Source organism: Panthera uncia, chromosome B4 (assembly GCF_023721935.1).
Source record: "Panthera uncia isolate 11264 chromosome B4, Puncia_PCG_1.0, whole genome shotgun sequence".
Lineage (NCBI taxonomy): Eukaryota > Metazoa > Chordata > Mammalia > Carnivora > Felidae > Panthera > Panthera uncia.
The window spans coordinates 84,002,532-84,074,620 of NC_064809.1; the positions used below are offsets into that span (position 1 = coordinate 84,002,532).

Here is a 72,089-nt window from a genome sequence, read left to right on the forward strand (position 1 = left end):
ATTGTGATATCAAGGGAAATTAAAATTTTATAATTATTTCTCTAAATCTGTGATTCAAGAAATGTGTTGTAAATTATTTCCATATTTTATCCTATGTGATCACCATTAACAAAGTAAATAGCAAAATATAGTAAATATTGGAACCCTCTATTAACTTTTCATCTCTGGGTACCTATTTTCCCCACAGCTAGGGATATTTTCTTTCCCCAGAGAGTGTGTTCTACAACATACCCCCCAAAATCCTCATCACTGAGGGAAGAATTTAGGAACTCTAGTACAGCATTCTAAGATTGAGCCTGAATACCCCTAAGAGTTGATTTTGTGCCCCATGTTTAGTTTTTGGGCATCATCCTTTTTTCCAAGGCAGAGACCTTACTTGTGCAGTAAGAAAGATTTTCATATTTCTGAATTGGATATTTTTTAAATCAATCAATCTCTTTTTCTTTCTTTCTTTCTTTCTTTCTTTCTTTCTTTCCCCTCATTCTTTCCCTCTTTTTTTTTAAATGATATTCAATTGTTAGTTCACATGTTTTCTAGGCTGCAAAATTTAATTTCCTCTTCTAAATTGCATGTTTTTCAGTGTTAATGTATTGAAAGACTGAGAGCACAGGGAGTGGTGATAGGATGTGTGATCATTGAATCGTCTATCAACACAGGCCTTATTTAGATATGCTTGAACTCTCTTTCTGTCACCATGACCCCTTTAAGACTGATTCTCTTTGGTTCATTCATGCCTGGAGTATTCATAAAAGTGGAGAGTTCGAGGTACATGCTTCAGGAAGACTTATGCTTGGGACATAAGGATCTTTGTAAAGCTAAACGCATTTCGTTGGATACACCATGCATCACCCCCAACCTTGCAATGGAAAAAACCTGGTAAAAAGCAAATTCACAACTTATCTTGAACCCATCAGAGTTCTGGCTGACATACCAAAACAAGATGCAGTCAGGTACCAACAAGGTGAGTGGAGCTAGGATTACTGACATGTTGGTGAAGGATGGTCAAATGCAAGGGTAGAGGGGCATCCAGGAGGCTCAGCCAGTTAAGTGTCCAACTTCAGCTCAGGTCATGATCTTGCAGTTTGTGAGTTCAAGCCCCGCATTGAGCTCTGTGCTGACAGCTGAGTCTGGAGCCTACTTCAGATTCTGTGTCTCCCTCCCTCTCTGCCCTCCCACACTCATGCTCCCCCCCTCTCTCTCTATCAAAAATAAATAAACATTAAAAAATACAAAAACCAAAAAACAAATGCAAGGCTAGAGCCTCTGGGGCTACAAATACACTGGGGAGTCTGCCATGTTACAGCTTCTTACAGGCTCTTTCACCATAATCCTCCCTAGAAAAAAAAAAGCGAGAAAATAGAGCAAGTCTCTCCTGCAGTATAGAATTAGGGGAAGGAACGAAATGCAGATGCATAGGAACAAACACTTAAAAAATTCGTGGCGCCCTTCTCTCTTATTTCCTCTCTGGAACAAAACTTAATTTGGGAGGGAAGGTCAACAAACTCATGGCAGTTAGAAGGGAAGAGCAGGGGAAACAACTTCAAATGCTGGGGTAGCGTTAGTATGTTCAGAGGTCAGAAATATGCAAGTTAACAAACAGAGGCATGCTATCTCTAAAGCACCGAAAGAAATCAACTTAGAATTTTATGACCAGAAACAATATTCTGCAACAACGAGGATAAAATAAACATTTAGTTTTTTCAGGCAAACACAAACTGCATGAATAAATGTTACAAAAAGTTCTTTAGGAAGAAGACATATGGTATCAGCTGAATCTTGGATCTACACAAAGAAGTAAGGAACACTGAAAATGAAACAAGTAAACATAAAATAAAATTCTTTTTCTTTTTTACAAGGTTTTGATTGATCGGAAAGATCATTATCAGTCTGTGATAACAACAACAACAAAAAAAAAACATTAGTAATGTGTGTTTGTCACATATGTGAAAGTGACAGGTACGACAACAATTATACAAATGATGAGAGGGAGGCAGTTGGGAATATGCTGTTGTAAAGCTTACACTACATATAAAGACAAAACTATTTGAAAGTACACTGAGTAATTACATATAATCTAAATCCTAGAGCAGCTAACCGCCCTCCCCCTCAAATCGAGGAAACAAAATAACATCATAAAGAAAACTCAGTTAAAATCAGATAAGGCCAATGAGGCCCATGAAATGTATTTTTTTTTCCAGGTTGGCTGGTGTGAATGCTTAGAAGTGTTCTATAATCTTTTCAAACACATTTCTTCCCCATTCATAGATAGTTTCCTCACATGCACGTGCTTCTAGCACTCTGGTGAATTCTCCCGCAACTCCCTCTTCAGATTTCTGACCCCTCCCCTCCCGTTGTGCATCTTTCTCCTTTCCAGTACCCTGTCTTGTAAACTCTAGCCTTATATTCCCCAAACTCTTAGCTCCGTTGCCTCAGCTCAAGGAGTCCCCTCTACCTCTATTTGCAACAGGGAATAAGCTAGAGCAATCATAGTGCCTGTGATTAGTTTCTTTCTCAACTTTCAGAGATCATGATCCTTTGTTGCCTAACATCCAGTGTCTTGAAATCTGTTGTTTCATATATATATATTTTTTTTGTAAAATTTTGATTGTTTCAGAAAAGAATGCATAGTGATATATACCACCAATGAACAACCAGAAATTAGGGTGAACAGACATTTCACCAAAGAAGATACAAGTATAGCAAATAAGCACATGAAAAGATGATCAACATCATTAGGTATTAGAGAAATGCAAATTAAAAACATAGTGGCTTACCTCTAAACACAAATAGAATCATTAAAATTAAGAAGTGCACCAAGTTTTGGCAAAGATGTGGAAGAAATGGAATACTTATACATTATTGTTGGGAATGTAAATTACACAAACACTTTGGAAAACATTCTTTTCAATTTTTAAATAGTGAAACATACACCTACCATAATATCCACTCATTACATTTAGCTATTTAAGGAGATACGACATGAATATCTAAATGTAATGTGAGATCCTGGATTAAATCCTGGTGTTGAAAAAATTATTATTGGAAACTGGTGAAAACTGAAGAGCATCTGTAGTTTAGTTAGTAGCATTATAGCAATGTTAATTTCTTCATTTTTATCATTGTACCATAGTTGTATAAGATGCTAACCTTAGGGTAAGTTAGATGAAGGGTAGGTGAGAATTTTCTGTACTTTCTTTGCAACTTTTCTATAAATCTACAAAAAATTTTAAATTAAAGTAAGTTTTAAAAAACTATTGAATAAGCATCCTACAACAACACTTCTTTTGGGAAACTCAGTGAAACAAAAGTGTTGACATCATACTAGGAATGGCAGAAGAACATGAAATTCTAAGTGAACTGATCAGATTAGGGCATAAAAAGTTAAGACCACATTTCTCCTGGGGACTCTAACTTATATGCAGCCAAAATTTCTGAAAAAAATACCCAAATGTAATTAAAACCTGGCTTTCATTGTGTTCATGATTATAATTACCCTACATATTGCAAAGAATATATTAAGAGACATTGGGTCGATATCAGTGTTACTTGGAATTTTCTGTTTTTGTTTCCTCTGTTGTTATTGTTGATTTTGTTTATTCCTTTTTTCTCTTTCTGAGATAATATATCCCACAATTGCAATTTAATAATGAAACATGTTTACGTTTTAAACACTGTGTAATTAGTTAATAATGCATGCCATTACTAAGGAGAACATAATGTTTGTTACTTGGTTTGCACGTGTATGTGTTTATACATGTTTTGTTATGTTTGTACTGTTATTAATTATAAATGCCTTATAATGTGTTTTTAATGGTCAGAAAATTTTAATGGAATCTAATTCTAGGTCAGATATGTGAATCTTCCAAATCTTTATAGGAATGTATGGGCCCTTTGTAGTCCAGGATTTCCATGACTTGCTACTTGGATTTATCTCTTATAAACTTACACTGACAGTATAAGAAAAATACTCTAGTATAGAATAAATTTATTTCATTGATTCTCATTTTAAATTCTGAACACTAATATAGTTCAGTATTAGGGAAGAACCAACCTCATTTAAGACTAGAAACATTCTTGTAAAGCTGTTAATCACTTTTTTTGTTTTCTTTCAAGGGTAAAACTTTGGAAGTCTATTAAATGTAGAAAATGTTCCACTGTTGACTAAGATTAAATGCCAAATCGTGAATGTTCTTGTGATAAACATATTAAGAGAGTCTTATATTTAATATTCTTGAAATCCACAGTTACCCATCGATTGTAGTCAGCCTAGTATAAATGAATCAGATTTTAATTTATAGCTATGAGAAACACTCACCAGGTTAGGAGCCACTGAACAAGATGATTTAAAAGAAAGAGCCTTTTGTTAAGTGCTATTGACCCTGCATTTGAAGGAAGAGAATTACCAACTTGTCATTTGACTCTGCACTTGAGAAGAAGCTCTAAATTTCCATTGTAGGACCAGTGAAACATAAGCCTGGATGTTAGAATTCAACATTACTCACTGTAGTAAGAGAGGCTTCATTAATTAAACATCCACAGTGTGCTAAGTGCTGCAGAGGGCAATAAAGACAGGTCCCTTGTCAGTGTGGAGAATGAAAGTCATTTCCTCTTGAGACCTCTGTTGCTGAGGTAAGTGCTACCCACCAAAGAAATAAACATGCCTCATCATGCATAAAAGAGTATAGTTTCCTCTGTTCTAATTCAAGGACCTTTCCTAGCTGCTTACCTATTCTTGAAGGACAGGGAATAGGCATGGACATCTTTGGAAGTCACACTCTGACTAATGATTTAATGTGTTTTATGACTTAATGATAGCAAAACCCCATGAACAAAGAATAGCCATCTAGCATGCCAAATGGGTTTATTCAGTTCTAGCATTGAGCTCCACCAACAGCACACTGCCACCTTACTGCCCACTTTGCTCTTCAACTCTGGCAAAATTCTACTCAACAGTCAAGTCCCAACTCACAAATCACTTCCTTTGTGAAGACTTCTCAATTCCCTTAGGAGCTGACTTGCTTTTGTCTGTAGTCTAAAAGAAAGTTTTCGTACTCTACTAAGAACTCTTTGTTGCTCTGGATTTTTATTTATCTGTTTTCTCTTTTGCTCGCACGAAACTGTGAATTCCTTGAACAAAGTGACATTTCTTGTTTTCCAGTAGCCATCAACAGTACAATAGAGAAAGAAAATGAAGGAAAGAGCCAAATGGTGTCTAGGTAATAGAACATTTTAAAAGAGAAAGCAAGGAGAAAGGTTCTGTTTCATAGTGTCAGTGTTTAAATTTTGGATCAAGACAATACCTGTACTCCCTGGTGCTATCCCTTAAAGGAGGTTTGGAACTTAAAGTGAGGGTACAGCCTTATTGTATTTAATAATGGTTGTCACTATAGTGCCTGGAAGAGAACATTTTTTTGTCAGTTGCTGAATCACTGATTCTATCCACTTCTCTCATTTTTTAGTTTTTTTTTTTTTAATTTCTAAATTTTCGATAGTGTGTGAGTGGGGAGAGGGGTAGAGGGAGAGAGAGAGTCTTAAGCAGGCTCCATGCTCAGTGCAGAGCCCAACATGGGGCTCTTATCCCATGACCCTGATATCATGACCTGAGCTGAAGTGAAGAGTTCAACCCCCAACCAACTGATCCACCCTGGCTCCCCTCTCATTTTTTAGTTTTGATCACAGTGTAGATTTGGAGACAGAGAACTAGTTCTTTCAAGCTCTGAAAGGAAACATTTATGTTTCCTATAGAAACAAATTTGGGGAAAATGGTTTTTTTTAATGTTTATTTTATTTATTTTGAGGGGGTGGGGCAGAGAGAGAGGGAGAGAGAGAATCTTAGGCAGGCTCCACACTCAGTGCAGAGCCCCACATGGGGCTTGAGCTCAAGATCATAAGATCATGACCTGAGCTGAAATCAAGAGCCAGAGGCTGAGCCAACTGAATCACTCAGGCGCCTCTGGAAAAAAACTGCTTTTCTCTCTGTTTTATTTCAGTTTCCATAAAACAAAGGGTTTAAATGTTTTTACCCTTGTTAAATCTCAGCTACTAGAAATCATTGCTCCAAGCTTCTCTTTTTTTCTTCAAAATTCCATTTTTCTGCTTAAGCCAAGAGAACAGTAGAAGTCACCTAGAAGCATGGTTGATGAAGATAGCATTGAATACCAATGTGTGGTCTTTATACACACGGGAAGGTGATCTCAAGAAATCACTTTCTCCTATCCATTTTATGGATTTAATTAAAGAGAGAGAACTTCAAACTTTATGAGAGACACCTTTACAAAAATGTTTATCTATGTGTGAATGTTTGTATATGTTTCCTTTCTAGGCATTTAAATGAAAACTGGTAGATTCTATAGTGTTTAAAAATATCTGAGAGCTTTTTATTTATGTTCTGTAATTCCTCACACATCAACTGAATATATTCTTCCTCTCGGTAACATTTTATTACACATACAGTGATATAACATTAGTAGTGGTTGTTTAATGTGTTCAAGTCCAAAGTGAATTTATCATAAAAGTTAAAAATGGATAGGCTCTTGCTTACCTGGGATGTTAACATCACTCCTGGATAAATAATGCAATCTTATTAGCCTTGTTCAGAAACAAATCAATAAAAATTTCAGAAACCTTCTGGCTGAAGTAAGACCCTAGGCTTGCTTTTCTTGCAATGAATCTGCTTTATCATGAAGTGGTTGCAACTGGCATTCTTTCAAGTACTTGAAATTGTGTAGTGGATAGAATTCATACTAGACCCTAAGTACGAAAGCTGTGTTATGAGATAGGTTTGAGCTCATAAACAGCACTTGAAGTGTGGGAAGTTAAAAAAAAAAAGTTGGAGGGAGAAAGGAAAAGGAAGAAAAAAGAAATAGCCTAATATACTATAATTTTAGTTAGTGAAACAGAACTGAAATAAGATGATTTCAACTCTTGCTTTAAGTGCCAATTAGTTGTCTTCATATAAAAACAGATTTAAAAGAACCCTAAAACAAGCTCTTACCTATAGAGAACAAAGTGAGGGTTGCTGGAGGGGAGGTGGGCAGAGGGATGGGCTAAGTGGATGACCTGCTGGGATGAGCATTGTCTGTTCTATGTAGGTGATGAATCACTAAATCCTAATCCTGAAACTAATATCACACTATGTGTTATGTAACTAGTATTAAACTAAAAACTTGAAACAAATGAACAAGAAGAGATAATGTAAGAATGTCTGCCCATACTATATTCTGAACATTACCCACAGGGTAAATATTTTCACTTTGCTTTTGTTGTATGATTAAAATTTTACTAACTATAAAATACACATGTTATTTTCCTCTTGTAAATGCAAATATACCAGAGTATTGAGGACATAGTAAGACTGGGTCATTCAGGTATTGAAATGAATTTGTTGAATGAAAATCTTGTTAATTTTATACCTGGATGAACTCAGTTGTCATGAAAGAATGGGGATTTGATAGGGTAAAGAATTGGTCTCAAAAAGACATTGAAAAAATTAGCACTTTCCACCATGCTTACCACTCCCTTGTGATATGTGAGAAAGGAACTATGATGGTATAGATTTTATTGTAGAATTTTCCCAAATCATGCATTTTGTAAATAAACTAGGGATCAAATACTTGGCTCCAAGTGCCTGTCTTAATTACTACACTTCAGTATAATAATCGGTCAGTTTTTCACATTGATTATCTTATAAGGTCATGATTTATGTCATACATTTAATTTCAGGAAGGCTTCACCACAAAACAATTTCTTTTTTTGTATTTCCTTGCCATCAGTTAGTGTGTGCTTCAAGAATATAAACTGGTATATATATATATATATATATATATATATATATATATATATTTTTTTTTTTTTTTTAATGTTTATATTATTTTTGAGAGAGAGAGACAGAGCACAAGAGGGGGAGGTGTAGAGAGAGGGAAACACAGAATCTGAAGCAGGCTACAGGCTCTGAACTGTCAGCACAGAGCCCAACATTGGGATCAAACCCACGAACTGTGGGATCATAACCTGAGTTGAAGTTGGACATTTAACTGACTGAGCCACCCAGGCTCCCCAAGAATATAAACTGGTTTTTAACACCCCCTTAAATGTAGAGTTAATAGCAAGCTATAAATGTTGTAAACATAACTCATAACATTGAAAAGTCAGTGTACGTGGTTTTCATATTTCTTTTGTTTAGGGGCTATCTGTGCTACTTCTGGCTTCCATTCAGGCAGATAATTTTGATTTGACTAAATCCCTGCTAGGAAAATAATGCTTTCACCTACCTGTGAAAGAGAATATGGAAGAATTTATGAATATGTCTTTTTTATTTATATAAAAATATATTTACATATACTATGAAAAATGAAAAAAAGATTGTTCATGCATGATAAGGATCAAAGAATATATTTATGATGTGTTCATTTGTGATGCATTACAACTTTTTGGAAAACTAAGTGTCTATTCTATCAAAGAAACATAAAACACCAAATCTATTTATGCTTACATCCTCTTTAAAATGCTTTTTCTTTTATTATATTTTGCATTGCTTCCTGAATGAATGTCACCATTATCACCATTATCATTATCATATTATCATTGCTAGGCCATATTTGACAATAAGTCATTGGTTATTTTAAATAAAAATGAAATAACTATGTTGAGATTTAGGAAAATATTATTTTACCTTACTTAATTTATAATTTAATGGAAAGATCTATCAGGTGAAATATTTTATTGATAACAGCATTAAAATTGTGATAAAATTAAGAGGAAACCGATGTTCATAAATGATATAATGAGATTATACATACATAGCTTCAATGTGTCTCTCTTCTAGTGCTTCCCACATAGAAACTGATTTTTTCTGATATGAAACTCAGGAAATCTGAGTTTGGCTGCATCATCCTCAAAATCAGTGGATCCTAGGTTTGTCTTACACTGAGATTTTTTACTGGGATATCTGGAGACATAGAAATGTATGTCTTCAGAAACAACTCAACTCCTGATAAACAATTTTAGCTTACACAAATAGGCTTTGAACAGATTACCCTCTTATCAGTCCACCTGGCTTTAATTATTATTTTACCCTGATATAAGATCTAGATCTAGGTAGATATATGATAGTATGTGTGTGTGTGTGTATGTGTGTGCATGTGAGCACGTGTGTGTGTGTGTGTGCGTGTGTGAGGGAGAGAGAGGAGGGAGGGAGGGAGTGAGAGAGAGAGAGCGAGCACAGAATTTTGGATTTGCATTCAGGTAAATATGAACTCCTGGTCAGTGCTGATTCATTCTGGACCCAAAACCTGTGTTTTAAACTCTACTCATGAATGTGCCTTCGTGATTTGTTTCTTGTCCATGGACAAGACAAGAGGTATGGACTTTTAATCTCATTTATATCATTTTGAGTATTTTTCTTTTTTAATATTTTATATGCCACAGTTACATGTTTAAAGGAGAAATTCAAATTGTTACCTTGATCAGAAGCCTAAAAGTTCTTATTTGGTTACATTTGTGATTGAGCCTGGCCACTAAGGCATTGTCATGATAGTTATTAAAACTGTTCCACAAGAGATGAATTATATAAATATAGAAAAGGATAATTTTTAACATGGCTGTAGAGATATTATATTTTATCTAGTGTTTATCATTTTGAGTGTTTATCATTTTTTCATGGCTTCTTCATTCTATTGTTTGGTTTTTAGAATGCCAGAGTCCTGGGGTACCTGCGTGGCTCAGTCGGTTAAGCGTCTGAATTCAGCTTAAGTCATGATCTCATGGTTAGTGAGTTTGAACCCCACGTTGGACTCTGTGCTGACAGCTCAGAGCCTGGAGCCTGCTTCAGATTCTGTGTCTCCCTCTCTCTCTGCCCCTCCCCAATTCACATTCTGTCTCTCTCTCTCTCTCAAAAATAAAAAAAAAAAATAAACATTGAAAAAAATTAGAATGCCAGAGTCCTAAACTATAGCTATGTGACCTTGGAAATGTCATATAATCCCTCTGATCCTTTGTTACCAAATCTGGACAAGGATCATTTAGAACACTTTATATACAATGCTGTCATGAAAAATAAATGAGAAACTTAAGTAAAAACCACCTGTAACCTTTCAAATATTAACTACAAGGTAACTAAAGTTGTTGTTGTCATTACCAGCAAGCTCCCAGATTATAAGGGAAGAAAGTGACTTTTCTCATAGCACAGGCATGATCTTGTTTCTTTTCAATCAGTTGGTATGATTTACAGGGGTTTCAAACTCATATTCTTACAGAAAGTAGACACTGACATAAAATGTGTGAAACGGAAGGATGTTAAGATTATGGACAGCAGAGGAGTTCACTCATGAAGATTGCGTGTTCCAGGAGGTATTTACTTTTTATTTTTAGTGGAACATGGCTAGGAAAGCCTGTCTTACAGACAACTAGTTTGAGATCTGGTTTACAGTGTGTTTATATAATATTTTGCCTTAAAACTATAGTGGTTGGGGTGCCTGGGTGGCTCCCTCAGCTGAGCATCTGACTTCATCTCTGGTCATGATCTCATGGTTCGTGGGTTTGAATCCCGCATGGGGCTCTGTGCTGATAGCTCAGAGCCTGGAGACTGCTTTGGATTCTGTGTCTCCCTCTCTCTCTGCCCTCCCCTTCTCTCTCTCTCTCTCTCTCTCTCTCTCTCCTCTCTCAAAAATAAACATTAAAATTTTTTTAAAAAACTATGGTGGTCTTAAGCTCACAAATAGGACTAGGAGAGATATCAGCTTCCTCATAACATTGATACTTATGGTTTCAAACCCTTTTGTACCTCTTTTGTACCTCGCTTTTATTCTAAACACTTGCTTTTCTACTCTAAAGATCCACGTAGTGTTCACTATGTATTTTTCCTGTTTAATACTTCTTGACCTACTCAAGCAACATAGTTTGAGGGCATATTTAGAAGGGTGAAGGGTCAATGCCAATAAACAACATAACAGAACAACAAATTAAAGGACTTGAAAATTTGGCATGGGCATATACAAAAGAATTCCTTCTGTGAATTTGAAAGCTAGAGAATTTAGTGAATGAGCCAATGGATTCAGTAGTCTGTAAAGGGTTTTAAATATTTGAAGTTAGAATATAATGACATGTACAAGAAATTTTCAACAGCCATTATTCTCATTCCCTGACAGAATAATGAGCCAACAGCTTCAGAAGCATTACATCTTTATTGTGAATTATTACTTAGCTATTATATATATGAAATAATCATGCTGAGTTTGTTTTATTTATTCTCATTTGAATAAATGTGTTTTTATGCCAGTATTGTTCTAATTAGTGAAGACCTAGCTTTGTGCTCTTAGGTAAATTGCAAATGCTTCAGAAAAGTGTTAATTTTTCAATGGTGAATTGTAGGTGTTTTACAATTATTGTAACAGTCAAAAACCTTTTAATAAGTATGAACTATTTAGGCATATGCTTATGACTTTTAGAGGAATTACAACTGTACACATAAAATTTTGAAATGGTCTGTTTAATTTAATTAAAATCATTAATTACTACCAATTGATACAAGTGATCAAAGCAGATGAAATGCAACCAGTTGTAGCTTGTGACCAAATGAGATAATTGTGAGTCTACATGTTAATATTTTAAAATAATCATTTATGTAAATATTTAAATAATTTTTTTCTTAATCGACTATGGTATATTCACATATGCCTATGTTTTGTGATGGTTTCCTTTAACCCTAAATGTGATTGAAGAAAGATTGGCTTAAAGATTAGAAACATGTTAAATTGAGGGGCGCATTCCATTAAGCGTCCAATTCTTAATCTCTGCTCAGGTCATGGTCTCACAGTTTGTAAGTTAGAACCCCACATTGAGCTCTGCCCTCAGGGTGCAAAGCCTGCTTGGGATTTTGTCTCCCCTTCTCTCTGCCCCTCCCCAGCTTATTCTCTCTAAATAAGTAAATAAACAAATAAACTTAAAAAAAAGAAATATGTTAAATTGATATCAAATAACATCTTAATAAATCTTAGTACTCATATCTTTCAAATTAATGCTTTTATAAATCCTGAGTATCCTTTGTCATGCTGCCATTTAGTATAATTGCAGAATTATTCTGTAATTATTTAGTATAATTACAGAAGTTTTTAAAAACTTCTGTAATCTGGTTTGATTCTTCAGTATATTTAAGAGATCGTTACATAAGCTGAGAGAAATAATTAATATCTCAAGAAGTAAGTAGAAAAGTAGATAAACATACAAGAAAATTGCAGTCACTAGCTTACTTAGAACAAATACACATATGCATACACATAAAATTTGTGGACTGGAATATATATATATATATATATATATATATATATATATATACATACAGATATCTATGTCTATATTTATATCATGTGTCTCAATTTTGAATTGATATGAATGCATATATACACATTGAGTGACTTTTGAGATATTTGTAGAGACAGGTAATCACAACCATGACTGGAATACAGAAGAGTTCTTTCACCACAAAAAAAAATCTCTTTTCCTCAATTTCTCCCCCTATCTCTTTCCACCACTAATTATTTTCCTTCCTGATAGCTTTGACTTTCCCAGAATGTCGAATAAATAAAATCACACAGTGTGATACAGTATGTAACCTTTTGATTTTGGCTTCTTTCGGGAAGCATGATACATTTGAGACTTATCTACATTGCTGCTTGTAAGAGCATTTCCTTTTTATTACTGAGTGGCGCACTATTGTACGAGAGCACACCCATAGGACATCTGTTTGTAGGTTTTGACAATTATAAATTACACGGCTACAGACATTCACATGCAGGTTAGTTTGTCAACAGAAGTTTTTATTTCTCTGAGAAAAACACCTGGGAATGGAATTGCTGGAGTATATTTTAAGAGTATATTTAGGTATGTAAAAAATATGATTTTGCATTCCCTCCCACAATGAATGAGACTTACATTTGCTCAGATCCTCAATGCTTACTATTGTTATTAAAAAAATTAGCCGCTCAAATAGTTATGCAGTGGTTATATTTTTGTCAAGTTTTTGTTTAAATTCTAGTTAGTTAACATATATGGTAAAATTGGTTTCAGATGTAGAATTTAATGATTCATCACTTACATACAAATACCCAGTGTTCATCACAAGTGCCCCCTTGATCGCCATCCCCCATTAAGGTTATTGCCTTGAGTTTTTAATTTCTACTTTTCCATGTCTAATGATGTTAAGCATCTTTTATTGTGCATATTTGCCATCAGTATATCTTCAGTGGTAAATTATTATTCAAATATTCAAATTAATTCAAATATTTTACACATTGCTCTTCAACAGATACGGAGAAAATGTTTTCTTCAGTCTTTAGCTTCTCTATGTATTCTATTAACAATATCTTTCTCACAGCAAAAATTTTTAATTTTGAAGAAGCCCAATTACCAATTTTTTTAAAATCATGCTTTTGATGTTTTAACAAAGAGCAGTTGGGTTAATCTGAGGTCATGAGGATTTTCTCATAAGTTTTCTTGTAAAAATATCATTTTTTACATCATTTTACATTTTTTACATCATTTTACATTTCCATTTAGATTTATTATTCATTTAGAATTAACTTTTGTATGAAATATAAGGTGAGAGATACCAGAATATGGCATCCCCAAATATGCCTCTTTGGCATATAAATTATTGTGAGCTAAAGGCCACTGAGAACCACCAGACATGAGAAAAGCCCTGGAAACAGTGTGCAAATTTTCCTTTTTAGAGAAATTTACATTTATGAAATAAATGTTCACTTATAGAGATTCCTATCAGGAAAACTAAACAACCCCTGTTTATCATTATTGTCCTGGTGACTGTCCCATAACTTGCCTTTTTTGTCCAGAAGCCCCAAATCTCAGTGTGTGTCTGTCTCTCTCTCTCCCTCTCTCTCTTTTGTTTTTGTTTCAGCCTGAGATGATCTAAGCACCCAAGATCTAACCAAATTTTGTTACTCATCTCTAGGTACTCCCACTTGTTGGTGCTATGCACATATTATTAACCTTCTGTTTATTTCTCTGCCATTAATCTGTCTTTAGCTAGTCTCATGTAAAGGGCTCCAGCTGGGTAACCTAAGATGGGTAGAGGAAAAGATTTTTCTCCCCTACAAAGGCAGAGATCATGTTCAATTGTTTTTTGTATATTGATATTCAGTTGTTATGCCACAATTTGTTGCAGAGACTATCCTTTTTCCACTGAATTATCTTTGCACCTTTGTGAAAATCAATTGACTATGTTTCTATGTGTCTATTTCTGTACTCTATTCTATTTTGCACATCAGTATGTCTATCCTCTCACAAAGATTACACTAGTTTTGTTAGGTAGAAGCTAGACAAGAGCAGTGGAACAAGGCCCGAGGCAGTGTCCCAAGTCCATGAAGGGGAATTAGAGAGACAGGAGCTGGAGGCAATGCTGCTGCTGATAAATTAGCAACACATTGTAAGTCCCTGAGCCCAACAACCTGACCTTCTGGCGTCCGAGACCTTGGGCCTGACAGACCAAGAGCTTCAGATGCAGAACTTGCTCTCTCCTCTTCCACCTCTGCCCCATGGGAACCCCTAGAGTCACTATAATACCTTTGCATTGTGGGAGCAGCGCAACCAGATGGAGAAAGGCTGCTTGACCCCCCCTGCTACAAAGCTTGTAGCATCAAAAACTCCCCCTCCCCACCTGTATGACAACTTTCCAAAAGGATTAGAGACCACCCCACTGATGTCTTAGCCCAGAGAGACCCAATAATATCCAATTCCAAAACGACCTAGGGGCCTGTTCTATATCGCAGAACCTGACGGCTCTCCGGCCTTTAAAGTGTACTTTCTCTTTAATAAGCTGCTTTGTGCTTGTTACTTCCTCTGGCTCTCTTTATTCTGAGAGTGGATCTCACCTAAATCTTCTCCGTGGGGAATCCAAGGACCTCTATTCATAAAATACAGACTCTCTCTCACCCTTAACAGTTTGATTACTGTAGATAAATATAGTTTAGTTAAAATCAGATATAGAGATTTCCAGCTTTATTCTTTTTCAAAATCATTTTAGCTATAATAGTAACTTTGTGTTCCATAAACAACTTAGATCCAGATAGTAGATATCTACACAAAGTCCTGCTGGGATTTCATTGGGATTTCTTTAATCTATGGAACAATTTGAGAAAATTAATATCATAATTACATCCAAGTTTCAAGTCCAAGAGCATGATATGTCTCTCCATTTACTTATGTATTTTATTTCTTTTATCAGCTTCGTATAATTTTCAATGTACTAATCCTACACATGTTAGAATTTTGACCAAAGTATCTAACTTTTGGAGCAATTTAAAGGTAACCCTTTATTTAAGCTTTCAATTCGTCTTTGCTAATAAATACAACAAATATAATCAACATATAGACCTTGTATTCTGTTAATACAGAATTTATTAAGAGAATGTTATAAATGTCTGTTGGACGATGTTTTTTATTCCTAGGAACTTTGGTGTACATTTCTTAGTATTTTCTGTGTAAACAAGCATGTCTTTTGTGAATATAACAGTCTTAATTTTTCCTTTTAAATCTAAATGCATTTTAATTACTTAATTTATTTTGCTTATAGCATTGGCTAGGACTTCTAGTGAAATCTTAAATAAGAAGAGTGACACTAGGTGTCCATGACCTGTTTCAAATTACAAGGAAGAAGCTATTTAGTCTTTTTTTAAGTGTGAAGTTAGGTGTAAGTTTTGTTGATGTTATTTGTCAGGTTAAGGATGTTTTCTTCCATTCTGAAATTTCTGAGAGATTTTATCATTAATGCATATTGAATTATCTTAAATGCCTTTCAAGCATATGTTTATATCATTTGGTTTTGCTTCTTTATTCTATAAATATGAAAGATTCTATTGACTCATTTTGAAAAATAGCTTTATTTAGGTATAATTTAACTACCATAATACTCATCTATTTAAGTATACATTTTAGTTATTTCAGAAAATGTATATAGGTGTGCAACCATCATGAACATTTGGTTTCAGAATATTATCACCACCCCAAAGTGTTGCCTTTATGTTCATTCACAATTATTTCCTTCTTCCATTTTTAGCAAGTGGGGCAGGGGCAGGGAGAGAGAGAGAGAGGGAGGGAGAGAGAGACTATCTCAAGCAGGCTCTGCACTGTCAGCACAGAGCCTGATGGGAGCTGGAGCTTGAGCCCACAAATCTTGAGATCATGACCTGAGCCAAAAACAAGAGTCACCCACTCAATCAACTGAGCCACCCAGGTGTCCCAGATTAAAATTTTTAAGTTGAAAAGCTTCAGAAGTTTTAAAGGCATCCATATAAAGAATATATTTGTGATTTCAGGGAAGGGGGATTTTTAAAACAGGAAGATAAAAAGCATAAGCCATCATGGAAAAGCTGATAAAGTTGATTTACTTATTATTAAAACCTTCTTTGTATCAAAATATGATAAAGAAAATACTTTAATGCATACAAGCAATTAATATTCAAAATTTATGAAGATATTCAGTAAATCATTTAAAACAAAATAAAAAATAATACACAAATAATTATATAAAGTTACTTTCAATTATACTAGTAATCACCAAAGTTCAAAATTATGATTTATCATTCTATTATTGTGACCAAAATTAAACACGCACAAACAACAAACAAACAAAACAAACAAAAGACTTAACACTATCAAGGCTGGCAAGAATACACAATATCAGAAACCCTTATCCACTAATCCTAGAAGTGCAAATTAAATTGTTACAACTACTTTGAATAACTATTTGGCAGAATAGTTATTTAATAAAACTGAATAGACTTAAACCCTCACAGTTCCTCTACCAAGGGTTTACAATATTACAGTTTTTACCTGAGTGTAGGAAAACATTACAATACTATCAGAATGGGATTAAAACAAAATGGAAGTAGAGTAAATGGTGATATTGAGTAAGAACAAATCTTTTATTTGTAAAAAGAGAGATGTATTCAACATTTTTTTTTTTTTTTGAGAGAGTGTGTGAGGGAGAGGGGTAGGCGGAGAGAGAGAGAGAATCTTAAGCAGGCTCCATGCATGGAGCAGAACACGGGGCTCAATCTTACGACTGTGAGATCATGACCTAAGTTGAAATTAAGAGTGGGACACTTAACTGACTGAGCCACCCAGGCACCCCTCAGAATATTTTTCAGACTAGAGAAATACCTTCAGATTTATATGCTGAGTGCAATGATCCAGTTGACATGTATGAGATTCAATGCTGGTAAGTAAGTAGATGTGGTGGTGAATGTCAATAGAAATTCTATGGAAATCCAGTGTTTTAGGAGATCATAGAATATCCTTATGGGAATAAAATAACCTCTCCTCCTGACTTCCTATCTCTATCTCCACAACACTTTACACTTTGCAAAAGATGTGCCTCCTCAAGCAATGGTTCTATAATAAGTTAATAATGACAATAACATTGACCAACAGTATTCAAGCCTTTATTATTTGGCAAAGCCTGTGCCCTGTAAGACATGTTGAGTGGCTAAATGATTTGCCCTAGATCATTCAGCTTAGGAACACAAGTGTAGAATTTAAAGCCGCATCTACTAACTACAACGTTCAACTTAAACCACTGTCATACTGCCCATCTGACAATCTATACACCCAATCTTCAACATGCAACTACTGCTCAAGTATTCTCCATATCATCATATAAGCTTTGTAATGTGGAATTTCCAGTCATATCAACTCTTTGAGATGGCAACCCTCAAGATTCACGTTTTCTATTAGATTGCAATAGGCTGTTTGACAATAAAGCAGAGAAGGAATCTGAGCTGAGATAGTTTTGTTTCTTTTATGTTTCTAGATCCATCCTTGTCCAGACTATACTTACTCTGATTTTTTTTATCTTTGCAGTTATATGAGCCAAGAGTATTTTTTTTCCTTAAAATAATTTGAGTTGGACTTCTTACACTTTCACCAAAAGGGACCAGTGTAATCCAATTCCCTTTCTTATATTCTCATTACAGTTTCTTCAGATATGACATTTAGGAAACTAGTATTGAACATTTTTGCATGCTTTTTCTATTTTTTAAACTGGAAGGTAAGGATTATGCCTTGTTCAGTTCTGGAGCATTGCTTTCCTTGATAATATGCTTTCTAAATTATTTTAGAAAAATTATTAATATACTAAAATTATTTTACTTATTTTAGAAAAATTATTAATATACTAAAAATGAATAAAAATTGTGGCAGGAATTCTGGTGCTTCAATAATTGAGTTATTCTAAGACTGATATACTATGTTTTAATTTTTCCACTGGCATAATAGAGATTAAATAGCCCTAAAGTGTTAATTAGAGTCTAATATTTTTAGCATATGCAGATTAATTATATTGAGGGTTGTACATATACGGCTTCTCCATTTCTGCATGAAAATTTATTTCTGTCTAAATATGGGGTAAAGGTTTTCATTTTTTACATTAGCAATCAGAGTGACATATTAATTGCTAAAATCAATTACCATTCACAGAAATAATTTCCCAGATTTTTAGCCTACCAGAATATATTGCATTTCCATGTTCTACACAATTTTAAGCAACAAGAATACCCATTCCATTTACTAATAAAATTCACATTTATTGAGGAAATATTTATGGTTATGCCAAAAATCAAATATGATTTTCTTCACAAATCGAGTTAAATTTTTTTTAACTGGAAACAAATTTTTATTACCCAAGTATTGTCACATAATTGAATATTTCTCTACCTTGCACACAACTGTTATTCTCCGCAGAAAGGCTGTTTCTTAACTTCTCATGTGGTGATGGCAAGTGTTAAAATCCTGATTTTAACAGAAGAGTTAAGTGTAGTAAAAATGCCTCCGTGATTTCAGTTGAAAGGGGTACATTGGAACATGGCTTTTGCACTCAGTTATTAGGAATGTATAAATGTCTTTTTACTAAAAATGCAAAATAAATTATTTTTCAGCATGGAAGATGACAGCAGCAAACCATTATTGACTGTCAACTGAAACTAGTAACTCATGGCTATAGAGATTTTCTTCAACATCAGCCAGCCTTTTCTTCAGTCATTTTCTTCAGTTGACTTCCCTGAAGTTATTGGTGAGGGGCACTGCCTTGAGCTTTCTCTTTTAGTTCACTAATAGCGGCAACTCTAGGAATTAGAACATGCCACCTGCTGTTCCACCCATTCCACCTACTCCAGGATCCTTCCCTTTGAAAATTTCTGTGACGACAATTTCTGCTATAGTTAACAGAGTGGCACTCCAGCAGCATCCACTAAAACAGATTTTTCAACCACAGTTGGATCCATGATTCATTTTTCCATCATATTCACATCATCTCCAAACATGGTGTCCTAACTAACTTCTCATTTCATTTTTCCTTTTCATATATACTAGTTGTGATATCTAACTGCTTAATGATTTATTGAATACAGCTTTCAATTTGAGCCTTCCCACCTTTTTCCTTTCACGAGCATAGCATCATCTTTGATCACAATGACTTCTTCAACTTTTCCTCAGTCCTGAGGCTTAATATCTTTAAGATTTAGTCAATCCTGAGGTTCCGGAAGATGGCGGCGTAGGAGGACGCGGGGCTCACAACGCGTCCTGCCGATCACTTAGATTCCACCTACACCTGCCTAAAGAACCCAGAAAACCGCCAGAGGATTAGCAGAAGGGAGTCTCCGGAGTCAAGCGCAGACGAGAGGCCCACGGAAGAGGGTAGGAAGGGCGGCGAGGCGGTGCGCGCTCCACGGACTGGCGGGAGGGAGCCGGGGCGGAGGGGCGGCTCGCCGGCCAAGCAGAGCCCCCGAGTCTGGCTGGCAAAAGCGGAGGGGCCGGACGGACTGTGTTCCGACAGCAAGCGCGACTTAGCGTCTGGGAGGTCATAAGTTAACAGCCCTGCTCGGAAAGCGGGAAGGCTGGAGGACAAAGGGAGGGAGAGCTGCTGAGCCCCCGGACGGCAGAGCTCAGCTTGGCGGGGAACAAAGGCGCCAGCGCCATCTCTCCCGCCCATCCCCCAGCCAAAATCCCAAAGGGAACCAGTTCCTGCCAGGGAACTTGCTCGCTCCGCGCAAACACCCAACTCTGTGCTTCTGCGGAGCCAAACCTCCGGCAGCGGATCTGACTCCCTCCCGCTGCCACAGGGCTCCTCCTGGAGTGGATCACCTAAGGAGAAGCGAGCTAAGCCTGCCTCTCCACCCCCCGTGCACCTTGCCTACCCACCCCAGCTAATACGCCAGATCCCCAGCAACACAAGCCTGGCGGTGTGCAAGTAGCCCAGACGGGACACGCCACCCCACAGTGAATCCTGCCCCTAGGAGAGGGGAAGAGAAGGCACACACCAGTCTGACTGTGGCCCCAGCGGTGGGCTGGGGGCAGACATCGGGTCGGACTGCGGCCCCGCCCACTAACTCCAGTTATACACCACAGCACAGGGGAAGTGCACTGCAGGTCCTCACCACGCAAGGGACTCTCCAAAATGACCAAACGGAAGAATTCCCCTCAGAAGAATCTCCAGGAAATAACAACAGCTAATGAACTGATCAAAAAGGATTTAAATAATATAACAGAAAGTGAATTTAGAATAATAGTCATAAAATTAATTGCTGGGCTTGAAAACAGTATACAGGACAGCAGAGAATCTCTTGCCACAAAGATCGAGGGACTAAGGAACAGTCACGAGGAGTTGAAAAACGCTTTAAACGAAATGCAAAACAAAATGGAATCCACAATGGCTCGGCTTGAAGAGGCAGAGGAGAGAATAGGTGAACTAGAAGATAAAGTTATGGAGAAAGAGGAAGCTGAAAGAAAGAGAGATAAAAAAATCCAGGAGTATGAGGGGAAAATTAGAGAACTAAGTGATACACTAAAAAAAAATAATATACGCATAATTGGTATCCCAGAGGAGGAAGAGAGAGGGAAAGGTGCTGAAGGGGTACTTGAACAAATTATAGCTGAGAACTTCCCTGAACTGGGGAAGGAAAAAGGCATTGAAATCCAAGAGGCACAGAGAACTCCCTTCAGACGTAACTTGAATCGATCTTCTGCACGACATATCATAGTGAAACTGGCAAAATACAAGGATAAAGAGAAAATTCTGAAAGCAGCAAGGGATAAACGTGCCCTCACTTATAAAGGGAGACCTATAAGACTCGTGACTGATCTCTCCTTTGAAACTTGGCAGGCCAGAAAGGCTTGGCACGATATCTACAGTGTGCTAAACAGAAAAAATATGCAGCCGAGAATCCTTTATCCAGCAAGTCTGTCATTTAGAATAGAAGGAGAGATAAAGGTCTTCCCAAACAAACAAAAACTGAAGGAATTTGTCACCACTAAACCAGCCCTACAAGAGATCCTAAGGGGGATCCTGTGAGACAAAGTACCAGAGACATCACTACAAGCATAAAACATACAGACATCACAATGACTCTAAACCCATATCTTTCTATAATAACACTGAATGTAAATGGATTAAATGCGCCAACTAAAAGACATAGGGTATCAGAATGGATAAAAAAACAAGACCCATCTATTTGCTGTCTACAAGAGACTCATTTTAGATCTGAGGACACCTTTAGATTGAGAGTGAGGGGATGGAGAACTATTTATCATGCTCCTGGAAGCCAAAAGAAAGCTGGAGTAGCCATACTTATATCAGACAAACTAGACTTTAAATTAAAGGCTGTAACAAGAGATGAAGAAGGGCATTATATAATAATCACAGGGTCTATCCACCAGGAAGAGCTAACTATTATAAATGTCTATGCGCCAAATACCCGAGCCCCCAGATATATAAAGCAATTACTCATAAACATAAGCAACCTTATTGATAAGAATGTGGTCATTGCAGGGGACTTTAACACCCCACTTACAGAAATGGATAGATCATCTAGACACACAGTCAATAAAGAAACAAGGGCCCTGAATGATACATTGGATCAGATGGACTTGACAGATATATTTAGAACTCTGCATCCCAAAGCAACAGAATATACTTTCTTCTCGAATGCACATGGAACATTCTCCAAGATAGATCATATACTGGGTCACAAAACAGCCCTTCATAAGTTTACAAGAATTGAAATTATACCATGCATACTTTCAGACCACAATGCTATGAAGCTTGAAATCAACCACAGGAAAAAAGTCTGGAAAACCTCCAAAAGCATGGAGGTTAAAGAACACCCTACTAACGAATGAGTGGGTCAACCAGGCAATTAGAGAAGAAATTAAAATATACATGGAAACAAACGAAAATGAAAATACAACGATCCAAACGCTTTGGGATGCAGCGAAGGCAGTCCTGAGAGGAAAATACATTGCAATCCAGGCCTATCTCAAGAAACAAGAAAAATCCCAAATACAAAATCTAACAGCACACCTAAAGGAAATAGAAGCAGAACAGCAAAGGCAGCCTAAACCCAGCAGAAGAAGAGAAATAATAAAGATCAGAGCAGAAATAAACAATATAGAATCTAAAAAAACTGTAGAGCAGATCAACGAAACCAAGAGTTGGTTTTTTGAAAAAATAAACAAAATTGACAAACCTCTAGCCAGGCTTCTCAAAAAGAAAAGGGAGATGACCCAAATAGATAAAATCATGAATGAAAATGGAATGATTACAACCAATCCCTCAGAGATACAAACAATTATCAGGGAATACTATGAAAAATTATATGCCAGCAAATTGGACAACCTGGAAGAAATGGACAAATTTCTAAACACCCACACTCTTCCAAAACTCAATCAGGAGGAAATAGAAAGCTTGAACAGACCCATAACCAGCGAAGAAATTGAATCGGTTATCAAAAATCTCCCAACAAATAAGAGTCCAGGACCAGATGGCTTCCCAGGGGAGTTCTACCAGACATTTAAAGCAGAGATAATACCTATCCTTCTCAAGCTATTCCAAGAAATAGAAAGGGAAGGAAAACTTCCAGACTCATTCTATGAAGCCAGTATTACTTTGATTCCTAAACCAGACAGAGACCCAGTAAAAAAAGAGAACTACAGGCCAATATCCCTGATGAATATGGATGCAAAAATTCTTAATAAGATACTAGCAAATCGAATTCAACAGCATATAAAAAGAATTATTCACCACGATCAAGTGGGATTCATTCCTGGGATGCAGGGCTGGTTCAACATTCGCAAATCGATCAACGTGATACATCACATTAACAAAAAAAAAGAGAAGAACCATATGATCCTGTCAATCGATGCAGAAAAGGCCTTTGACAAAATCCAGCACCCTTTCTTAATAAAAACCCTTGAGAAAGTCGGGATAGAAGGAACATACTTAAAGATCATAAAGGCCATTTATGAAAAGCCCACAGCTAACATCATCCTCAACGGGGAAAAACTGAGAGCTTTTTCCCTGAGATCAGGAACACGACAGGGATGCCCACTGTCACCGCTGTTGTTTAATATAGTGCTGGAAGTTCTAGCATCAGCAATCAGACAACAAAAGGAAATCAAAGGCATCAAAATTGGCAAAGACGAAGTCAAGCTTTCGCTTTTTGCAGATGACATGATATTATACATGGAAAATCCGATAGACTCCACCAAAAGTCTGCTAGAACTGATACATGAATTCAGCAAAGTTGCAGGATACAAAATCAATGTGCAGAAATCAGTTGCATTCTTATACACTAACAATGAAGCAACAGAAAGACAAATGAAGAAACTGATCCCATTCACAATTGCACCAAGAAGCATAAAATACCTAGGAATAAATCTAACCAAAGATGTAAAAGATCTGTATGCTGAAAACTATAGAAAGCTTATGCAGGTAATTGAAGAAGATATAAAGAAATGGAAAGACATTCCCTGCTCATGGATTGGAAGAATAAATATTGTCAAAATGTCAATACTACCCAAAGCTATCTACACATTCAATGCAATCCCAATCAAAATTGCACCAGCATTCTTCTCGAAACTAGAACAAGCAATCCTAAAATTCATATGGAACCACAAAAGGCCCCGAATAGCCAAAGTAATTTTGAAGAAGAAGACCAAAGCAGGAGGCATCACAATCCCAGACTTTAGCCTCTACTACAAAGCTGTCATCATCAAGTCAGCATGGTATTGGCATAAAAACAGACACATAGACCAATGGAATAGAATAGAAACCCCAGAACTAGACCCACAAACGTATGGCCAACTCATCTTTGACAAAGCAGGAAAGAACATCCAATGGAAAAAAGACAGTCTCTTTAACAAATGGTGCTGGGAGAACTGGACAGCAACATGCAGAAGGTTGAAACTAGACCACTTTCTCACACCATTCACAAAAATAAACTCAAAATGGATAAAGGACCTGAATGTGAGACAGGAAACCATCAAAACCTTAGAGGAGAAAGCAGGAAAAGACCTCTCTGACCTCAGCCGTAGCAATCTCTTACTCGGCACATCCCCAAAGGCAAGGGAATTAAAAGCAAAAGTGAATTACTGGGACCTTATGAAGATAAAAAGCTTCTGCACAGCAAAGGAAACAACCAACAAAACTAAAAGGCAACCAACGGAATGGGAAAAGATATTTGCAAATGACACATCGGACAAAGGGCTGGTATCCAAAATCTATAAAGAGCTCATCAAACTCCACACCCGAAAAACAAATAACCCAGTGAAGAAATGGGCAGAAAACATGAACAGACACTTCTCTAAAGAAGACATCTGGATGGCCAACAGGCACATGAAAAGATGTTCAACGTCGCTCCTTATCAGGGAAATACAAATCAAAACCACACTCAGATATCACCTCACGCCAGTCAGAGTGGCCAAAATGAAGAAATCAGGAGACTATAGATGCTGGAGAGGATGTGGAGAAACAGGAACCCTCTTGCAATGTTGGTGGGAATGCAAATTGGTGCAGCCGCTCTGGAAAGCAGTGCGGAGGTTCCTCAGAAAATTAAAAATAGACCTACCCTATGACCCAGCAATAGCACTGCTAGGAATTTATCCAAGGGATACAGGAGTACTGATGCATAGGGGCACCTGTACCCCAATGTTTATAGCGGCACTCTCAACAATAGCCAAATTATGGAAAGAGCCTAAATGTCCATCAACGGATGAATGGATAAAGAAATTGTGGTTTATATACACAATGGAATACTACGTGGCAATGAGAAAAAATGAAATATGGCCTTTTGTAGCAACATGGATGGAACTGGAGAGTGTGATGCTAAGTGAAATAAGCCATACAGAGAAAGACAGATACCATATGGTTTCACTCTTATGTGGATCCTGAGAAACATAACAGAAACCCATGGGGGAGGGGAAGGAAAAAAAAAAAAAAGAGGTTAGAGTGGGAGAGAGCCAAAGCATAAGAGACTGTTAAAAACTGAGAACAAATTGAGGGTTGATGGGGGGTGGGAGGGAGGGCAGGGTGGGTGATGGGTATTGAGGGCACCTTTTGGGATGAGCACTGGGTGTTGTATGGAAACCAATTTGACAGTAAATTTCATATATTAAAAAATAAAAAAAAAAAAAAAAAAAAAAGATTTAGTCAATCCTTCTCCAAACATAGTACTACCAGTAGCAGTAGCCGTGTCTTTAATCTGGTTCTACTGTCACCCAAACCAAGAGCTTTGACCATTATACTCTGGAGACCAACTTTTAGCCTATTCAGAACTGATGTACTCAGACCTTCTCTATCAATATCTTTAGTGATTATGACCAAGGGCTTCTGGTGAGCATTGGCCATTTCAGAAGCAGATACAATTTACTGGATTCTAGAAATGTTCTATTCACTCAACAGAACATAGGCATCTTGGAATTCACATTTCTGATCTTTTGATGTATTCATAAAGTATGGAGAAATATAACCTCATGCCTTCAATAATCTCTACTCCACCACTTAGTACTTTCTCATCCTTTAATCTGGTAACACCCTTTCTTCTAGCCTTCTTCATGCATCAGAAATGATGTTATCAATTTCTTTGTCTCCATTTTCAGGAATCATTGGAACTTGAGCAATTTCTTCCGGGGTCATCACAAGTTTAGACTGCTTCTTAAATTCAGCAATTACTACATCAAGAGATAACATCACACCTCTCCTTATTTACCCTAGATTGGCATCTTTGCTAACCTTCCAGAAGCTTTCCTTGGCAACCGAGCGTGTCAGTACACCAGCAGTAGTCGTGCCAGCCCCAGCCTCTTCATTTGCATTACTGGCAACATCTCAAACAAGTTTAGCACCAATATTTTTTATATTTAGCATTTAAGTCAATGGATTTTGTGATGGTCACACCATCTTTGCTGTTTGGGGACTTCCCCAGCTCTCTTCAATAATAGCTCATTATTTTACCTTTGGCTCACAGAAACAGCTGTAGCATGGGATAAAAGGTATACACTTTGAAGCATTATGAGTCGGGAATCTGCACCAAATTTTACATCCTTAGAATAAGCTGGAGTGAGATAAGGAGCTAGTGCCCTGGACTCTTGCCTTATCTGGCAAAGGTCTACAGGTAATCAAAGTACTTCTGTGGTGTGCAGGCTGGGCTCAGGCCCTTTGTGGAGAGGGAAAAACTGCATTTTTTGCTTTGTTATTCATTTAATCCTGAGCTATCCTGATTTAAATTTGAACACACTTAAAGAGAAGGCCGAGATGAGTAAAATTCATCTCCTATTTATATTATAAACATTATTTCATGCCCTTAGAGTAGATCCATTTGAACACAATTTTCTATTGAGTAAAATAGGGTCAACGTTTACAGTTGCAAATTAAGAACTGATGAAGCCTATAGATAAAATGTGCAAGTTATACTTTAGGCATTATTCCTGACTTATCAAGATGTCAGTAATTTATCTATCCTCAGTTTTCTGAGAACTGAATTGAAACTGACTTAATTTAAAAAATAGAGCAAAAAGCCTTCTGTGCACTCAACACTTGAGATATAAACTCACCCAAATAATATTCATTAAATTCACTAATCAGTAGATACTCTGACCTTAACTCAGACTACTGTTTTTTAATGTATGAACAGTGTCCTTGTTCAAAAACCTTAAGAAACCCTCTGTATTTTATTTCAAACAATATATTGTTATTAATAATTAATTTTGCTTTAATAAGTTTTTCCCATGGCAGAAAAGCATGCAATGCTTAACAATTTTAAGATGGCTTTATCTACCTTGTGTTATAGTAAAAGCTAGTTTCCTAATTAACTATTGTGTAAATGTTTCATATTTTTCTAATACCTATCTAACCAATGACGTTAAAACTTGTTTCCTAAAATCCAAAGTGTCAATGTTTAATAAATGTGTTAATAAAGGTATGTATATGTATGTGTAGGTGTAAATTATATATATATATATATATATATATGTACATATATATATATATACATATATATATATATACATACACACACACATATTTTAAACATTAAAGAAATTTTTCCATAATTTAAATTTTCTTTTTCCCAAATCAAATGTAAGCATAAGAGAGAGATAGGAGTTGTGTTTTTTTGTTTGTTTTGTTTTTTTGTTTTTTTCACTGCTGCCTCCCCAGTGCTTACAGCCATAACTTCTACACAAAAGTTTGGTCAGAATCTATGTTACAGTGTATGAATAAAATGTTACCCACTAAAGATCATGCAATCTCTGCCAATGTAAGTGAGCAAACAAAAAAATACTTGGCTGAGAAATGCTCATTGCTCATTTATAGCCTTTTACTCTATGAAGTTGGTTTTTGCTGTGGAATGTCAGCAGGGGGTTAAAAGTCCATGCTTATCTCTTCATTCAGCTCTGGGCTAGAGGAACCCTCAGCTTTCACAGCAATTAGCCAACAACAGGGGCAATTCGTCCAGATGCTACATGAGACCGCTGGGGAGCTGGCACATGTGGAGAGTGAGGTAGGTCCATAGACAAGGAGGCCCTGCAGATGAACTACCTCTAGGTGAAGCCACAGAAGGAAGCTATAAGGAGGTTGAAGGCCCTGGGCTTCTCAGGGAATCTGGTAATCCTGGTCTCTTTCTCTTGGGGGGTGGGGGGGAGGGGAGGACTTGGCTGCCAATTTCCTCCTGAGTCAGAACTTTGATGAGGAGTGATGCTGGGAAGCCAGACTGCCCACAGATCAAGTGGATCTCCAACTCCACAAAAAAGTCGTGTGTGTGTGTGTGTGTGTGTGTGTGTGTGTGTTTATTTAAGAAGTGAAAGGAAATAAACTTTAAAACAAAGTTAAAAGTTAAAGTGGCCCCCATTCCCACCTTGGCCTGAGAAGTTCGGGGCCAGACAGCTGTCTCCCATCTCTTGCCCCAGCCCAGCCACCTCAAGGAGCTGGCAGAACCAAAGGCGACAGATGGGCTCCTCTTGTCCTGTGTCCCTCCTCCCTACAGCCAGATGGAGAAATGGATGTTTGCTCCCTCTGCCCCCAAAGAGCAGCTGACACTTCCCTGCCTCTCTTTCAGGGTGAAGGAAAGCTGGAGAGGCCTAGACTTTGATCTTCATTACAGCAAACCAAATCTTTTCTTCTGGGGTGAGCATTTGGAGGCCCAAGGTCCCCACCACAGTCAGGCCTTGACCTCCAGCTTGCAGCTGGAGAAGGAGGTCTGGTTTGTCCTACCTGAGGAAGGGATAAGATCAGAGCCACTCTGGATGTTGAGGGTTGAGGCCACCTTCTACCCCAGACTAGAACTGTCTCTAAGGTTTTGAAGTGACTAAAACTTGACAAGCCAGAAAAAAAGAAAGAAAGAAAGAAAGAAAAGAAAAGAAAGAAAATGGAAGGAAGGAAGGGAGGAGAGGAAAGAAAGAAAGAAAGAAAGAAGAGGTGAAGGAGTCACCGCCCCCAGGTAAGATGCTGATGAGCTGATCCAGAAAGAGAGAATAATGCCCTGCAGCTGCTCTTCAAGGAAAAGGCTCCCATAACAGGCAATGGTGGTCTCGTGGGTCAAATTTTGGACACTTTACAGCTGCCGGGGAGAACAAATGGCCCCGAAAACGTTCAGTTGGGAGGATGCTAGTATTGCTACAGCTTTCGACCATGGCAGGTGTCAAGTTGTCGCCCCAGGGTTGCACCCTGAAGCCCCTGCCCTCTTCCAGTCCCCCTCTGAGCTCTGAGAGGGCCGCAGCTTTGCACTCGGGGCATGCGCAGTTCACCTCCTGGTTTGGCGTCAGGTGCTGCCTTTCTTGAAAGGGGCGCGGGCCTTGCTAGGCCTCTGGGGCGAGGAGCTGCTGCACTGTGAGTGTGATTGTGGGATTCTGTGTGGAGAAGTTGGGGGGGGACGGCGGGGGGGGGGGGGTTAGGTGTCGGGAGGATTGGTGTTTGCGGGATAGGTCGCGTGAGCCAGACTCCTTACAAATGAGCCTGGAAGGCAGGGACTCTGGAGCTAGGGGGCAAGCTGGCATTTCTGGGCCCAGGATTCTCCTCCGGATCCTGTAGAAATCCCGGCGTCCCCGGAGCTTCCTCTGGGAAGAGTGTTCAGGCTGTAGAGACTGGGGCCGGATTCTGCCGTTTTACGAGCTGCCTGCGAGGCTCAGTGGGTCCCATCCTAAGCTTTCTGTGTGGGTCCATAGTACTTGCCTCACCCTGCCGCTCACACCGCTCACCCTGCGGGCTCCGGCTGCGCCCTGTTTGCCTGCCTGGAAACTCCATCCACGGGCACCAGGCCTGGCCTTTGGCCCAGAGGATTAATTCAAACTACAGAAAATGGCATTCGAAACTTAAAAAATAAATTAAATAAATTAATTAATTCTCATCTCTGGAAACAAATGAGTTAGAATTAAAAAGCCTTTTAGATGTTCATAGTTCAAAGGTTCATTCTGACTCTTAATTAAAAGGCGGATGGAGCTTGAAGAAAGAAAACAGGAAGGTTAGTGAAGGAAAGCAAAGGAGCGGGACTGCTAGGGGGAGAAAAAAGGTTTCTTCTGCTTTGATCAATAACCTGTGGTCTGGATCCAGGTTTATGGTATGGCACGAGGTAGGGAAGAAATTATTGCAGTTTTCATCATCAAATCATAGATGGGCTATGGCACACAGGAGGTTTGGTTATGCAGCCATCACTGGGTTTTCCAAACAAATCTACAAATTTGGAAACACCGGCCGTTTCTCCCACTGCATTGACTAATTAAACAGCCACTCCCAGAGACATACTTTCAAACTTTTGAAAAGAAATTGCTCTTGTAGATTTTGGATACCATTGTATCCTAGGAACCCCAGGAAACAAGAATAGAATCCAAATGACACTACGTAGGATATAATAACTCAGGAGCGTACATGCAGCAAATCATTTTCACCAAGTTAAGGAGATTGATTTTTATTGCTTTGCAAGGTGGGGGTGGGGTGGTCAGAGGGAGTAGGTAACTCATTAGAACCTGTAGCACATAGCTGTTACCTGGAATGGGTCTTGAGTCATTTCATTTTTTTTTTTTTTTTCTTAAATGAAATAGTGACCACAGGGTGCTGGGATACTCTGGGCTGTCTAGGCCACAGGTATTTACATTACACATGTCTCCTGATATAATAAAAATACCTTATTTTATCTCCCACCATCCCTTTAACATCTGTGTGGTGTGAGTCACTTGATGTTGCCCATGTGACAATTCAAGCAAGTGTGTGACTTTGATGGTTATAAAAATGTGTCATTCGTATCTCTTACTGTGGCAAACAGCTTTGTTTTCTGATGGTCGCCAGCTGTAGTCCTTTTGAATCCACCACTGATTTCCATAGGCTGCTCATAGCCAATGGCTGCATCCAACAGATATCCTATCTTTACGCAAGGTATAGGACTCCCCTAATAGGCAACTTTGACTCTAAGATGGTTCATCTGGCTGGAAAAAACTTTCTTAGAGATGTTCTGCAGGCTGAGACACTTTCCACCCTGGCTCCTTCAGGGAGACACGCATAACACCTTGCTTTCAAGTCTGAAGGCTCTCCCAGCCCTCTCTGGCCCCAACTCTTTTTCTTCATAGAAATTTGTCCAAATATGTATGTACAAGCTTAGTGTCTACTTCCTTGAGTCCCCAAACAATGTCTTTCCTAAAAATTACAAACATAATCTCAATTAAGAAATTGGAATTTTGAGGGGCACCTGGGTGGCTTAGGTCATGATCTCGTGGTTTGTGAGTTCGAGCTCCGTGTTGGGCTTGCTATCAGTGCCGAGCCCACTTCAGATCCACAGTCTCTCTCTCTCTCTCTCTCTGTCCCTACCCCACTAGCACTCTCTCTCTCCAAGATAAATAAAACATTAGAAAAAGATTTTTTTTTTAGAAATTGGAATTTTGAGTACAAATTATTAGTCCAAACTCTGGACTCGTTTTATTAAAAATATTTTTTTGCAATGTTTATTTATTTTTGAGAGACAGAACGTGAGTGGGGGAGGGGAGAGAGAGAGAGGGAGACACAGAATCTGAAGCAGGCTCCAGGCTCTGAGTTGTCAGCACAGAGCCCTACCCAGGGCTTGAACTCACAAACCATTAAATCATGATCTGAGCTGAAGTCAGCCATTTAACCAACTGAGCCACAGAAGTGTCCCTGAACTTGTTTTAATGGCAAACCTCTCAACTAGCTCAAGCCTGCTGTCAATGGAGCCTTACTTGGAATGTTGTCTCTTTCTCTCCATTGTGCTTCTCCTCTTCCTCCTTCTCCTGTTCTCTAATCTTATTAGCCAGTTTCTGTTTAGGGGATGTGGAAAAGAAGTTTAAGAGAATAGGAAAGGAGCAGGAAAAGATTTTCCCCTGGAAGCTAGTTCTCACTCTCTGGGACTGACAGATATTTAAGCTGACTGAGTTAAGGAGTTTTTCCTCCAGACATTCCTTATAGGCTCCTTTGTCTACAATTTCTTTGACCTAGGCAGATGTTTATCCCCTGTCTTTAGAAATCTGCCATCATCCCAGCTCCTTTCTGCTGGAATTTGTCCAAACTTTGGTAGACACACACTGTGATAATGTGATTTATACTAAGAAATGCATATTTGTTCTTTGTCCCCATTTCTGGCATAGTGCTCCTAAAACCATTCTAATTCCCTAAGTGATAAGAGCAATGAAGATGTCTCAATATTCGTAACAAACTTCTTTCAACTACATCTTAGTTTATGTTAATGAGAATTTGGAAGGCCCCTAAGAATATCAAGGGTGACCCTAAGGATGGGGCTGGATGCCAGGGGAACCAACCATGTGATTAGAGAGTTGGAACTTTCAGTCCAAGGAGGGTAGAGGGGCTAGAGTTTGATTCAGTTGCCAGGGGTCAGTGATTAATTAATCATGTCCATGTAGCCAAGCCTCCACAAAAAAACCCAAATGATGAGGTTCAGATAGAGGGGTTGGTGAACACAAGGAGATGCAGGGGGGATGGTGCTCCCAGGAAGCAGGGAAGCTCTCTGCCCCTTATCACATACTTTTTCCTATGCATCTCTCCCATCTGGCTGTTCCCAAGTTATACTCTTTTATAATAAATTGGTAATCTAGTAAGTAAAATGTTTACCTCAGTTCTGTGAGTCACTCTGCAAATGAATCAAACCTGAGGAAGAGGTGGTGGGAACCTCCGATCTATACACTATTTCTCGTGTGGCAGAATCTGGTGTAGAGGAAATGCCGACCTGAGCTTTGTCCTGATGAATGCCAGAGATGCACTCCTCTCCTAATGCAGCCGTCTCTCTCAGGCTGGCACAGCCCACTTTAGCTTTTGCCGGCCTGAGTCAGGGACAGGTTTGCTTTGTCTTCCTGTGCAGAGTTACAGGGGAATCCTTTGAACCATTCCTCTGGGTTGGAGGTAAAGAGGCAGCCGACTGGACTCTGGAAGAGTTCTTGTCAATAAATCTTTCTTCCTAATCGTGGCCTATTTCTGTGTGCATTAAACTGAGGGGTCTAATAATCGTGGAAATAGTTCCTTTGAAAATTTCCAAGAAGTGATTTCCCCCCCACATCTTCAAATTTAACGTGTATCGTGTTTATATTTCTTTATATGCACTTACAATAAATACACAATCATATTATTTGCAAATGATTAAAATTCACCTGGGGATAAAGGATAGGCAGGAGATTAGAGGCATGAGGTGGAGTTTCTTCTCTTATGTTCACAGAAAATTGCTAAAATTACTTAGCAATGTTTTGATGGGTAACTAGCCTTTCGAGATAAATGCATGGTGACAGATAAATACCTGAGTCAAATAGTTTTTTGGTAATGAGATTATTATATTCCCATTGCGATGAATATTTTACCCATGCTAGCTAATCATAATTAAAATTACACTTAATAATTTGGGAGTTTCACAAGCAGAGTATTTGGGGTTATTTGTATCCCAGTAGGTATTTGTATATTAATTAAGAAAAAAGACAAAATGAGAGGAAAATAAAGTTGATTTAAAAGAAAGGATAATTAAGTAAGATGGGGAGAATGGTTGCAGATTATTAACAATAACATGGGAATTCCTCTATCTCAAGGAGTAATACTTTTGCTTTTGAATAAAACTGCTAAGTAAGTTTTTGAGAGTTTTAATTATCTCTTGTGATGCTATCATTTAAGCCTTATAAATCATATGATATATGGATATTTATTAGCCTAAGAATTCTGGAGTATACAACCCTCATCACTTCTCTAATGAATTGTTTTATATCAAAGAAAAAATTGAAATGTTGTTATGCGATATTTCCCAAGCTACATTTATATGTAAAAGTTGTGTTCTGAACATGGTGGGAACCTTCCAATTATTGTTTGAAAATCCTCTGTACTTTCAGGTTGCATATTCTAGAAGCACTGTGCAGCATGCATATATGTATGATAGAGTGAACTCAGCACAAGACTTTTCTTGGAAAAGATTTCATTTTTTTCTTACTGTAGTTGAGAGACTGGACAAATATTTTTCCAGTGTGTAGCTCCATCATGCCACTGAACCTGGTCTTGGCCTTCACTGAAGTTAAACTCAGTTTTTCGTAGTCCTCATAATCCAACTGGTATAGGTTATTGACTTGACTTAGTAACGTTTACTCTCAGTCTCTAAGGCTCCTCTCCAAAACATGCATCTTTTACACTAATTGTACAAATTCTTACTCAACATTTTTTATGTTCTTGCTATGGGTAAACAAGGGTCAATGTAACAACTCTTTTCCTAGAGGAGCATTTGTCTCATCACTAAGAGGAATGTCCAATACATCATTCATTATAATAAAGTATGATAAACATTCTACCGGGGAGGGCCCCAACCCTTAGAGGAGTACATGAGAGGAGTGAGGATTCTCTCCTGTTTTTATATCTGAACAACATATATGCCAAGTATATATGGTAATAGTACTTACCATAATTTGTTATATACAGGTAATATATCTGAGGGGAAATTGCCATCTGAGGACAATTTCCCCTCAGAAATACTACCTGTATATAACAAATTTTGTTTCATAGGTACATAAGTTGATTTGTGAGCTTGTTTGTCCTTAAGAAAACTCAAAAATTATTTGATCTATAGTATACCTTCAGTAGAATGAAAATAATGTATGGTCTCAATAGTACCCATTAGTAGAAAGAAAGTAAAGTTGACTAATTGATTAAGATAAATATAACACGTTTATCTTAAATGATAGCAAGTAAAATATAAAAAGGCCTAAAGGCAGAAGGATGGTTGGGGAATGTAATTTAAAAAATAAACACATTGGGCACCTAGCTGACTCAGTCAGTGGAACGTGTGATTCTTGATCTTGGGGTTGTTAATCTGAGCCCCATGTTGAGTGTAGAGATTACTTAAAAAATAAAATCTTAAAGAAATAAAAAATAAAAATAATAAGCAAACACATAAAGGGGTAGTATGAGATAGTGTGTAAATATTCAGGCTCTGGAGATATTCTATAGCTTCAAATCCTATCACTATAACTTACCGGCTTTTTGACTTTAGGGAAGTATCCTTTTTTAATTTTATTTTTTTAAGTTTATTTATTTTGAGAGAGAGAGAGAGAGAGAAGAGAAGAGAAGAGAAGAGAATGAGAGAGAATATCCCAAGCAGGCTCTGCACTGTTGGCACAGAGCCCTATGAAGGGTTTGAACCCACGAAATGCGAGATCATTACCTGAGCTGAAATCAAGAGTTGATAGCTTAACCAACTGAGCCACTCAGGTGCCCCAAGAGAAGTACTTTATATCCCATTCCTTTTGGTTCTTGTTCTGTGAAATGGAGATGATAATAGGTTGAACCACATGAAATTGTTAGGTTTGGCTATTTTCTATAGCTTTATTGAAGTATAATTGATTTACAATAAACTGCATACATTTAAAATGTATAACCTGATGAGTTTCCTAAGTAAATACATGTAAGAAATGATTGCCATAATCAAGATATAAACTGAATACTCACTTCAAAGAGTTTTCTTGTGCCCCTTAAAAATCCATGTCTTCTTACCTCCCATCTCTAGGAAAGCACTGATTTGCTCTCTGTCTTTACAGTTTAGTTTGTCTTTTCGAGATTTTTTTTTAATGAATGGAATCTATGCAGTATGTACCCTTTTAGTCCAACCTTCATTTCAGCATAATTATTTTTAGAGTCATTCATGTTTTTCAGTGTATCAAAAATAATTGCTGACTAGTATTTTATTGTATAGATATTCCATAATTTGTTTATTCATTCAACTCTTGGCAGACATTTGGATTGTCTTCTGTTTTAGGTGATTATATATAGTTGTTTTAAACCTTTGCATACAGAAAACAATAGAGAATAATAAATAGTTGTTTCTTTGAAATGACCAATAAAATTAGGAAAGAGAGAAGACACAAATCTCCAGTATCAGGAATGACAGAGGTGACATTACTCCAGACCCTACATACATAATAAGAATAATAAGAGAATTATTAACACCCATCTACTAAGAAACCTGGTTAATTAAATACAGTGGCAAAATTCCTTGAAAGACAAAAATTACCAAAGCTCACTCAACCAAAAAAATAGATATATGAGTAGCCATATATCTGTTAAAGAAATTGCTTTCACAACAACCACAAAAACAGAACCTTCCATAAAAAAGAAATTTATCCCTAGATGGTTGATAAATAATAACCATACTACATAAACACTTCTAGAAAACTGAGGAGGAAAGAATACCGTGCAGTGTATTTTATGAGACTAGTATTATCCTGAAACCCTAACTAAATGAAGACATTACAAGAAAGAAGTCTGTGTAAGAACAAAATCTCCTATGGACCTAGACACAAAAGTTTTTAACAAAAAACCATCAAATCCAGTGATACATTAAAAGATTAATGACAGTTGGGGATTATCCTGGTAATACAATAATTAGCTCAATATTAAAAATCAGTGTAATTCACTGTGGCCACAGACTAAATAAAAAACATTATAATTGCCTTGGTAGAATGATTAAAAGCATTTGGCAAAACTTACCCTCCTTTCAGGATAAAAAACTCTCAACCTGATAAAAGATGTTTATGTAAAACTCACAACTAACTCATACTGGTAAAAGACCGCATGTGTTGACTTTGAGAGTGAGGCATGGATATCTATTCTAACCACATCTATTCAACATTTTACTGAAGGTCTTAGACCATGTGATACATTAAAAAAAAATGACAGAAATACATATTGGAAAGGAAGGATTAAAACATTTTTTTTGCAGGCAACCTGATTTTCTAAATACTAAATCTATAAAAAGGGCGCCATTTGACAGCTTTAGACTCCCAAAGAGCAATTCTCTTGTTTTATCTTAATAATAATAGAATATAATTAAAAGGTTATGGTGATTAATTGACATGTTTGAATATGTTAATATACATATGGCATTTATCATTGTGTCTGTTTCAGAGGAAGTTATCTACAGCTGTTACCTAATGCTTTTTAAAATGCATAACATTGTCTTATTATCAGCAAAACTTGGAAACAGCAATACAATGCAATTTAAAATAAAAAAAATAGATATAATGAATAAGGACATCAATATCAGAAATGAAGTATTCTAGCAGGTAAAGTGCTAACTTAAAAAAAATGACCTCTGAGAGGAGTAAAAACTTTGGCTGTGAGTTGCCTAGCACTTAATACTAAAAAGTAAACACTCACTGTTATCACATGTTTATCAATATCCATACCATTTAAAACCATTTTTTAAAACAGATAAAGATGTTAATTAGAAGTGCATTTTGTTACTGTGACCAAATAGAACATTTTAGGTTCTCGTATTAAGGACACAGTGCAACTTAGTAACCACAACCCAAGCATTTTTTAATACTAAATAAAATGACAAAATTTTAAGTATATTACATGAAGCTTATAGGGTTTTTCCACTTTACAAAGTGAATCTCAGTAAGCTATTTCTACATTGAGTAATAATGTGTATGAACCAATAATGAGTGGTAATAATGTCAATAGTTATAATTCAGATAGTGCTACGTACCAGGCCCTGCTATATACCCTACATATATTAATTCATTTACTATTTATGATCATATAATGAGGTAGTTACTGTTATATTTTAAAGATAAACTGATGCACGGAGAGGTTGAGTGGTTTGGCTAAGGTCACACAATTTACAAATAGCAGAGAGAGAATTCAAACATGGGTTGTTTAGTTCCAAAGGCTGGAATCTATCTTTACTGCCTGACATTTTCTTCTTTTTCATGATTTAGTAACTGCCATAATAGTGCAATAGTGTTTTCATTGTTGATGAAATTGCATATGTCTAATATTCTCAGGTAGACTTTTTTGCTTATTCTGATAATGCTTGTTCTGATATTTCAGAATGGAAAAACCTGCTTCTCTGAGTTTTCTACCCTAAGTCGATGTAGGTAAAATTGATGAATCTGATGATTTGAGGGAAAGATAGTGTAATGTTTAAAAAAAATTTTAATGTTTTTTATTTATTTTTGAGAGAGAGAGAGAGCGAGAGAGCATGACCATTGGTGGTGGCGGGCAGGGGCAGGGCAGAGAGAGTGAGGGAGATACAGAATCTGAAGCTGGCTTCAGGCTCTGAGCAGTCCACACAGAATCCTACACGGGCCCGGAACTCAAGAATGGCGAGATCATGACCTGAGCCAAAGTTGGCCGCTTAACCAACTGAGTCACTGACATGCCCCAAGATAGTGTAATGTTAAGCACACAGGATCTTGAGCTAGACTTTCTAAATATATGTTCTTATTCAACTACTTACTCACTCAGTAACATTATATGAAACACACAACCTCTGAAAACTTTATTTTCTTCATTTGTAATTTTTGAAATAATAGTAGCTATTCCATAAGATTTACATGAATCAAAACACAATTAAGATAATTAGGTACGTGTTAGTTGAAGTGGGTAGAGGGAAAGGGTGGCTGCTTAACTTTACTGGAGGTAAATAAATAGAAAAAGAACTATAAAAATAATTTCTCCTCTCTTCTTATATTATTTCCCTCGGAATTAAGTAGCTTTTTTTTTACATTCTTGTTTAGGGTAAGAATTATTTTAAAATACTAATATTTTGTTTTTCAGTTTTCCATTGCCAAATGATTCCTAAAATATATGCAATAGGGCATTTTTATGTAGGATAATCCATTTTATCAATGTGTTGTAATTCCTAAACATTGGAAACCATTGAAAAACAGCAATTACTCCTGAATAGCAATTAACACGCTTTATTGTATTTTACCTGTTGTAGGGAAGTCACCTTAACTAGAACAATTGTTACAAACAAATTCCATGAGATATAACCTACAGAATTATACATGTGAAGAATTGGGAACCATGTCTGGAACATAACTAAGTGTTGTGCGGGGAATAGTTTGTGGTAGTAGTAGCAGAATAGCAGTAGGGACAGTTTTTCCATTAGACTGCAGGGGGCATTCGAGACTAGAACAATGTGATTTACCCTGGAGTCTACAGGATCTAGTAGTTCCTTAAAAAGGTTGGTTAAATGAGTGGATACGATATCTAATGAATGGACAAGAAATATTTAAATACGTAAAAAATGGTAGACCACCATTTTTCCATATCTCCTTCTGTGGAACATGCCAATTTTAAGAAAAACACAAATACGGTCAGGTTCAGTTTTCAACCTAATCTTCAAGAACATGATCATTTTTATGTCAAAAAACCGGAAGCAGTACAGATAATAGCATCCATGTCCATATATTCTGAGAGGTTATGGAAAATACAAAATAATATTGTCTTGTTAAAGGCTCAGAACTGGGAAAAGCTGTGAAAGTTTCCAAAATTACAATAGATATCAATTCTGATTCGTCCTGTTTGTGATGTAGGGACCCAAAACAAGGAAATGAACATTGTTTTTTTTTTTTTAAAGATTCATATCTATTCTGGTTATTACCTTATTTTAGAAGTGGTCCTTAATATTTTTTCTATGAAACTGATATCACATGACTATCATTTAACTAAAATTATCATTGATATGTGACTACTTCAGAATATATGTGGTGGCTGCCTTTGGATTTTCTCAGAATCTACGTGGTAAAAAATGTGCTACATCTTTTCCCCTTTGTGGTTGCATAAATTAGTCAAGGAATAAAAAATATTTTAGTAATATGGTTTTCAAGTGATGTGTATAGTAAAACATTCTAATAAGTTATAAAAAGCAGATTGAACTAGTTCTTGTGAGGTACCATTGAGGATTACTCTGATTAAAAAGTACTTTATCTACTGTTGTGTTTATATTACCAATGACAGAGCAACCAAACATTTGATGAAATGTAACCTGAAACCTCTTCAATGGTTTCTTTTGTAACACTCATGTCCAAATACTCTTGTAAAATTCTTGTAAGGGCAGTAAAATCTGGAAGGCCATTGTCAATGACTAAAAGTTCACAGAGGTAGTAATTTGTTACATTGCTGAGTTAATCATAATGGGCACCTAGTGTTCATCTTTGGAGAAAACCTCTTTAAGGGTCAAAACATGGTCAGGTAATGGACTTTGTATAAGGACAAATCAATGAATAACTGTCTCTTAATATTTACAGATGGTTACAAAATGGTGGTTAAGTAGGAATCACAAATTCTATAATAAAAATCTCTCTACTAGTTTTTAATAGGGACAAAGAGGCCAAAATAGACACAGTGAAGAGCCTAACCATTTTAAGTATTTAGTCTATAAATTAAAGGAAGTATTTTCTTTGCTAATGTAGTACATACAGTTTTAGAAAGTTAATCAATATTGTGCAGAGTCACTCAAGATAAGGCACTTAGGAAGGCAGATTCAAGGATACAGAGATGTAAATTCTTAAAATAGTATGTGCTAACATGACCTAAATATGCTTTTTAAAAATATAATTAAAAATAGGTAAACAACAATGATAAAACAATTGATTATTCATTGCATGCTTGGAATTGTATCATATTTAGATAGGCATGATTTTATCTAATCCTGATGAATTTCATTCATTAATTACAGTTTTTTAATTAGTAACCATTTAAATGTTTGATGAACTAAAAGAAGCTGGGACTTTTGAAAAAGAAGAGAAATAGCATGTGAAAAGATTGGGGAGGTATATTATCGAAAGAATTTTCACATTGACCCTAAGTGCCAGAGGAAGTCCTTAGAGTGTTTTAGAAGTTATGTGATCTGATTTATGTTTTGAGGTGATTACTCTGGCTATTGTACTGAGTACTGAGACCTTCATTAATCCAGATCAGGAATAATGGTGGCGTGCACCAGGCAAATAGCAGTGGATATGGTGAGAAGGGACTGGATATTTTATTTTTCTAAAACAAAGGTAAAAGGATGTATAGAAACAGCACATGTAAGCTGTAAGAGAGACTGGAGTTGAGCATGTTGCTAAGGTTTTTGCTTGACAGGGTTTTTGTTAACTGAGAAGGGAAAAGTTGTGCAAAAAGCAGGTTAAAAGATGAAGAAGAATAGTTGTGTTCAAGGCATGTTGAGTTTCTGTCAGGTAGGAAATTGAATAAGTTTGGAAATATCTAGTGGGTAATTGGACAGATTAATCTGCTCAGAACTCAGAGGGGAGTCTGACTAGAGGTATAAATTTGAAATGTGCAAAAATAGACATAAAGATAGCACATAGATAAGGACATGTGACTGATGGAGCTCATCAAATAAGAGGTTATAAAGGTAAAAGAGAAGAAGTTAAGAGGCAGAGCCCTGGGGAATTGCAATGTTAAGGAAATGTTAAGGAAATAAAGAGAATCTATCAAAGGAGGCAAAGGAAAAGGCATTGCAGTAGGCAGATAATCAGGGGAGAAATCAAATTGATAGCCATGTGAAGAACAGGTTTCAAAAAGAAGAGAGTGATCAACTATTCAGTTAAATGGAATGCGAAATTTTGTGCCTACCTTTATCCAGAAATGATTTTAATCCTGTTCTCAAGTAATTAAAGATCTCTTTGGGGAGTCAAAGGTGATACACAGGTTGGATTATGGTAGACCAATAATGAGAGTCAACCATTCACTAGAAAAAGTATATGACACATATGCTTGAAGGCACCAGATACTTAACAAGAGAATGGAGGGTTATAGGCCAAATCTGGACAGGATAGAAGTCCAGTGAGATGAGATTAGCAATACATGCCCCTTTGCCCTGTTTTTTTTTTTTTTTTTTTGTCAAAATTTTTAAGGAGAATGAGTAGGCTAAGAAGCCGAGCTGAAGTTTTAACTTAGTTGTTGGGCCATGGCAGCAGAAATTGGTGTTAGGAACACAAGAGGGCACCCCAGTGAAGCCATTTGCCCAGATAATATCAATTCCTGAAATTGGACTAAGTGATTGCAGACTAAATGTGCCCCTTAGTACAGGGCAAAAGCAAAGATAAGTTCCTCGGAGATTAATATGATGTATTGCACGTCAAGGTACTTCTACAATTTTGATGAATATTCTGTGCTCCATAAAAAAACTAACCAGCCAGTAGGAGAGAAAGAACATGATCAAAACCAAAGAAAACTACAGACAATAGAAATAGATTCATAGAAGCTCTAAATAATGGAGTCATCAGACTCATATATAAAATACCCATATTTAGTATTTTAGAAATATTAGAAAAGTTAAACGTGGCAGAAAACTAGGAACTTCACAGCTGAAACGTAGAATAACCAAATTTAAAAACTTAATGGATGGGTTGAATAGTCCGTTACTTACAACCAAAGAGATAATAATGAACAGGAAGATGGAGAAAGAGGAAGGAGGGAAAAGGACTCAAAAGAGACAGGCTGTATCTAGAGAATAGAGAGGAAAAGCAAATTCAACCCAAAAAAGCAGACAGAGGTAAGAGAAGAAATAGAAATTCATGAGAAAGAAATACAATAACAAGAATAAAGATCAAATCCTAAGAATTTGGCGGGGGGTGGGGGAAGTTCTAGTAAAACTGATAAATCTAGCAAATTTTGTCAAGAAAATAAGAGAAAAACTAATACCAAAAATGGACAAGGAACATCATTAAGTATTATTATAAGAAAGGATATTAATACATTTATGGAATTGCAGATTAAATAGATATTTTTGGGGGCACCTGGGTGGCTGAGTCGGTTAAGCATCCGACTTTGGCTCAGGTCATGATCTCACAATTTGTGAGTTCAGGATCCACATTGGGCTCTCTACTGTCAGCACAGAGCTTGCTTTAGATCCTCTCTCCCTGCCCCCTCTGCTGCCCCCCCCCCTCATTTGCTCTTTCTTTCTCTTTCTCTGCCCCTCCCCTGCTCACATGTACTCCCTCTCTCTCTCTCTCAAAAAAACATAAACATTAAAAATGTATTTTAAATAAAAATGCAGCTATATGCTGTTTTAAATAGATAAATTTGAAGAAATTACAGTTTATATAATCTTAAAGAACTAAAAAATCTGTGTAGTTCTATAAATAATAAAGGAATTGAATTTATAATATATATTTTTCAATCCCACCAAGTAAGATTTAGGCCACAAAAACTTCATTAATGAATTATACTAAGCACATAAGGAAAAATCAAGTCCAATCTCACATAAACCTTTCCGTATACTTTTTTAAGGGAAAGTTCTATGAAGGCAGCCTAATTTTGACAATGAAAAGACAAGCATATTAAGAAAGAGAAACCCAGGTTAACTGATGAACATAGAATTACAAATTGTAAACAAAATATTAACAAACCAAATTAAAGACTGCACTCAAGTGCATTACAAATTGCACTTATGATTGGTTTTATTCTAGGAATGCAATATTGTTTTCACATTTAGATACCAATTACTGTAATTCACCAGATTAGCAGAATGAGAAAATTTACACAATTATTTCAATAATGGAGAAAAAAGGACAGTTAAAATACAAACTCAATTTTTGTTAAAATTTCTCAGCAAATTAAAAATACAAGAAAATTAGATTAAGGTGTGAAATTTTATATAACAAATACTACATTAAAACTCCTATTAGAGGAGGCGCCTGGGTGGCTCAATCGGTTAGGCATGTGCCTTTGGCTCAGATCATGATCTCATGGTTTGTGAGTTCGAGCCCCACTTCAGGCTCTCTGCTGTCGGTGCAGAACCCGCTTCTCATCCTCTGTTGTCCTCTCTCTCTGCCCTTCCCCTTCTTACTCTTCCTCTCTCTCTCTCAAAAATAAATAAAAAACAACTTGAAAAAAAACAAAAACAAAAACTCCTACTAGATTGTGAAATGTTGAAAGGTTTCTCCTTGTTGGGGCACTTGGGTGGCTTAGTCGGTTAAGCGTCCAACTTTAGTTCAGGTCATGAGCTCATAGTTCAGGAGTTTGAGCCCTATATCAGGCTTGCTGCTGTCAGCCTGTCAGTGCAGAGCCTCATTCTGATCCTCTGTCTCCCTCTCTCTGGCCCTCCTCCACTTGGGCTCTCTCAAAAATAAATATTAAAAAAAATGATTTCTCTTTTCGATCATAAAAAAGGCATGAGGCTCAAAGTCAGTTTTACTAGTAGCCAGCACAATAATAAAGATAAGTTAACAAAAATACAAAGACTAGATAGGAAGTAAAACTTTCATTGTTACCAGAATTTATTATTTTTATCTAGAGATATTTAAATGAATATAGGATTAAATAAAAGATTTCATAAGTTTGGTAGATGCAAGTCTAAAATAATAATAATAATAATAATAATAATAATAATAATAAAGTAAACTGATCAGAAACAACAAACTAACATGTGAACAATTGTTACAATTACTCAAAATAACAAATATTTAGGAATAGATTCTGTACAGATTATTGCTCTACGGAGCAAACTGTAACATACTGTGAAGAGAAAACCCAAATAAATGGAGGAATATATTCTTGCCCATTGGGGGAATATGTATACTGAGGAATTTATTGAAAGGACTTACCTACTTACCCGATTGTGAGGTCTGGCAAATACAAAATCTGCAGAGAGGATGGCAGGGTGGAAACTCTTGCAGGATTTTCTATTGCAGCCTTGAAGCAGAATTTCTTCACTGGGAAAGCCCAGCTTTGGCCTTTTGACTGAATGAGGCCCACCAATATTATTAAAGGTAGACTGCTTTATTTAAAGTCAACTGATTGTAAATGTTAACCATATCTGCAAAATACCTCCACAGCAACCCCTACATTGTTGTTTGATGAAATTTACGGGACTAGAACCTAACCATATTAACACTTAAAAGTAACCAATCACAGTAGAGCAATTCATAAAGTAGCTGTTATCTTTCCCATTTACCTATGAGAAAACAGAGAATCATTGATTTTATATAAGATCCCCAACTTCACTAAACTTACTTGTGGCTGAGCTAAGATTCTCATTCAGGTCTAGTAGGCTATCAAATTCAAAATCGTAACCAGTATATTATAAAATCAAAAACAACAAAAATATTTTTAAAGCTACATTTGAAACAAAGTGGTATTTCTCTGGTTTACATTTTGTGTCTCTTTCCCCACATGTGTGAGGTTGAGTAACAAAGAGTCAGATACAGTCACAATTCTCCTGTGGAGAGCTAACTCTTCTGGTCACAGAGCAGGTAGAAGAAATGACTCTGGATGAGAATGTAAAGGTTGTCTTGTCAACATTCCATATCTGACAATCCTGTATTCCTTTTGGTAATTGAAATCACTGGTTCAGTGCTATTAACATTTTTTTCTTGAAAGTATGAAATATAAATATTTGCTCTGAATCTGCTTTGATGAATGCTTAATATTTAGTGCCAATTGCATTTTAAGCTGCTAAATGTCAAGTCATTTGGAGATGAGATGACAAAAAGGTGTTTTACTTTATTGATAAAAAAGGTTGAAGGAAACAATTTTCATACTCTTTTTCACAAAGTAAACAACTCGTTGTGATTCAGCTTTTCAAATAAAATACTGCATTATCATATTGTAGGTAGTGAGGTCAATTAGTACATACCTCTGCAAAGCGTTCTCTTCTCAGCATCAAAGAAGATATTAGTAAAAGGTTGTGCTTATCAACTTCATTCATATTCAAGTCATCTAAATTATAGACATTCCATCTTAAAAGGTTTTATATTGTCTGAATTGCTCAATTATATTACATCTCTATCAAATTGTTGAATTTATATTACTTCAATCATACATTTTTTTTCCTCAGTCCATCTTTGGCAATCCTTCTCAAACATGACTTAAAAATATTTTAATCTATTTTAAATTTGTTAAATGACACAGTGTATTAATTAAGCTTTGAATTATTTGAAAAGGTGCTTAAATTTCTTTTGACAACATTATGAAGCAGAGTTTGAGCGATGATATAGGATATGGGTAAATTCTTATTGTTATAAAGAAAATAATATTTCTTTGTTTTCTTCTAAAATATATTATTAAATAAATTATATATGGTATTTACCCACTATTTACCATTAGGTGAATATTACATGGAAGAGGTTGAGAATTAGGAACCCATGAAAAGGAGAAAAGTCAGATTTTTTCCAGGAGCGTCCTTCCCTCCTGATCTAACTTCAATATTAGAAAACAGAAATGTTAAAAGTACAAGGATAGGAAAACATAATTCATGCACTGTAAATATAATAAAGTCAATTTAGTAATACCAACATCACATAAGAGTTTCAGGCAAAAAATATTGCCCACTGCAAAATGTTGTATCTATGTGTATGCATACATAGATATATATATGCATTCATATATACATATACACATACATATACATATCCGAACACTCGTCCTATTTGTCAGTGATTAGTAGAGTTAGTGCAAAAATTTGCTAGATCACCAAATATGTGAGGAGCAATTACAATTTTGAATAACTGTTCTCAGTTCACCAGATTTTTTTTGATTAATATTTTTTTCCTTGCAAGGGAGGGAAAAAAAATAGAAGATGAAAGAAGAATCAAGTGTTCTGTGGTAGTTCTAGAAATGCAGCTAAATTCTGTATTATCCTAGAAGCATAAGAGTGATACTTTCTTCTCTGCTTGGGTACTTAGGAGTTCAGAGTTCCAGACGTCAGGTGCAAGTATAAGATATTCCTGTAGCAGTGATAGAAACATAATTGCTTGAGTTAGCCAATGCAGTCAAATGGCCAACTGTGAACAAGTGCTAACCAGCAGCTTAGCTAAGCTAATAAAGAATTTTTGTGGTGTGCTGTTATTTGTTTTGTTGTTGTTAAATCTTTAAAAAAGAAAAAAGTCATTTAGAGGCAGGGAGATTAGTGGTTTTGCTTTTGTTTTCAGCAACCGATTGGGAGAAATTCAGTTCTGCTCAAATCATTATGTTCAGAGGAGCATATTCTGCTTTGATTTAAGAGAGAGTTGCTTATTCAAGTTCTGATAGAGCCTGCTTGTATATCATGAGGCACCAGAGCATAGAGATTAAAGGATGATGCTTAATAAACAGAAAGTCTTGATTTGAATTCTCAATTGTGACATGGGTTTGGAACAAAGCTCTCTGTATTGTAAGTTGATCATATATAGATGAAGATAATTAAAATGGCCTGTGGTGGTAGGAGGATTAAATGATACATGTATGGTGCTTAGGATGGTTCCTGGAACAGGTACACAATGGATACAAGCTATCACTATATAGAGACTAGAATGACAGCAAAAGTTTCTGGGCAGAAGTGACTTTTTGCTGTCAGGCAGAGAGCCATGTGAGACTCTAGGGGGGTGCTCATAAAGAGCAAACATATTGTAAGCAGTGCCTTGAGGGTACAGTTAAATGGGTTCTAAATATGTAGGGAGAGACAATGTCAGTTACAGAAGGAGCCAGGTCCAGGCATTTCTTATTTTAAATTAGAGTTATTTCTGCTCCTTTTAGAACCTCACACCCCCCCCCACCCCCGACAAAGTAAAGAGAATAGGTACAAATTAAAAAAAAATAGTAGGTATCTGTGACCCTAAATCAAAATATATGAGGGGGAACTACTAAATGAAGTGAACCACAAAATGGAGTGATTAAGATCAAGTTACCTACAGATAAAACTGATAGTAAAGTGTACTTCTCAAAGCAGAACTTTGTTCTCTGAGGAATAAAGCTGACACTCCCTTATTGGGATCAATTAGGAATATTCATAGGTTGGTATTGTGAACTTCCTTAGACCATACATGTTATCACAAATTAGTTTGGGAAAGAATTCTGAACCAAGGATGCAAAAAAAAAAAGCCATATTTAGGTGAAAATACCTGTTTATGAGACAAATTGAGGAGAGAGTCTCAGTTACAAACAGCCCTCTAGTTTCTAATGCATGTATACTTGGAGGAAAAAAAATTTTAAAGAAATAACATTTTGCAGTAGGTAGGCACCACCTTAACTGGGTCAAACTGATATTAGATATTTGTCAATATGATCCAATGAGAAGTAAGTAATATCACCTATGTAGTATTGTTCAGAACAGTTTTAAATTGACTCTAATCATGAAAATGATCAAATTGGGGTTGTCAATAACCCGCAAGAAAACTGAACAACGTCAGTTCCACGAAAGACCAAAGTGTCAGGGGACTCTTCTGAGTTAAAGGAGATTAAACAAAAGACAGTCCAGGTTCAGTCACTGGATCCTGGAAAGGAAATAGCCACAAATGACATTTTGAGGAAATTGAAGCAATTTGAATATGGATTGAATAGTAGGTACTATTAGAGAATTCATGTGAAATTTATGTGTGGTAATGGTAGTTTTTCCAAAAATATATTGTGGTAAGAACAAGACCTCTACCCTATTAATGGATTTTTAAGTGTGTAACACAATATTGTCATCTATAGACACAGTGTGGTACAGCACATCCCTAGAACTTAAGCATCTTGCATAACTGGAATTGTATGCTCCTTGATTAGAAATTCTTGATTTCCGCCTCTCCAAGCCTCTGGCAACCTCAATTCTATTCTTTGTTTCAATGAGTTTGACTATTTTAGATACCTTATATAAGAGGGAACATGTAGTATTTGTCTTTCTGTGACCGGCTTATTTCCCTTAGCATAATGTTCTCCAGGTTCGTCCATGTTGTTACATATTGCGGGATTTCCTCCCCCCCCCCTTTTTTTTATGACTGAGTAATAGTTCACTGAATGAATATTGTATTTTTAAAAAATCCATTCATTCATCAATGGACATTTGAGTGGTTTCTACATTTTGGCTATTATGAATATTTGCACTGAACATAGGAGTGTTAATATCTCTTTGAGATTGTGATTTCAGGTCCTTTGGATAAATACCCAGAAGTGGTATTGATTGATTATATGGTAATTCTGTTTTTAATTTTTTGAAGAACCTTTGGATGGGTTTCCATAGTAGCTGTACCATTTTGCATCCCGCTTCCACTGTCCAAAAATTCCAATTTCTCTACAACCTTGCTAACACTGTTGTCCTTTGTTTTTTGATAATAAGAGGTGTGAAGTGATAATGTCATTGTGGTTTTGATTTACATTTCCTGATAATTAGGGATGTTGAGCATCCTGTTCATATACCTGTTAGCCATTTGTGTTTCTTCTTTAGAAAAATTTCTGCTCAAGCCTTAGCCCATGTTTTAATTGGTCTATTAGTTATTTTTGCTATTGGGCTGTAGCAGTTCCTTACATATTTTGGATATTAACCTGTAATCAGATTCATGGTTTGCAATTTTTTTCTCCCATTCCTTTATGCTCTGTTGATTTGTTTCCTTTTTAGTTTTATATAGACCCACTTGTCTATTTTTGCTTTGTTGCCTGTGATATTCATGAAATCATTTCCAAGACCAATCTCCAGAAGATTTTCCTCTTTTTTTCCTTCTAAGAGTTTTATGGTTTCAGGTCTCACGTTTAAATTTTTAATCCATTTTGATTTGACTTTTGTGTGTGGCAGAAGATAAGGGTCCAACTTCATTCGTTTACATGTGGATATCCAACATTGCCAGCACCAGTTGTTGAAGAGATTATTCTTTTCCCACTGTGTATTCAGACACTCTTGTTGACTATCAGTTGACCATATATGCGTAGATTTATTTTGAGGCTCTACTCTCTGTTCACCAGTCTATTTTTCTGTCTTTATGCTAGGAATTGGTATTGTAGTTTATAAATATGTAAAACATTTAAATATTTAGCATGTAATGTAAAGATATAGGTGACATGTTTTCTTGTGTTTGAACAAATGATAGCAACAATAATATGGAATGTGTGTGTGTGTGAGTGAGTGATATGTTATCACTGAAGTCTGGGAATTTTATCTGTCTACTATGGCATCTCCGTCTACTTAGCCTCATCTCTGTATCATGTTAGGACAACTGATTTATCATTGAGTCTCTCCCATCAATGGTCAGAAGTTTTGACTAGTATTAGGTGAATTGCCAGAAATCTGGACAGATCCATAATCCATCAGAGGTTACTGATATTTGAATAACTGTACCAAACCCAAAATTGGAGATGAGAGACTGTATTTTGAATAAAATAAATTTGGACAGCAGAAACCCCTAATGAATAGTCATTTGATTCAGGAGTGACCAGAGGTATTGCATGAGAGGCTTTAACACTCCAGCCATCACCATCTCTTAAGTGAAAGATTTCAATCAGTGCTTTGTTGGTAACTGTTGACCATTTTCCAAGAGCTAATACAATTTTCTTTGCTTGTTTTATTCACTTTTATGATTAATGTATCCAAAAGTAGTTAGCACTTACTGTGCTGGAGACCCTGTTTTAAGAGCTTTACAAACAATAGATTATTTGGTTGAATTTCTATAATATTATGAAGTAGGTATGATTATTATCCCTGTTTTACAGAAGAGGAATCTGAGGCACAGAGAAATTAATTGTCTGGTGCAAGATTACACAGCTAGTAAGTGAGAAAACAAGGATTTAGCCTAAGTACTTTTGGACCTTATGGACAATATGGGCAGAATGCTTTGAATATGTATGCAATCTAGTTACTTTTGTAACAGATTCCACATTACGGACAGTGTTACCTTCCAATTTAGTAACTCTCTTCAAACTCTCTTCAAACTTCAGACTTTCAAAAGCTTCTCAGTGCTTACCATTCCTTAGCTTGGCCCTCAACGTCTTCAACATATATGCTTTAACTAATACTTAAGTCTTATCTCTAATCCTGCCTTACATTCTATGTCATAATCATTTCTTATTTTCTTTCATACACACGCATGCAGTCTTTATTAATTGTAATGCATTAAATCAATTATTTACTTGAGTAGTACCGAATATTGCTTTGATATTGAACTTCAAGTATCTCAGCTTCCTCTTTTCTATAGTTTTATGTACATGTGACTCTTGCATGTCTAACTTCTTTCCTTTTTTTTTTTTAAGATTTTAAAAATTTATTTAATGTCTATACCCCACATGGGACTTGAACTCATGACCCCAAGATCAAGAGTTGCATTCTCTTCCAACTGAGCCAGCCCGGTGCCCCAAACTTATTTCTGACACATTATTCATATTCATATAGACCCTTTCTCTTTTCTTATCCCATGAACCTGGATTATCGTTAGTTAGCCTTCTGATTTAGTCTTGAATTTTACCCTAACCCTGTGTATTGTCAAGGTTAGTTTCTCTTTCTAGAGCATAACATCATCCTCAAGTTTCTGCTTTTCCTGTTCGCTTTGCTGCAGAATGATGCAATTAGTGGTTTTTATTAGAGTGTAGGAAATATAATGAGAGACTATAGTAAAACTGTACTATCATTGGACTATACGAATAAAAGTAGTGCCATAGAGTAAATATTTGTGTATTCATTTACTAACCATTATCTATAATCACTAAGCAATAATGAAATAATCCCAGAAATGACACTTATTTTCTGTTAGAGACTTGTGTCTCTTTCGTTATCGCTTTTTTATTGTTGGTTTTGAAAGTAATGTACCATTAAAAATTTCAACTTTTGCTAAAGTGTTAACTGCTAACTAAAATTTGGTCAACTCTTATAATAAATGATTAAGTACATGGCAAATGATCCATTGTGTTGTCTATCCAATGATATAAATAAACAATACTCAAATTATTTAAACTAGCATTTTTCACAGAGGGAAAATTGTATGCCTTGTGAGACTATTTATTTTCAAATGCAAATTAGAAATAGTCAACCTGAAAATTATTAATAAATGAATATTGATTAATAGTGTATAACTATATTCTAATAAAAATATGCTGTTTTGTAGATCTTATTTTTATTAAATTTGTATTTCAATTAAACCTTTTTTTCTAATGGTATATATATATACTATATATATAGTATATATATATATATTTATATATATAGTATATATACATTTATATAGTATATATATTTATATAGTATAGTGTGTATATATATGTCTATATATATATATATGTCTCCCTCTCTGTCAAAAATAAATAAATATTTAAAAAAATGTTTATTTATTTTTGACAGAGAGAGAGAGAGAGAAAAGAGTGTGAGTGGGGGAGAGTCAGAGAGAGAGGGAGACACAGGATCTGAAGCAGGCTCCAGGCTCCGAGCTGTCAGCACAGAGCCCGACACAGGGCTCAAACTCACAAACCATGAGATCATGACCCCAGCCGAAGTTGGAGGCTCAACCGACTGAGCCACCACCCAGGCTCCCCAAGGAACTTTTATCATATATAATGTGATCTTGAAGAGGCCTATAAAAAGAAACACTTTACAAGAGTGTGTTTTGTGCACTGGAGTCATAAATGTCCCTGGCAATCAGTATCAAGAAGTGTAATAATGCACAATATTCAAAATTTTTGGCCAGTATACACAACATAATCCCTCTGCACATGATTTTTTTCCACTTACACACGAATACCACCTATTGCATAAATATTATATATTCATTCATACAAATTATAAACCTTGACAAATACATTCATGTCAAATATTTCATTTTGAATTTTTGTTTCCAAGAGAATACTAAGAAACCCAGGGTAAACCAGAGAGGTGAAGCAACAATGCGACTATGGACCGAATTGTTTGTGTCCTCGCATATTTCATGTTAAGTATGTCAGAGAAAGACAAATATCATATAATTTCACTCATATGTGGAATTTAAGACACAAAACATATGAACATAAGGGAAGGGAAGCAAAAATAATATATAAACAGACAGGGAGACCAACCATAAGAGATTTTTTTTTTAACATTTATTTATTTTTGAGACAGAGAGAGATCAAGCATGAACAGGGGAGGGTCATAGAGAGAGGGAGACACAGAATCTGAAACAGGCTCCAGGCTCTGAGCTGTCAGCACTGAGCCTGATGTGGGGCTCGAACTCATGGACCTCAAGATCATGACCTGAGCCGAAGTCGGTTGCTTAACCGACTGAGCCACCCAGGTGCCCCATAAGAGATTCTTAAATACAGAGAACAAACTAAGGGTTGCAGGCAGGGTGTTGGGTCGGGTGGGGGGAGGGAAGGGCTATAAAGGGGTGATGGGCATTAAGGAGGACACTTGTTGGGATGAGCACTGGATGTTATATGTAAGTGAGGAATCACTAAATTCTATTCCTGAAATTATTTTTACACTATGTATTAACTAACTTGGATCTAAAAAAAAAAAAAAATATCCTAACCATCAAGGTGATAGTATTAGAAGGTGGGCGCCCTTAATAGGTGGATCATGAGAGTGGAATCCATATGAATGGGATTAGTGCTCTTACAAAAGAAACTCTAGAGAGATCCTTCACTCTTTGTACCTGTTAGGACGTAGTGTAAAAGATGGCCATGACCAGGAAGCAGGTTCTCCCCAGACACTGAATTTGTTGATACCTTGGTCTTGGACTTCCCACCTTCAGAACTGTGACAAATAAATGTTGCTTATAAGCCACCCAGTCTTTTGTATAGTAGCCTGAACGGACTAGGACATAGGAATAATGTAAGCCTCTTCCAAATGATTAAAAAAACAAAGCAAAAACCAAAACCAAAACCAAAAAAACAAGTATTCCAATATATATTTTCTTCAAAAATAACTCAATATGTGGGGAAAAATGATGAAGCATAACATTCTACTGTGACTTAATTTTTTTTTTACTTTATTAGATGTAAATATGACTTTTAAGAAAGTTTATTTACTTATTGAGTGTAGTTGACACAAATGTTACATTAGTTTTAGGTGTACAGCATAGTGATTTGACAAGTTTATACGTTATGTTATACCCACCACAAGTATAGCTACCACGTGTCACCATTTAACCCTATTACTGTATCATCAACTATATTTCTTGTGCTGTTCCATTCATCTCTGTGACTTACACATTCCATAACAGGAAGCCTGTACTTCCTATTCACCTTCACCCATTTTGCCCATCCCCCTACTCTCCTTCCCTCTGACATCCATCGGTTTGTTCTGTATTTAGATCTGATTCTGCTTTTTGTTATTCATTTGTTTTAAATTCCACATACCAGTAAAATGGTATTTGTCTTAAGGAGATAAATTTAAATGCTTATATGTGTAGCTATTCCTTATGACCTAATAGTACTACATTTACCAGAAATTCCATTCAAAGAAAATAATGTGATCTGCTTAATGGATTCCACATATGAGTAAAGTCCTATGTTATTTGTCTTAAGAAGGTAAATGTAAATGCTTAAATGTGTAGCTATGCCTTATGACCTAATAGTTATGAACTACACTTACCAGAGATTCCATTCAAAAAAAAAAAAAAAGTGATCTACTTAATAGATTCCTTTGGGCAGAGTCTTGGAAATACCAATTAGAACAACATTTAAACAATAAATGCTTAATCTTTCAGGTTTTGAATGAGTAGCTTAAAAAAGATTTTGCTGTCTCAAGTTTCAAAAACATATTATTTCTCTGCCGAGTGCATTTTAGAAATTAGGACACAATCTTTATCAATCAAGTGTTTTCACACATTTTGGTTTCATTAAAAATCAACCTAAGAATATATTCAAAATGTCTGATGTAATGTTTGGAGAGAAAAAGCAAAACTAAGCAACCAAAATATTAACAACAAAAACCTGTGTGACAGGTTGGTGGTATTAAATTTTGTCTTTGTTATCTTGGAATGATGTGAGAGAAATATCTCCATTTTGTAAAAAGAAGTGCCAGACCCATTCAGGAAAGATGTATGAAACAAACAAACAAACAAACAAACAAAAAGGTCCTGATGCTATCTTCCTGATTATTCACTAACAGTCTATATAAGAAAAGAAAATAGAAAAGGACAAGTCTAGAATCTGTGATGTGTTGACATATCCATGGTCTTTTCTCCAGAAGATATTTCTGCCCCACTTTAAACAAAGTTGGTTAGGAGGAGAAAGTATTTTGCAAAGAGAAAACTAGTGTCTTATTGCCTGGCTAGATCTTTGCTGAAATGAGCAATTGAAAATTTTATAAGCACTTCAGTGTAACAGAGAGAGAGAGAGAGAGAGAGAGAGAGCGCGAGCGAGCGAGCGAGCGCGTGCGCGCGCAGGCATTAGTGAGTGAATTCTTTGGAGAAGTCACCATCTGTTCTCTGAAATTGGATGTCCTATGTAAAAAAACAAACAAAAAAAAAGGGGTGAATTTTGAGGGTAATGGCCAGCTGGAACTTCCAGTGATGGCTGGAGTGAAGAAAGAAATATTAGAGAAGTTTGTATCACCAGCAATTATTATGTCAAGAAAACATGAGCCTCTGGTAGGCAATGTGTGATCCAGAAAAGGAGCTGGGTGTTGGTTATCCTGATGGAGACACAAATGAGGTGGTCTATTGGAACAGAGTAACTGCAGCAGTCAATGGTTGCAGCCTGTGTCATTGGGTGGTGGCAGGCAAGAGCTGAGGAGGTTGAAGGAGTTCGGCGGAAAGTGTTTCAGAGTCTTGAAAGCTGGACTGTTCAGAGGGTCCTGCAGGACCGATGAATGGCCCAACGTGACCTAAAGGAGGGCTACTGAGACTAGGCAGCATATGACCATGGAAAAATACAGAGAGCCACTTGGTGAAATGTGGTTGTACCAATATATGTAGTTGTTTTCTATATGTACCCTCACTGAATTCACTCACTCAAAAAGGTTACACTAGACATTAATCTGAGATATTTTCAGGTGAAAATAAATATATCTGCAGTGATAGTTCCATAAGATGCTTTCAGTGTTTCCCCCATAAACCTCCCTTGACTGGAGACAAATTTCATGGTTTGGAAAATAATCTGGAATACGCTTCATTACTAACACTAGGAATTTAAGTTAAATTATCTTTCTAGTTGCACACATAAAGCATTTTTTAGCCTTTGTACATTAATATAACATAAATCTAGATCTATGAAAGTGTAAAAGGATCTAATTACTTTGGCTCTTTTAACATGTTTTAATTCTTCATTTCCAATAAAATTGACTTCATTATGCTAATAGCCACAAAGACTACCATCCCCAGTCAGAATATTTTGGATCCCTCATATATTTGCATAATTAGTGGACTTGAAACATTTTTGAAGTGGGGAGATATTATTGAGTTTGTCCTAAAATGTCATATAACCAGATTATTTGGAAGTGGGAAATGTACACTCTTGCACAAACAAAATAATATATGTATACATATATTTCATACATAGGTATGTATAAATATTGAATGTTGTGTATTAAATCTGTTGTCACCAATTAGTCAAAACCCCACTGAATAATTATTCCCTGTGGTATGTATGATATGTGTGTGTGAATATACATACATAATTTATACACATGTATGTATAAAACATATTTACAAGCTTAATGACCTATCCAAGAAGAAGCTACTGTACTTGAGTGGGCTACTAGTATGCTGTCTTTGAGATTCATTTTACTTAAAATCATATTATTATTATTATTATTATTATTATGATATTTATACATATGTAAGATTTCTTTTCCCATGAAGGAAGTTGAGGATAGAAATTTAATTTCGTATCATGCTGAATCTTGTCATTTTACAGAGTGTGATTTCTTACTAAGCTTGCAGCATCCATTCTTTCTTCTTTTAGATAGGGGGTGAATACACTACAGTGACATTTAGTTTAAAGTCAGACTCTCCATACGGCAAGTGAGGCTGAAATGTCTATTTAATCCAACATATTTTAATGAAGTAAATAAATTACTGTAGTCAATGAATAAGCTGTTGTAGTATGAGATCACTTGGCACCATACTTTGTTAAAGGAAACATCACTTTAACTCTTAACCAAACTCTGTTGTGTTCTCTAATTTAAAAAGACCATAATTTGCAATTGCAAAAGTAGGTAAGAGACAAATGACTGAAATGCATATTTATGTGCTGTGTTCAGCTGAACATGCATCTGTTTTATTTACCTCTGGAATATTAGATACTAATTGGGACTGGGACGATCTCCTCTGTTCACTTATGAGGATAGTTTGGGGGAGGGTTAAAAGTAGAAATTGTTTTTATGGTGATTATCTTTTACAAAATTGTGACACTAATATAATTGGAGTCCAATTAATAATAAATTGAATACTTATTATAATAATTATCATTGTATTTTATATTAAACACTGGATCGTGAAGAGCTTGTCAAAATTACTCTTTTAGAGAGACCATTATTTTAATTACATTGTATTTAGACTGACCCAAATGAAATCGCCAATATTAAACCATCTTTTTCTTACATAAAAGGAAATTTCTTATGGTTCAATCTAATAAAGATAGTGAATTGAGGCAGTTTCAAATTTAGTAAATGACCCAAGCCTTTTACATTAGACAGTGAAATGAATGGGGGAATTGCATAATTTACTAATGATAGTTTAATGTTCATTTAGGTTTTTAGATGTTGAATCACTCCTGGAAAACTTGATTCTGTAAAGATATGTAGAGTTGCACTGTGCTTTTATATATACTGAATGATCTACTTATAGTCTTACTAACTCCCTTTTATATAAACTGAGGATTGTGGAAATTATATACTTTTATAATTTTAAAATTATACTACTTTTGTGGCCAGTTGATCATCATTCTCTCCCTCTCTGTCTCAGGTCCCTCTCACTCTCTTATATACGCACATGCATGCACACACATGTATGCATACATGCAAGACTGCAATAGCAAAGAGAGATCAGAATTCAGTCTGACCTTGACTCAGCTGAAACAAAGGATAGGAAGACTTTTAAGCAGTGGAATGAGAGGGGAAACACAGGCCATTTTTGTTTGCTAATTGGCTTTACCCAAAGGAAAAATCAAATTTCTCTTTGGGAAAGAAGGTGGTTTTACAACTTGGACCAAGGCACTACAAGTATGGCTCCTACCCTCTCACAGAGACTGGGAGACAGGGTGCTATTGCCCTTGAAGATTACGTTTCAAAGGGATAGTCCCAGCTCCTTAAGAAAAACATTTCTGGCTTGTAAAGCTAGCAAGAGGATTTTAAAATGATTTACATGTCTAAGGGAGAGAAGAAAATTTTACAGTGAGCTAAAGCAAAGTCTCTTTAAAAAAATGGAGGTCAGGGGACTAGAGTCAGAAAAAAGCCTATCAAAAGTTTTTGGTCAAGGGGAGGGGAACGTTAAGGCATATTGGTCACTAGTTCAAAAAAAGAAAAAAGTTTCTGGAGTTTTATTTAATAGTATACTAGACTTATATTCCAAACATGAATTTTGCAGACAATATTGATCTGTCTCTTCCTTCACCACATGCTCTTTCTTGTGAGCAGAGAGGAGGAAAATTGTTATTAAAACTACATTTGAAAGATTTCCAATTCCCACTGGAACATGTAAAGAACTTGTAAGGCATCACTTCAACCTTCACAACAGGAAGAAAGCTAAACAAACTGAAAATCAACAACATTTCTTAGATCCATAAGAGAATTGGGGTCACAGTATAAACTGCCACCCTGGAAACTGGAAAGAAGTTAAATGCAGAGAATATAGAACAGTTTAGCCGAAGCAGAAGTCACTGCCGCCAGTGAAGAACACTTACAGAGGAACTTCCTAAACTGCTGGAGGCTGAATGTGGATCCAGTTTGTGGGTTAAAAGCTTCTGGGGATCCCCACCCCCATTTTGGGTGTTTTGCCTTCAGGAGTCCCACCAGGTTCTCATGGTAAAGATCAGAGAAAAATCCCCATGTGTTTGGCCAAGAGGAAGGGAAAGGTGATCATTTTGACATACACCTAGAGGAAGTGTTTGGTGAAAAAAGGCTCTAGCAGCTTCTACAAAGGAAAAGACTTCCCTAAAGTCCTATCTGACTTAAGGGAGAGGAAATCATCTAATTCCAGCCCCTTTTAGACTTCCTGCCTCAAATAAGAGAGGAAAAATACAGAGAAGCTCTTGTGAAGTCATAACCCAGGTCCACTATAAGACTGGCACTTAAGCATAAGAGTATAGAATGCTCCCTCTCCCACACATACTACACTTTGCCACCACTTAACAGGCCTCCTAAGGTATTTACTCAATTGAGATGGAAACTTTGCCACACAATATTCTGCACATGAATGTTTATAACAGCTTTACCCATAGTTACAACTGGAAACAAGATGTCTTTCAGTAGCTGAAAGGGTAAACTGTGGTATGTATTCATAATGGGATACCATTCAGCCATAAAAAAGAGTGAGCGATCAAGCCATGAAAAGACGTGGAGGAATGTTAAATGCATATTGATAAGTGAGAGAAGTCAATCTGATAAGGCTACATAATAAATGATTCCAACTATATACCATTATGGAAAAACCAAAACCATAGGGATAGTAAAAGGTATGTGATTACCAGCTGTTCTCTAGAAAGAAGTGGAGAGGAGGAAAAATAATTTTTCTCTCTCCCCTCTAGCTTCTTGGTTAACTTCTCAACTAAGAAGACAGATTAACAGGAGAAAAACAAACAGGAGGTTAATAACATGTATACCTCCTGTGTACATGGAGATACCCAGGAAAACTGAGAACTACCTAAAATGCCCTAAGCTATCACCTTATATGCCATCTCTTTTATACCATCTAAAGACAAAAGATGTTGGGCTGCGAAGGGAGGTGTAGCCAATTATGGGAGATTACTAAAAAAAGCACAGTGAATAAAGGTGAGGTTGTTATACAGATTCAAGTCTTTGTCTTCTCCATTGATAAGAGTTTCTAGAGACTTACAGTCATCCTCTTGTGGTATAGACAGGTGGACACCCTTACAAATAGAGATTTCCTTTATAAGTGTAATGTCTTTTACAAATGGGTAACTTGCACTCAGTTTTCAGAGCTATTTTATCTGCAGTTCCGTAAAAATAATCAGCTAAGAATAATTAATATGCCAAAAAGACATATTTTTGGTTAGTATATTTCACTCCTCTTCAGAGGCGATTGCTAGGTGAGGCTCAGGGAATTTTTAGGGTGGTGACACCAGTCTTTACGAGACTGTGATGGTGGATACATGGCAATATGCATTTGCCAAAACTCAGAGAACTCTATAACACAGAGAGTGAGGTCTAATGTAAACTATGGATTATATTTAATAATAATGTTTCAATATGGATTCTGTAGTTGTAGCAAGTATACCACTATCTGGTCTATAATTCCATAAATCTAAAAGTATACTAAAATGTAAGTTATTAATTACAAAAATATACAAATACAAGAAAATTTGCTGTATATTTTATTTGGAAGTAACCACTTTTTAAAATATTTTAATTCCAGTTAACATACAGTATTATATTAGTTTCAGGTGTACAATATAGTGACTTAATAATTCCATACATCACTCTGTGCTCATCGTGTGCTTTGAGTATGCAGAGCATTTCATTTTGAAAAAACCTTGATAATTGTGTTTGATTATAAAATCTAAAGCTCATACAGCGTAGCTTTACAGCGTAGCTTTTAAGAGAGCAGTAAAACAAAGTGATGCATAAAAAGTTCTATATATGAAAAGAACAGAATTTGGAATATAACAGAAAAAAAATGCATGAATTTGAAAGATAAAGATAAAAAAATGTGGGTGAACCTGTAAAATGACAGTTGAGGATAAAGAGGGTCTGCAAAGAAGCACTAGGGTGAGATTTGCAAAGGTATGAGTAAGTAAAAGAATCATAAAAACAGAGATGGTTAAGTTATTAGCGCCATGATGCTGTGAAGGACCACTTTGCATTCTCTTAAATTTTTAGCCAAATCTAGGCACAACTATACAGCCAATATTGGAGCCATATTTGAGTTACTTACCTATATTAGGCTATAGTTTATTTTATTGTTAAAACAAATCAGTTCCATTCCATTTAGTACATCAACACTAAAGAGAATCCTGTTTGTTCTTTGATAGTTTATGGATACTGAAATAATCTGATATGAAAATTAAAGTTCCCAATATTATAAGGTTAACATTTTGTAAGTATAATGGCTTTTTTTTAATATAAGGTGGCTTGCATTTGTAAACACTGCACACAGCTAACTTTTGGTACAAGGTGCATATTCTTTTTGTGCAATTTATTAATATTTCTGTGTTTTATTATGGAGGAAAATCTAAATCTAGTTTCATTAAATTACAAGTGCAAAACTATTTGAGAATTTAATGAAATATTCTCAAATTATTCCAGAGATAACTGGTTTAGAAATAAACAGATATAAGTGGCTTATTTTCTCTTGAAGTAAACTAGAACATTTTGTTTCATTTGCTGGCTTCAAGAGTTACACATGGTTAAGTGAAACTGCTGAGCATCATGTGGGAAGGCAACATCAAGAACATTATTTATTCATTTAATACTTTGGGATTCTTTTTTCCCTAAAAAGAATATTTTTTTTTCCATTTTCATTTGTCACTAATCCTATGTTTTCTTTTTATTTAGACCCTGTTGTATATGAAACCAAATAAGAAATGAAACTGCAGACTTTAGGATTTAAAAAATAATTTCACTTATTTTATGTGGAATTTTCAACTCAGAGTAAAACCTCCTAAAAGATTTTCAGGTTTTGTAATTAGGTGACAGCTGGCTTATGAAGTATCCAATGCCAATTTTCAGATAAAACTTTCATACTAGAACAGTTGTAATATATCTTGTAATTTCTAAGAGGATTTGCTATACATACCTCCAAAAAGTGAAAAACAATTTCCTATCAAGTCAACTACAAGTTGATATGTTTACATACAATGAAGCTTCTTTCCCTGATGAAGCTTGAATTATTAATACCCCTATTAATGTGTGTATGTATTTATATGTATACATGCATGTATATGTATGTGTGTGGGGTTATTAAAAATTCAGGCTTAACTAGGGAAAGAAGCTTTCTTGTATTTTATATGTGTGCATGCATGTATGTGTATGTATATATATATATATTTTTTTTAACATTTATTTATTTTTGAGACAGAGACAGAGCATGAACGGGGGAGGGTCAGAGAGAGAGGGAGACACAGAATCTGAAACAGGCTCCAGGCTAGCAGTCAGCACAGAGCCTGACGCGGGGCTCGAACCCACGGACTGTGAGATCGTGACCTGAGCTGAAGTCGGACGCTTAACCGACTGAGCCACCCAGGCGCCCCATGTGTATGTATATATTTATGTGTATGTGTTTGTAACCCCCTTTAAATTTCAAAATATATACTATATGGCTGAGTTTCATTGTTATGAGGCAGTCACATCTGTCATGTGGATGGATACAATATAAGTCATTTGTTCTTTTCTCAATAAAATTATAATTTCTCTTGTGAGAGTATGTAAGTGAATATCAGGAAAAGAAGCAAAAGTCAGTGTATCTATGTCACAGAAAGAAATAGGGAGAGCAGTGGTACAAAATATATATGGCGAGATTGGCAGAACCTTCTAGGTCATGCTAGGGGTTAAGGACATGTGTCTTCCAAATACAACCTAAACCTACTAAAGGATTTTAAAATTTTTGATGCTTAGACTTTGAAAGATTGGTGAATTTTCCATGTAATGATATTTAATAGGAAGGTGGATAGAAAGATAAGTGCTCAGAAGGGATGACTTATCCATAATTATCTGGGTTCTTGGGAGTAATTAATGATACCCAAGGAGTAGTTTAAGTGTAAAACAAACAAACCCTCAGTTGAACTAGGCATGGTTTGCCTTGCCTTTGCCTTTGCCTTTGCCTTTGCCTTTGCCTTTGCCTTTGCCTTTGCCTTTGCCTTCACTCATTCATTCAATTTTAGTTAACATTCAGTGCAATATTGGTTTCAGGAGTAGAATGCAGTGATTCATCACTTACATACAACACCCAGTGCTCATCATAACAAGTGGCCTCTTTAATACCCATCATCCATTGAACCCATCCCACACCCACCTCCCTTCGTCAGCCTTCAGTTCTCTATAATAGTCTCTTGTGGTTTATTTCCCTCTCTCCTCTTATTTTCCTCCTTTCCCATATGTTCATCTGTTTTGTTTCTTAAATTCCACATGTGGTGAAATCATAGGGTATCTTTCTCTGATTGACTTATTTATCTTAGCATAATATATTCTCGATCATCCATGTTCTTGCAAATGGCAAAATTTCTTTTTTTTTTTTGATGGCTAATATTCCATTGTATGTATACCACACCTTGTATATCCATTCATCAGTCAATGGACATATGGACTCTTCCATAATTTGGCTAATGTTGATAATGCTATAAACATCAGGGTGCATGTACCCCTTTGAATCTGTATTTTTGTAGCCTTTGGGTAAATACTTAGTAGTGAAATTTCTGGATCATAGGGTAATTCTATTTTAGTTTTTTGAGGAACTTCCATACTGTTCTCCAGAGTGGCTGTACCAGTTTGCATTCCCAACAACAGTGCAGGAGGGTTCCCCTTTCTCTGCATCTTCTTCAATACCTATTGTTCCTTGTTTTGTTAATTTTAGCCATTTTGATGGATATGAGGTGGTATCTCATCATGGTTTTGATATGTATTTTCCCTGATGATGAGTAATGTTGAGCATCTTTTCATGTGTCTGTTAGCTCTCTGGATGTCATCTTTGGAAAAGTATCTATTCATGTCTTCTGCCTGTTTCTTAACTGGGTTGTTTGCTTTTTGAGTGCTTGGTAAGTACTTTATAGATATTAGGTACTAACCCTTTATCAGATATGTCATTTGAAAATATCTTCTCCCATTCTGTCAGTTGTCTTTTAGTTTTATTGATTGTTTCCTTTACTGTGCAGAAGCTTTTTATCTTGATGAAGCCCCAGTATTTCATTTTTGCTTTTATTTCCCTTGCCTCTGGCGATGTGTGTGGTAAGAAGTTGCTATAGTGGAGGTCAAAGAGGTTACTGCTTGTGTTATCCTCTAGGATTTTTATGGTTTCCTGTTTCATATTTAGGTCTTTAATCCATTTTGAATTTATTTTTGGGTATGGTGTAAGACAGTGGTCCAGTTTCATTTTTCTACATGTTGCTGTCCAGTTTCCCAACACCATTTATTGAAGAGACTGTCTTCTCACTGAATATTCTTTCCTGCTTTTTTTTAAAAGATCAGTTGACCATATAGTTGTGAGTTCATTTCTGGGTTTTCTATTCTGTTCCACTGGTCTGTTTTTATGTCAGTACAGTATTGTCTTGATGACTACAGCTTTGTAATATAGCTTGAAATTCAGAATTGTGATGCCTACAGTTTTGTTTTTCTTTTTCAGGATTGCAACCTGGGGGTCTTTTAGGGTTCTGTAAAAATTTTAGGATTATTTGTTCAAGCTCTGTGAAAAATGCTGGCGGTATTTTGATAGGGATTGCATTAAATGTATAGATTGCTTTGGGTAGTATAGACATTTTAACAATGTTCTTCCAATCCATGATCATGGAATGCTTTTCTAAAGAATATCATCTACCATGCAAATTCTTATAGATGAGGAATGTTCAGGATATATGCAGTTTACTCCTTTAAATTTGTTAAGATCAAGATAGTACATTTTCTTTTAACTTTTGAATACTGGGTTTAATTTTTAAAAACTGGGTTTAAAGTTTTTCGATGATGGTAAGTAATACGATGATAAGTAATATATTATGCTTTAAGGCACCTGCTTGAAACCAGTTAAGTAAGTACTGATTAGCCAAAAAGTGGGTCAAAGGCTAATAATGGTGTGGTAGACAGCTTCTGAAATGGCCCCCAGCGATTTCTACTTGCTGGTAATTACCCCCTTGTTTAATCCCCTCTTCTTAAATGTGGAGCAGACCTAATGATTGGTGTCTAAAAAATAAAATACAGCAAAAATATGTCACTTCTGTGATTAGGTTACAAAGTCTGTGACCTCTGCCTTACTTTTCTCATTGTCTTGCTTGCTTGCTCGCTCTGAAGGGAAGGCAGTTGCCATGTTGTGAGCTACCCTACAAAGAGGCCCATCAGGCAAGACACAGATGATCCTTGCCAACAGTCAACAAGGATTGACTGCAGTCTGCAGACAGTGACATGAATTATCTTAGAGGTGGATCTCCCCAAGTCAAACCTTGAGAAGACCACAGCCCTTGATCAGCCCAGAGACAGAGGACACAGTCAGGTCACTCCTGAATTCCCGGACCACAGAAACTGTAAGGTAATATATTTTCACTGTTTTAAATTGCTAAATTTTGGAGTTTGTTATGCAGCAATATATAACAGATACAATAGGAAAAACCCACTTGATTTCAAAAATATATTTCAGATGGTTATCAAAATATTCGATGAAAGAATGATTTCATTTGCTACAATTTATTTTTTTAGGTTTATTTATTTATTTTGAGAGAGAGAGAGAGAGAGTCCATGAGTGTGACTGGAGGAGGGTTAGAAAGAGGGAGAGAGAGAATCCCAAGCAGGCTCCATGCTGTCAGCACAGAGCCCAATGTGGGGCTTTATCTCATGAACCATGAGATCATGACCTGAGCTGAAAGAGTTGGATGCTTAACCAACTGAGCAGCCTAGGTGCTCCCTCATCTGCTAAAAACAAAACAAAACAAAAAAAAAACAAAACAAAAAAAAAACCTTAAACAAACAAAGCACAGATGTATCTGTATTAAGAGAAATGGCTGTTTCCTTGACTTACTCTTGTATCATTCAGAATAGGCTAGGCATAGAGGTAGAAATGGAGACAGAGATCTATAAATACAGAGATCTAGGCATAGATAAGGATTTTTCTTCCATTATACTACTTGTACTGCAGGTTTGTGCAGACTGAGGGTTGGATATCTGTTTATCATAGTCAGTAAAAAACCCAGGTTTTTAGAGGTGCCTGGGGGGCTCAGTCAGTTAAGTGTCCGACTTCAGCCTAGGTCATGATCCCACACTTCATGGGTTCAAGCCTCGTGTCAGGCTCTGTGCTGACAGCTCAGAGCCTGGAGCCTGCTTCAGATTCTGTGTCTTCTCCCTCACTCTGTTTCTCTGTCTCCCCAAAATAAATAAACAGTAAAAAAATTAAAAAAAAAGGAAACCCAGGTTTTTAATGAAACATCCACCAGTCTCAAACACACCTGGTCAGCATGTCAGAGAGAAAACAGAGCTCTGGAAGCTGTTATGCTAGGAGTTAAGTATTTTAGCCCAGAAGTGGCACACAACTGGTAACAACTCGCTGATGAGAAGTAGTGGTAGTAACTGCATTCGACCAGAAGGTGGACAAGATTCATAATTTTACCACAAACCAGGAATGGATTAGAGCTCCAAGTACTTCACAGTATTATTGGCTACCACTTTGTAAAAGCTTCTTGATCCTTTCCCATTGTACGTTTTCTTTCTTTCTTTTAAAGATACTTTGGAAGAAATCTGCCAGGCCTGTCTTGGAATACTATAAACATTAATTGAAATTAATTGAAAAGCTGTGGCACATTGAGCTGCACTATTCTTCACAGAATTTTTGATGGTATTTTATATCATAGATGAGTAATCCTACAGTGCTGTCCAGCACGTACCTGTTTAGTTTAGTTTAATTTTTTTCTTAAGTAGTTCTGAAAGCAGTGAGTGTAGCGGGTGGAGGGGAGAGGGCATAGAGCATATCTGCAAAGTAGCCCTTTTTTTTTTCTTTTCATTTCATCTATGTAGATTTCCCAGAACTTAACATTATTTTTATTCTTTGGTTGGTTTGGTTTGGTTTACTGATGGTTCTCTGGACTTACCATTTTGTGTTATTCCATCTGGATAGTGAAGACACCTGTTTATTTTGCTAATTAATTCAACAAATATGTATTGAGCCTTTCTGCTTTGGCAGCACTTTTCTATGGTATGTAACAGTGAATGTATGGTATATAACAGTGAACAGTGTAACTTTAAAAATTTCCTGCCCCCCATGGTGCACATCCTAATGAGGAAGATAGATAGTAAACTGTTGAAAAGTAAAATGTACATTGTGTTAGGTAATGCTGAATCCAGTGAAGAAAAAATAAATAAGGAAGCATACAGGTAGCACTAAAGACTTCACTAATCTGCTGACATTTAAGCAGAAAGCTACAGAAGATGAAGCAATGAGTGGGGTCATGGAAATGAGAAGAAAGAACTTAGCCTGAGAGAATAGCAAATGCAAAGACCCTGTGGTGGGAACATCTTCACCATATGATTTTAAGGATGTTTGGATACAAAAGAGTGTTTCAGGAAGAGAGTGGTAGTCGCTAAAATCTGACAGGCATAATATAAGACATTATATCTCACTGTATTCATCTTTATTCTACCATTTTATAAAAACTTTTGAGGATATTGAGAAGTTTGACATGCTTAACACTTACATTTTAAAAGTAATAGTATGACTCTAACATTGAGAGTAGGTGGTGGAGATATGATGGTAGCTGGAACACATGGATAGAAGCAATGGAAAGTAGTATGTTGTTATATGATAGATTTATTTTGAAAGCAGATTTATTCTGAAAGATTGATGTAGACTGTGAGAGATAGGAAGAGACAAAGACTTCATTTTTTTTTCAACTGTTGAAAGAATTACAACTGACTGAAAAGGAAAACCAGGAGAATAGGTTTGGATTAAAAGTGAGAGTTTGAATTTGGTATGTTAGGTGTAAGAGGCCAATTTGACATAAAAATAGAGATATTGAAAGCTTTGGATAAGTGCACCTGAAACAGAGGAGAGAAGTATAGCTGGAGACCTATATTTGAGAGTTATCTGTATATTAATGGTTTTTAAAGCCATAAGACTACTAAAGACTGAATTGAGTGAAGTCAGAGAAGTTAAGAACTCTAAAACCTGAGCCTCAGGGAATTCCAACATTTAAAGATCAAGGAGAAAAGAAGGAACTAAAAAAGGCACTGAGGGGAATGATTAATGAAGTTGGAATAAAATCAGAGTAGAATGTCCCTTAACCAAATAAAAAAAAAAATCAAGTAATCAATTGTGTTAATTGCTGCTGACCAAGTAAGATAAAGACTGAGAATAGACAATTAGATGTAACAATGTTGAGATCACTGGTAACCTTGACAAGACTGATTTTGGTGAAGTTGTAGGTAGAGTCTGATTCAAATGTTGCAAGAGTGGGAAGAGATAAGGAGGGGTGAAGCATGTGGCTGGGAAAATACAGAATGATTACGATGGCCATACTTAGGAAAACTCGAAGTGTTTATAAATCTACCATGAGGATAGTTGGCGTGTTTGTGAGTGCCAAAGCTTTTCTTTAGTGGTTGCGTTTTGATTTTGTTACTTCAATATAGGCACGTTATCCAATGTGATACACGTGCAGATGCCGTGCAGGAAGAGGATCGGAATTAATTGGTTTTGAGGTTTTGCCAGGTAGATTTGATATGAGTAGACAGTTACAAAGAAGTTGAGGATATACTGAAAGGAGTGATTTAACAAAGGACTGTGGGATTTCAGCTTGCAAGGAAGGGAAGTCATGATATGAAACAGTGAAGCAATAGTTAAATTTTAGTATTATAAATGTTAAATTTGGTCCCAGAAGGTCACACACATTTTGAGACAGGATACTAGCAAGAGCAAGCTGTAAAGTTAAGAAGTACTATTTAGAGACTAGGATGCTTGCAATGAAGAGGGTGGAGTCATGGGTAAAGACATCACTAGTGTATGCATATTGAAGCATGGCAGAGGGCATGATCCATGGAGCAGGAGAGGGGTTAGAGTACCAAGTTGACATATCCAAATGTGACTACCAAAACAATGAGGGAAATCTGATACATGATTTCTGTCCTTAACTGTAGGTTTTGTTTGAATGCACCATAATGTTATAATGACCATGTGGACAGGCTTTTCTAAAATACATGGCATGGGGGCGCCTGGGTGGCTCAGTCGGTTAAGCGTCCGACTTCAGCTCAGGTCACGATCTCGTGGTCCGCGAGTTCGAGCCCCGCGTCGGGCTCTGGGCTGATGGCTCAGAGCCTGGAGCTTGCTTCCGATTCTGTGTCTCCCTCTCTCTCTGCCCCTCCCCCGTTCATGCTGTGTCTCTCTCTGTCTCAAAAATAAATAAACGTTAAAAAAAAAATTAAAAAAAATAAAAATAAAAATAAAATACATGGCATAGGTCTGAGGGACAACATGGGTCAGCCACTCAATCTTTCTGTATCTAACTTTTTTCATCTATAAAACTGAGTTAAAAATAACACCTCACTCAGAGGATGAGGGTGAGAAGTGTCAAAGCTAATGCCATTGCTCAGCATTTAGAAAACTCTCAATAAATATCAATTATTATTTTTAGCATTGTTATGAGTTCTCAAATGAGCTCAGTTCATATAACAGACATTTTGAAAGGAAAGGATTTCTCCACAGTGAGATAAAGCCTATTGGTGCTATTTTAAGTTCTCAAATTCAAGCCCTTTCTAATGATCCTCAGTTTGAACAATTAGAAATATAACTTCAGAAAGATTTTAACGTTACTCTCACTGGCAAATGTTGAACAAATTAATTTTCTAGATTTGTTAATTTTTCCCATATGCCAAAGGCAACTGTAGAGCAAAGCTGAATAGCAAAAAAGGGAAAAGTTGGGTTTGGGAGTAAAGAATTATAGCTTTAAAACAAGAAAAAAAAAAAAAGAGAGTCTTCAGTGGGGATTAGGATAAAAGACAAACTTAGTGTCCAATTTGTGTGGGTTTCTTCAGTGTTCTAGTGTTATTCTAAGGAATAACAATCCAGGGACACATCAAAGTGTGTTGTACATAGTTTATTATAGACTGCTTTATATAATAATAGATGAACATCCCATGTTTAGTAAATTTATTATGCATTTTCTAGCATAGGCTTAATTTCTCTAAAATATTCTATTGTGTTCATAAAGACAAAGTCTCTTTAGTTATATTAAAAGATGAGCACAGATTTAAAATGCTTCAGTATCCTAAATTGCATATTATTTAACAAAGGCGTCCCAATTCCAGAAATCCACTGGAGTCATCTAATTTGAATAAACAAGAAATTACATTTTATATAGTAAGTTTTAATATATGTTATGTTGATATATAAATTAACAGCATGTAAGGAATTTTTTTCTGTAATATTTCCCTTGGGATCCAAGAACTGAAGCCCAGGATTGACACCAAAACCATATAAAGATTACTATTGTACTTTCTATTAATTGAAAAGTTTGAGTTGTTCTAAAAATACATTTCATCCTCTCAAAGGGGAAAAAATTGTAATAATGAGAGTTTCCCTCCTGGAGAATCCCAAGCCTCCAGCATATTTTATATTAAATCTCAAGACCATGAAAAGGAAGGATCTGATTAATTTTAATTATTGTGAGCAGCAAAAAGATACGGATGATTCCTAAGGCAAACGGTGTTCTAATCAAACTGAAATAATCATATTAAATCTAATGCCTAGGAAACCAGAAAGCATGCAACACAGTTTGAGAAGTACGGAGGTAACTTTTGACAGTACCTCCAGGTATGATTTAGTAGAGGATACAAAGTAAATCAAGTTCTAAAACTCTTTGAGTGGAAAAAACACAATCTGAATTAAGATATGGAATTTATTGGCAACAGTAAATATTAAAGGTTTGGATTTCTTTAAGTACCAAAAGAAAATGGAAGTCTTGAACATCTCAAAAGGTGTTGTATCTATTATCACCCAAGATAGTTGATGTTATAAATCAATATATGTATCAATCATTTGAGCACTGTTTTCATTCCTATTAACCTGTTAACAGATCAATCAGCTGATATTAATGTTCTTGTTCCTGGGAGACTAAAACTAATCTCTTTACCTATGTATTATTTGCATTTAGTAAGTATTAAGTCCAAAGTTTAACTCAGCACAGACTTGGTTGGAAATAACAGATAGAAGTCATTTTCATCATGATAATGTTGTTATTCATATCATCACCATGATCATATAAATCAGTAATCAGAGAATCACCTAGTCTTCTCCCATATCATAATGTATCATTTTTGTCTTCCTAAGTCTACTTCACATTTATTCTATACTGATAAACTCTTTATTTTTATATTACTTTGTTTTTATTTTCAGTTATTTAAGTACAGGTCATACGTATTCATATATAAAAGCTAAGTGATATTAAAAGGCAACGGTAAAAGGAACGATTCCTTTTATTTTTCCATTCCTACCCATAATTGTATTCTCCGAAGCAACAACTATCAATCCCTCTAGATATTTGCTTTAGAATTCATCATATGGTTCTAAAATATTATGCTTATATACCTAACCAACTGTTGCCATTTTGGGGCATTTAATGTATTCCTAGTATGTTAAATGATGGATTAACTCAACTATACTACTATTATTACCTTTCCTCTCTCATTCCCTAGTAGACTTATTGAATAATATTTGGATAAATCAGTGGTGACTGCTTCATTTTCTAATTATGAAAATAGTGTATCATTTATGAGCCAGTTGTTGTTCTAAGTTAATAATTCCCCATTTTCTATATATTTCCATACCGTCAAGTACATTTTTTTGGTTGTATTACGCCTCTTCCATTTTGTATTCCAAACTGAACAAATTTATCAAAGCCTGTGGCATAGCTCTTGTCTTTCTGAGTTGGATTAACTTGCCAAAATCTTTGGTTTGTACCTTAATTTTGTTGAAACTTATTTCTCAATTATTTCCTTTGAAATAATTTATGACTTTATATTTTGAGATTTTTGTGTGTCCAAGGATAATTTTATTGCACCCTTATTCTTGATTGATATTGGCTGCATATGGTTCACTCAGTTTTCTAGTATATAGTAGTGATACAGAGAAATCAGATACCTAACTGAATTCCATACCTTTAGATATTTATTCCTTCATGGCAATATACTCCACTATAGTTTTTATTTACTATGCAAGAACATTTTTGGAATTTTGAATAGTTTATGCTTCTCAGAATGCATTTATTAAATACTGGACTTTCTGGATTTATTTATTACATTATATATTTTTATTTTTTTTAATTTTTTGGTGTATCGGTAATTTGATTTGTTTTCCAATAGCAAAACCAAACATGCACAGATATCTATGAGAAAACTATGTGAGACAAAAGTAGAAAATGGAACTGAGAACAGGGCATCTGATAGACTTGAGAACAGAATAGTAAATTCTCCAATAAGGGTTAACTGGAAACTACCACAGGCCAATTTGAAAAAGCAGTGGAAACCGGGAGATGTTTTTGCAAACCACATTACATATATGAGTGCAAAGGGTCTAAAGTGGTTTCCAGGAACTAAATCAGATCTAGCCCTGTAAACTCTTGAAATTAACAAATCAAAGTATCTTTCTGACAAATGTCATTCTAAATGTCTAGAAATACACATTGAGCAGGGCAGCAAAAATAAGAGCAAAGCAAAACAAAGATCTAGATAAAAGTAAGGTAACGACAGTAGAAGATGCCATCTCAGAAAGTACAAGTGTATGTTATTTTTATCACTTTGTCAGGACATTAGAAAAAGGAGCATTCGAGTCAGGAAACTAGAAAAGCAATTCCCTATAGTGTGTCTTTTATTTCCATGACTTATTCATTAACTGGAATGCTATATCTCCCTCTCCCCTTCACCCATTTTTCTGATCCCCTCTTCCCTCTTGCAAATACCAGTTTGTTCTGTGTGCATAGATCTGATTCCACTTTTTTGTTTGTTTACTCATTTGTTTGTTTATTCATTTGTTGTGTTTTTAGATTCTATATAAGAGTGAAA

General features: G+C 36.0%; 1 pseudogene; it reads right to left on the reverse strand.

The window, feature by feature from the left end:
- Positions 1-19,309: 19,309 nt before the first annotated feature.
- Positions 19,310-26,517, reverse strand: LOC125919869 (60 kDa heat shock protein, mitochondrial-like; annotated as a pseudogene).
- Positions 26,518-72,089: the final 45,572 nt, after the last annotated feature.